We start from the raw sequence: 72,089 nt of genomic DNA, 5'->3' as shown, positions 1-72,089 counted from the left end.
AAAGAAATGAGAATTCAAGAAGCATTACTAAACGTCAAAGATTAATGCAAACTACGTAGTTCGTAGTTCTAAGCAGCTATTTCCACGATGTTGAATTCGATATTTATCAATTCTTGATAAAACTAAATAATAATTGTGGCCTGACAAGAACAACAATTAATGCTAGAAAATTCAATATGACATTACAAATTATTATCGAAAGAAGATGATATTTCTTTGCCTTGCTTGGCTAGCGCTTATTGTTTTGCATTTATTGCTGAGTTATTTCTCTTGAATTCCCGAATCGGTTAATTTAAAATTTTTCTGTTTCGAATTTTCTAATTTCTGAGTTACGATTTAATTATGTCAAGTTATGCAAATCATCTACAGAATTCTTACGGTGGTAGTTTTCTTTTCAGTTGATTGACCATTATTTCTTTTTACTTATGGAATTCTGTAATCTTACTACCATTTTATTCCACTCATGATAAAAATTAAAAATGGTTTAACTAAAAACGCGAAATCTCGCCAAGGCTACTGCTCGCACAATACTAAAACTATAACCCTAAACAAATTTGGCGAAACCTTTCAGCTGAGAATAAAAGGAATAAATTAAATTCTTTCTCGGTGAAACATTTTTCATTTTGTTCTACGATAATATATTCAAGAAAATATTTTGCATACCGTCCATTTCAACTAAATGCTGCTGTAAAAGATGGTTAGTTAAATTAATTTAAGATTAAAAAAAACTCATATTCTTACAAATTCATACAAAACAATAAAATTTTTTACCTTGTATAACGTTATCCAAGTTTGTTAATCCAGTTTTCGCTTTCACCATTTTCAATCAACTCATATTTTAGAAGGAAATAAGGAAAACTAACATTATTTTGAGAAGCTCGAGAATACTACTAAGGGACGAATTAATTTCTGTACCTGAAAGCAAACTAAGACTCATCGGTTGCGTTAATAAATACTCAGAACAAACTGCCTGTGTTTACGTCAACAGACACACGTGGAACGCAACGTGGCAATGTTTTAGTTTCATCGGCAGTTTTGTAAATCACCGCAAGGTAGCGTATTCGAGCGCTGGAGTTCCGAATGGTCAGCACCATGCTAAACTTAATAAACAAACGAAGGTGAAAAATCGCGAATCTCGTTTTTTTAAATTCAATGGTTTGCCGCAGTACTGAAAAAAAGGCTATTACTACTTCCAACAATAAATTTTACATTTAAAGTTATCTATAACTAGTATGTTGTGGCCATCACGAAACTTTCTTCTATATTTTTCCTTTTTCTGATCCCTCCCCATGCTTGACGAGGAAGCAATATTCCTAACAAAAACAAAATTACACATGCAAAAACTTGACGACCATCCCAATGTCTGAATTATTGTAAAAGCAAAGCAAGGAGCGAAAATTGAAAGTTATTTTAAAAGCCTTGCTTGAATTAATTACAAATATTTTATTTATTAACAAACATAAGGTGGTAACAGTTAAAAATTTTAAATCATTGAGATAATATTTCCGATCATTTCCATACAATTAAAATCACGAGAAATACGCAGACGACAATCTATTACGATTTATCTTTCTTATTGTTGCATTCATAAAGCTATTTTTATTCGCAAAAAAAAAAAAAAAAAAAAAAATCGACACCTCTCGGAGCGATTGGAGTCAAAATTGAACCAAAGCCTGTTTACGTATGGATTCACATATATTCCAAATTTCAACCAGAACGTAGCATTACTTCTTGAGATAGGGCACTCACAATGGAAAAAAAGAACGGGCGATTGCGCCACCCCCTTTTCAGCTGTTGACACCAAAATAAAATTAGCTCTTATACCCACTAAGGGCTACTTGTCAAAAAATTTTTGTTTGATTCCGTTTGTTATTTCTTGAGATACAGCAGTCACAATTGACGACAAAAAACATTCTATAACTCAACTCCCGTTTGAACTATCAACACCAAAATTGAATCAGCACCTGCTCCTGTTAGGGGCAACATGTGAACCAAATTTTGTTTGATTCCGCCAGTTACTTCCTGAGGAATAGCAAGCTCGTGTAACTCAAAAAACGTCCCATTGCTCCACCCCCCTTGGAGGAATTCGCGCCAAAAACCAATCTGCTCAAGTTCACATAGGGGCACATATGTGTACCAAATTTCGTTCAATTTCATGCGGTAGTTTTGTCTGTAGAGCGGACACAAAAAACTGGTCACACACGGACGTGACACATACACACACACACACACACAGACATTTTCCAAAAATAGTCGAAATGGACTCAGCACACCTCAAAACGTTCGAATCCGTCAAAATTCGAAAATTTGCACGAATCCAATACTTTCTTCTATATATTAGATGTAGAAGAAAGTAAAAATTAAAACATTGAAAATAACTAAACGCGTCTAATGGACAAAATTTTGTTTTGACTCTCCTGAACAGAGCCAATTTTCAGATTCGTTAGTTCAGCATGGTGCCGACGATATTACGCAATAAACAAATTTATTAAGTATCAAAGTGATCAACATTAATTGCACCAATTTATCTTGTGTAAGATTTTTTTCTTTTTTTTTTTTTTAAATTTATTATATACCTACCTTTTTTCATTTTTAAAATTTTTTGAAGCACTTTTCATAATTCGAAAATGCTTAACCATTAGTTTCAAACTTTTTATTGATCATGTCAGTTGAAATCTGTCATATTTTCAAATTTTAAGTTTGCACTCACTTTCCGGACCAAGAGAAAAAAGTGTAAATTCTAAGTCTTACCCCAAAATGTCCATACATGGATCTTTTTTGCAGATCTACGGAGTCGGAGGGAAAATGGTCAACTCCAGCTTCAAAAATTTTAGAGCATTCAACTCCGACTCCTTTACCCTAACATCAGTTCGATTCCAACTCTCGCTCCGACCCAGCAATCACTGGCAGTGTTACGGGCATTGAGTGAAAATGAATCCAACTCTGACTCTTGTCATTATTAACCAACACATTCCGATTCAGACTCCTTCTCTCCAAAATCAGTCCGACTTCGACTCCGCAGCACTGCTTTTTTACACTATTTTAGCACTTGAAAAAAAGCATATTTAAAAAAAATAGAACATAACTAGCAAAAAAAAAAAAAAAAACTTGAACAAGACTGACCCTGGTACCAGTCCGTAAGTTGGTTTGATCGATCTCGAAGGAGCAATGTTGACTTTTGAATTAGACCTGGTCCAATCAAATAATTACAGCTGTATGGGCTAAGCGCAGCTTATTGCAGGCTTTACTTTAAGTTAGAAACATGAGTTTCGACTACATAATAACATCTGAAAAAATGAAATTTGGAAGCAAAATGTATATTTTCAGTTGCCTTTAACACATGATTTATTTATTTATTTAATTTGGCCTTTTCCAAAAGGTTCGCCCCTCCCTCTTCTCCAGATATTTTTCTCAAAAAGAACCCAAACCCGATGCAATACCAACCCGACGCTTAATAATCCAATGATTGTTTAGTTGTGCCAAACCCGATGTTTAGTAAATCATTCTCACTTCTTCTTCATTCCCAGCAAAACTATTATGCCCCCCTAGTATGCAGCCCCCTAGTATGATCCCCTGATCCCCTAGCATGCAGCCTACAAACAAGATCAATATAAGTTTTTGGGAAACATGTATTTAAAATGTTAAACATGTATTTGCTTTTATTACATTAGTCAAAAGAATTTTTTTCTTGCGTTTAGCAGTTGCCGACAAGACATCATTACACTAAAAAATTAAATCTACTTTAGTACACTTCCTTGTATGAGGTAAAAGGTTCGTTTACTCATCGATATGTTTTGCTGTAGAATAATCCAACAATAATCAGACAAATTGTAAATAACTATAGTAATAACTTACTTGTAACTTCAGAGTGAAAATAAAAGATAATATTGCAGTTATTTACCCAGAGAAGTATTTTAAAACGCATCAACAGTGTGTCTGCACACTTGACATGCTGAAGAGCTGTTTAGCGAATGTAATAGAAAAGGAAAAATCTCCGAAGCATGTTTTTTTCCTCCGATGACCCCCCCCCCCCTCCCCCGTCTCTTTAGCTCGTCTCGAGTCTCGTCCTGGCTGTTGTCATTCGGTACGTATTTGTCGCGTAACCAAATGACGACGCCTTAGGTCTGACCGGAAATCACCACTACATTCGGCAGGGACGTGGATAGTCAAGGGGGGGGGGGAATTGTACTCTTTTATTAGTCTAAGTCGACACCCTGAGGTGTCGAAACCGGCTCATCGATAAACAGAAATTTCAAGGATGAAAGCACACCATTTCCTCGTAGCAATAGCTATCCCTTATTTTGTCACCATCTGGGCGACGTTAAAAGGGGACTTACGGACTCGGGCTAAATTGTGGGTGTCAAGGTGGGTGGCCCCGATGGGAATTGATTTTTTGTTTCCTTTTTTTAATATTTAAGATACTTCTACTTTTTTCTACTAATGTTTTTCGAGTTCATATCCGAGGAAAAAAAAATTTTCATTTACGATAAACGCCAAAGCAAACAGATTCCCCGACGAAATACAAAATTTTCCCCGACGGGGGGGCAAGACGTTTCCGACAGGGGGGCAATTGCCCCCCCTGCCCCTCCCTTGAAGCCACGTCTGTGCGTTATTATGAGCTATGGGCCGTATACTATTTTTGTCTGAAAAGGATTATGTAAAATAGAGAGGAACGGGTTCAAATAAATTCCATTTCAGCGTGCAAGAGCCATTTGCAGAAATAAAAAACCCAACGAGTAGGGTCCTATCCCAACTCGTGATTGCGAAAAACATAATTTTAATTCAAGGCGTCAAAGTTCAAATAAATTTGAAATTCAACTAACTACGACCCCCCCCCCTTTTTTTTTAAATGGAAAGGGACACAAAATTTGGTGACCCCACATCGCAGATTCTAGAAATAGGTTGATATCAGGAATTCTCACGAGGCATTTTTTTTTTTTTTTTTCAGAACCTAAATCCTCAAGTCCATCAGTGTTAAACATGCATGATGCATTTGGAATTCTCAGCAAACAAAAGTACAACATAGAGATATGTCCTTTACTTGTCATGGAGGTGAAAGAAAATGAAATCATGAAGTAAGTGGTTTCTGTCTCGGTGAGGTTCCAACTGGCCCAAACTGTCAAACACATCAAGATAAACTTGTCAGTCAAAACCACGAGAAATTTTTTGGACTCTCCTGGTACGAAACAATGTGAAACTTTTCTGGCACAAATAGATTCTGTCGTCAACATCCGCATTTGTATCCCACCAGCCGCACCAACAACAAAATATGTTTTTGTAGTAATTCTTTTTTCTTCAAAAATTGGAAGAATTTCCCAACGTAAAAAACTATACCGGTAATGTACTGTAGGGTAAGCAAGATGCTGGAAATAACAACAGTACAACTATATTTAGGACAAGTGGTACCCGCACGGCTTCGCGCGTAGTAGAACATTAAAAGGTCATTTTTTTTTTGTCTGTATATTAACAAATAATGGATGATGAATTTCTCGCCAATTTGCTATATGTTAAATGGCTCGCCCATGTTACGGTTCCACGTTATGATGATTTTGTAATTTACTCTTCCCCGTTGTGATCATTTGCTCGGAAATTTTTTCTTAAAATTGGTATAGAAAAAGAATAAAATTGAATTTTCGAAAAATCGCTTCGAGGAGCACACCCCCATGCTACAAACTAACTTTGTTCCTAATTTCATGAAAATCGGCCGAACGGTTTAGGCGCGTCACAGAGATCCTGACAGACAGAGAGAGAGATCCAGACAGAGAGACTTTCAGCTTTATTATTAGCAAAGATATAGAAAAACATAAATACCAGGAAAACAAAGAAAGTCAAACATACAAAATTTGAAAAGCTTAAAAGGTGGAAAAAAGCAAATACAAAATAAGCCCATATTCAGAACATGAAGCAGGGACTGATACGTCTTTAGGGAGAAGACCAGCTCCTGCTTCACTAGGCTCTTTCTATTTAGCATAGGGGAGGGGGGGCGCGGAGGGTTCCCGAATCAAGCTACTACGTTCAACGAAAGCCTTGAAGCACGAACATAAATGGAACTTGCAAAAGTGCGGCAGTAAACAAGAAAGGAATTCAAATGAGAATTCCGGCCAGTAATTGAAGCAAACGTTACGATTATATGTATGCAAGTTGCCAGGTAAGAAAACAGGTTAAAGGTGAAATAAAACCGGAGAAGCAATAACTAATTAAGAAATTTTCAGGATGGATGCCAACAGACCTTCTTAGCTTAGATGGCCTACCTAACGACGCATCAGCCTATGTTTAGCCATTTTTGATCGGATTTTTCATTGTTGCGCTGCTAGGGTTACCACAGCAAGGTTTCGGGTTTTGCCAAATTTGCCGAAAATAATATTTAATAAACAATTCACGTGCCGCTAATAATCGATCGCAGTGAACAATCGCCAAACGCTGCAACTTGCCAGAAAAGGCAACCACTCAAACACGCGCTCCGATCCAAAACGGCTGGACGGAACGGTCGGCTGATATGTAAATAGGCCCTATTATAGGCCTACCTTTCTGCAAAAATACAGTTATGCTATACTTCACTCAAATGCGCAATTCTCTACTTTTTTAATGTAGCTTAAATAAAAAGAAGGAGCTTTATTATTGTCAAAATCAATTTTCTGTAAATTAAGGTTTTTAAAGACAATATTTTTTCTTTGCAAAATGTTTGAATTCTATTGATTTCATAAATTAATGTTGAAAAATTAATGGAAATATTTGAATTCCATGATATCAGTCGATTAACATGGAATTTAAAAGAAATTATTTTAATCAAAATTATTAATAAAAACAGCATTGTAAAAATATGAAGTACGCATGCGCACGACGAAAATTCCTTTGACGTAACCTGATTCTGTTCTGGGTACTCAACTCATCACGGGGCTTACACAACGCATTTTCCTAGGCGCTACCTGGTTCCTCACCGCTACGCCGGGGATGGCCGGTGGTTACTGTTCGGCCAGCGCGTGTTCGTCTTCCTTGGCCACGCCTTCGTGGAACATCGATCCCTGCCCAATACCGCCTTCACCTGCTTTATCTTCCTCAACAGAAAACTGCGAATAACGGAGGACTACTACAGGTGCCGCGGTGAGTGTACTCTTCAGAAATTGGAAGCACAAAAATCTTGTTTCTTTCATTTTCAACGACAGTTTCGAACAGAAATTTTAAACGAAAGATAACAAAAAAAAAAAAAATCAAAAGTCGACGAAGAGAAAAAAAAAGAGCCCTGGAGTAGGGGAATACAGAGCTCCATCTATAGGGAAAACTTCTTTGAGAACTTCAGCTCCCTGTGAGAAAAAATTAATAATAATAATAAAAAAAAAACGAAAGTGGATTGAGTAGATGAAGGAGGAAAAGTGACCTTGGGAAAGTAATTCCTGGTTCGAACGAAAATGAGTTTCGTGACGCGCTCGCCGTGGCGAAAAAGAGGATTAATTAATGTACTTTCGTAGGCGGCGAAGCCCCGGAAGTACAACATTATTAAAATTTATGAGCATCTTGCAAGGGTGTCCCCCCCTCCCCCCCCCCAAAAAAAAGCAGTGTACTGTCCACCTCGAGCAAGTTGAGCTCCGCTGCCAGACCGATTAAACGATTCCATTTGTTGAAATAGGGGCGAGGAAAAACGACTTAAGAACTTGTGGATTTAGTTTGCAGTGTTATTGCCCATTTGGCGAACAATATAATTCAGGTAACAAGTAAGAAGCGGTACAGGATTTTCTCGCCAATAAAAGGGTTGCAATAGTAGTCCGACTCTACGCCTAACAATTCCTCTTCTTATTGATTGCTCTCCCCTGAAAGAAATTTACTTGCTCAAAGCCATAGTTCAACTTCTCAGAGGTGGACATTAAAATATGCCTTAAACATCTCCCCTAGGTGGCACTCTTGGCGTCTGACTCGAACCTTATCTCCTCGAGAACAAGAGCGAACTGAGCGTAACATAGGCGGCTGGTGTACCAAAAAATGTGGGTCAAAAGAAGTGCGTGGGGTTAGGGGACGTGGTCTGATGCTTTTTTTTTTTTTTTGTAAAATTTGGCTATATTAAAGACACCCTATACTTTCCCCTTCCAAGTTCCAGGTTTTTCAAATAAGATGAGAAAAGTCAATTTATTTGGAATTTTTAGTTTTTACTTCCGTGAAATAAATTAAACCACCCTATAAAAAAGCATTTTTCTATCGATCAGTACTGTTTAACTTTGAAAAGTGAGAGAGGGCAATGCCCCTTTACTTTTGATGAAAGCGAGGAGGTACTCCCCCCCCCCACCGTACGAGTATTTCGTAATAATTTTTCCGGGAAGCTCTATCTGTCCCTCTCATCTTTTGTACAACTTGAGCAGAGATATTACTTAAAAAGTAAATCCAAGTGGTTTATTCCTTCTCTCTGCTTCGAGTGAAAGTGAATTCCGTAGAAGCTGGGGGAAATTTGGCTTTGTTTGAGAAACGCAGCCCTCTCATATACTTGGCACGTTAAACCACCTGGTATAAAGTCAAATCAAAAGCAAAAAAAGATGTGTTCTTTTCTTTTGTGTTTGATTTAACCTTGTTTGATTTAAAGCTCTGTGTGCTAAGCTTACAGGACTTCGATTAAGATATATTTCCAATTTGATTCGCGTTCGGATGCATGATGGTAACAAAAAGCCTGCCTTATACTTTTTTTTTACTCTTTCAGATTGCCACATTATGTGCGAGACAATCGACATAGAGACTGTACATAATCCATGTTCCAAGAGTACCATTCTCTCCGTAGCAATGTGAGTAAATTGAGCATTCAGAATGTGTCTGACATTTGAATGCATTTTTCTTGAGACTTCCACGGGGGGGGGGGAGCCATCAAAAAGGGGCGGGTTTTTTTAATATTTTATTTAAGTTTATAAGCTGATTTTATTTAAGTTTATAAGCTGATTTATTTTTAATCTAAATTATTTTGTTTTAGTTTAATTTATTCAGTTTATATTTTATTTCATTTATTTACTTAGTTTGTGTGTGTATGTTATTGGCGTTGCACAGAACTTTTCTTACACACTGTTTTTAGAGACAATTATTTTTCTTGTATAAAAAACCATAATACAATAAAAAATAAATCAAAAATATTAAAAAAAATTAATGAAATATAAAAGAGAGCTAAAAAATAAAAAAGGTTGAGATTTTTTTTTTGGGGGGGGGGGATCTGCACCCCTGACTAAAAGGATATTTCATATCAGATTGTGAACGTGGGGAGTTTTATTGTAAAATATTCTTTAACTCAAGAAAAACGCATTTCAAATTTTACATCGGACTTTGCTCTGCTTGGTTCTAAGTTGTTAATTGGAATGGCGATTTCAACTGAGCCACTGAAGTACAACTTTTTCAGAGTATTGATAGAGGCACCTGGTGATCTACCACACTAACTAGTTCGTGTGCACACAGTGTCAGTAAAACTCAATTCTGTTGTGCTATCAAATAGCTTATTGATAATTCTCCTGTAAAATTTATGTTCTTTCTGATGTTGCATGTGTAACTAAAAATGAATTTAACCTAGCAGTAGAAGATTTTGGCTACCATCAGTTTTTAATTTCGTCTAGGAAAATATTTTCAAAAAGTTAGAAAAAAGTGAGAGCTGTGCTCCCTCTGAGCAAAAACATTAATTAAGCCTCTGGAATAACTATCTATATACAAGTATGTCTCATCCTGGCAACAGAAGGGACACAAGTACAACTAAAAATAATAATAAAAAAAAAGCATTAAAAAATCAAGGTTCTATGTGCAACTACTTTAACTGATTTTTTTTTTCAAATACTACAATACGAGGACAACATAAATGATCTCATGTTTTTGTTTGGTTCAAAATAATAGTGTAGATTCAAAGTTTGGCCATTTTTCTTCTAAGTTGAGGAATTTTAGTGGTGTGTCACTTTTGATTAGATCGTCGTCCACACGCTGATTATGAAACTTACTTCGTACGAGTTTGGTGGCAAGAAAGAGCATCAAGTTTAGATTTTAAATCTAATTTTAATAAGTACATTTTTCCAAGTTGTGTCGCTATCATTGCAGGGGTGAGATCTGTCTCCTCTGGGGAAATTTGAAAGAGGATAGCATCCAATGCATAGTTCTGTTTATTTTAAATCGTCTTAAGATTTGAAAGAACTGCTTTGCAACTTTTCTTTTGAAATTTAAAACATAACTTAAATCAGTTACAGGAAAATTTAAGTGAATTACGTCTTTTCCTATCATATACAAAACTAGACTCTAAACATGATTGGCTTACTAGCAAGATGCAAAATTATTAAAATTTAGCATATCCCCAATCATGATTCATTACGTCTTTCCCCAGGTCATGTTGTCTATGATGAGCAATACCAAAATCAAATAACCATAGGTTCCATGAGTAAAAAGTTGTTACTTTCAACTGCACAGAAGAAAAAAGTTAGCAGTGTTTGTGTAGCTTGTCATAAAATTTCAAAAGCTTCTACCTAGATGGTCTCACTCTGCAAACATTTCGCTCTATCATCTGATGGACTAGTCCCTTGAATATTTATTTCAGGACAAATTTTAGCTTAAAATCGAGTTGGGATTTGAATCGCTATTTTTCAATTTCAATAACAATTATTGTGTTGAGACAATTTTATGTTGTAATACCAAGTAATACATTGATAACTAGGTGACTTGGAGCAACATCTTTTTACTGGCAGAAATACTTTTGATGCATAATTTTTCATAGCTTCTGTTCAAATGGTAGCTTTTGTAGCCATTTTTCATTACCTGAGGGTTCTTTATTCTACTGCCCTGGTATGCTTTTTACCTGATAGAGAAAGCCACTTGGTAGAATGAAATGAAAGATTTTAATTTCAGCTTAAAGACCCAGATGAAAATTAGAATTTACAAAACGTAACTTGGACCTGAAAAATATGTCCTTAAAAAAACTTTGCATGGAACCCAGTTGGACCATGTCTGTTCCACAACTATGCTATGTTGCATGTATTGAACCATATTAAAATTAGTACAAAATTTTGTACTTTTAATATTCAAGTACCAAATTTATGTGTCCCAACCTCGCAGCATTGTGTAGGCTCTGCAGATCCTAATCACAGGGTTATGGAACTGCCAAGTTAGGTTTGCCCTAAATATAGTTATATTTTAAAAAGCTATATTAAGGGCTTTTTCTTACCACAAAATTCAAAGTTAGATTACATAACTGTGCTTGGTGGCATACAAACAATATAATCAATAGTGATACATTCAAGTATCATTTAGAATGAAGATTTTCGAATTAAGTATGCATTATTAATTTAGGCAACAAAAACTAACCAGTAAACATCACATTGTAAATTATTGGTCTATGTTATAACATCTGAGACTAAATCGTTCACAACTACTACATATTGGGTCAAACCTCAATTTTCTCCAATGCTGTTTTCTTGAGTGGTGTCTCTTTCCTTGCCATGGTGCAATATGTCGACTAGATTTTTTAGGTCATTTCAACATAATAGGTTCAATAATTTACAATAAGCAATTCTTGATTGATCAAGTCCATTATTTTTATGTATGTGATGCTGAATCCTTTAAAAATTCTTTCTTCTAGGAACTTTCCTTATGACTCAGTGATAGAATTGTGAAGATGCTCTGCAGAATATTTTAATTTAATATTATCAAGAGGAATGAACCCTCTGAATGAACTTGGCTCGTCCACATGATCTGCAGAAGGCAATACAATGGATTCTATTCCAACGCTTTCACACATTTATGAGGCATTGCAAGGCATTTGGCAGAAAAAGCAACACTGTATGGTTCCTTTTCTTATGAGAATGTTTTTGAAACAGTAGGACTTTTTAGGATGTTAGCCTCACATTTAATTAACTTTCACAGTACACAGGTGTCAAGTATAATGATTGCAAACTCTCTGAAAAAAAAAAAGGAAGTACTAATAGAGATTGGGATTTGATGTTTAGGATGAAATCTCGCTCAAACTTGATTAGTGTTTTTTTATTCCCACAATTTAAATAACGTATCTGGAGCCATTTTAGTTCTAACTATATCTGGGAGATATGGATTTCACTGATTCAGACTGACAGCTAAAAAAGCCCCAAATAGAAAAATTTGCTCCAAGTTTGAAACACAAAAAATATTACTCAAGTTGGTTTTGCTCTTTGCAACACAAACCAAAATGGTTACCATGAAATAGAATTGGCAAATCAAGGTTGTGATATTTGGAAAAAAAATTTGGAAATATTTTTGGGACCACAGCTATTAAACGTCTCCTAAAAGTATCTTAAAGAAGAAAGAAAACTCTCATTCTGCACCATTTGCTAACCTGTTTTTCGCTAAAGCCTTCTTTCCGTACACGTACTGATTTCTTCAAGTAACTTGTAACAAGAGCATGATATTAAAGCTTCATGTTATCAGAAGTCTGCTAGTGATTTTTATAAGGTCTTGAGCATATATTTATAATACACTGACAAAGTTATCTAGTCAAATAGAAATTTCTATGTGAAAAAAAATCTGGATATTTTACAAACAAATGTATTTTATGCATTTACCCCACTTTCTGAAAATGTTTTTATGCAAATTATGAATTTCTCATTCTTTGACAATACATTGCAAATACAATAAACCAAAAGCTGTGATATTACCGAACAAAAGTGTATCCCTAAATTAAGAGTAAAGGCATACACTTATTTAACATAATTACCCAGACAAAACCTTTTAACAGCTGTCTTTATATCCATCAAAATACATAGCGCACATTTTTATCCACTGAAAAATTTAAAGTAGGATCCCCAAAACACGGATCACAATATAAAGAGCACACAAATCCGTGCTTTTTATATTTCTGATTTTATTTTTTAGCATAAATAGTATTTATAAAATTTCAACCATTAAATTTCTTGAATTTTCTTCAATTATTAAAAATGGTATATACATCATGACTGAGAAGCAAAAATTAACAAGTTAAAGTAACTCTCACAATCAATGATAAAAGATTGCATTTTTCAAAATGCGACTTTCTTCAGGTAAAATAATTTGAAATTTATAAACATGACAACAGTGATTAATAATTAATAGAAACTGAATATCTAGGAAAGGAAAATTAAGACCTGAAGAGCAAACAAACATTTAGATATTGAGTTCAAAGAGAAATAAGGCTTTTTTTTTTGTCTTTTAAAATATATTATAACACATAAGGTTATGGAAGACTTAAAAGAAAATCCGCTGCTTTGCTGGAACAGTTCTTGTATCATATTTCTAAATGAGCACTTTCATAAAAAGGGCTAAAAACATTTTAAAACAATTGCAAGGGAAATTAGTCTTATTTCAGTTCTCTCCCCCTTGTTAAGTACTTTACTTTCTAATGCAATGATGTTTTATTAATATTTAAAACAATAATTATTTAATGAAATGTACACTTTTACTGATAATTATATGGTACTTTTGAAAGACTGCATTAGTTTAAAAAATATAGTAAATTTTCTATTTCATATAAATGCAACTAAAAATAATTTAAAACGCTCATTTCGACACCAGAGAATGTACATATTAAGGCAAAATTAACCAATTCCAGTTCAAGATTAAGATAAAAATATTATATTGATACATAATTGTAACAAACAATTGAGAGGAAAAAAACGTGGTCAGGAAAAACCAAAGATAGATTGCAGATGTATATGAGTAAGAACTAGATTTGAAAAAAATCAGACTGTTGGAAAACTATAATTATAATTATTTTTTTATGATTGCGGAATGCTTTTGACGTATTATCCATGCAATTATTTGACTTTGATTAAAATATTTTTTTACTGGACAATATTTTGACTTTGGCACTCATCCAGAAATTTTCGTCAATAATGCCATGTCACATAATTTCATGACTTGGAAGAATTTCCCTTCAGCAAACTACTGGTAAAAAAGTTGCAAAATAATGGCAATAGTAAAATTTTACCTATCACACTGTACAGAGGAGATTAGCTGCAATCATTAATCAGATCTTTGTGACCATTTGAAAACCCAACTGCTTGAACCACTGAAGCTTCGCTTAAAGACTAGTTAAAAATTCATTCCCTCCACAGTTAATAAAAAATAATGTTTACAAAAGAAGTAAAACCATTTATTACAATTCTAAACATATTCAGTCATATTTTTAAATCTACATACCAAACTGTACAACTGTGACATGTCAAGAACAAAAAATAAAATTTCGTGTCTCTCAAACAGATGGCAAGACACGTTGAGTATTAACAAGCTCATAGATCACAAAAAACTTGAAGTTGGGAATGGGGGGAAATACTGATGCAAAAATATGAATCTAGTGTCACAAAGGGGGAGGGGGGAGGAGGGGGTCTACTGAATTGCGTACGCGAGTCGCTCATCCGAAACGGGTGTGCTTTCGAGGTTCTTGAGTAGCTGGCTCAACCAGTGCTTGGTGGATTTGTCTTCCTTCAGACAGCTTGCAAAAGTATTATCCTTGAGCTGGTCTGGAAGACACTGTCGTAATGCCTCTCGAGCCCTAAAAGAGAAAAATACAAGCATTGTAGCTTAAGTATATGTGATGGCATGGTTAGAAATATAAAAATAAATCTATACCTTTTGAACAGGTTTTCCCAAAATTTTTCTCAAAATGTGAAAACACAACCTAAATTGCGAAAATACAGCAAAGCCTTTTCGTTCTTTCACTCAAACAAAAAATAAATGAAAAAAAAACTATGATCCAGGATAGGAAGCAGCAAATGGCGAGTCAACCATATCTTTTTTTAAATCTTAAGCCAAGATTTTAAAATTTTTATTATGTTCAGCAATACTAAGTCTTCTGGCATTATGTCCCTCTCAATAACTGTATTATTAGGAGGAAGCGAGTTCTGAGAACCAAACATGCAGTTTCTTTTTTTATTTTACGCTTAAAAAACAGCGCTACTGAACTTGTATTTTTTTAAAGATGTCATAGATGAAATAAGAATTTTATTTTCAACTAGAGATGACACACACTGAAGCATTTAGAAAGATGAGATTTTGCTAAAACTTTTCCCACAATTTTAGCTTTTATACTAAAGAACTTTTGAACCCAGCTTTCAAACAAAATATTGGTTATCAATTTAATAAAGATTGAAATCATTAAGAAAATTTAGGATGATTTATTTCACTACACATCTTATTCACATTACAATTGCAGGGTACAAAGAAAAAAAGCCCCATCAGTCTAAGCCCCCCCCAAGCAGCAATTTAGAGAGAAAATCATTTGAATATTTGACTGGGTGGAATTTCCTCCAGTACTGCTCATGTTAAAACATTTCAGTTGAATTACAGACAGGCTTGCTAACATTACAAACTGGAAAAGCATGAAAACTAAGGGAATAAAACTAAGAAGCAGGAGAAATTTGTTAGTTGAAACAATTAATTGCTAGTACAAAATTGATAATTTGTTTTTAGACAAATATAATTCATAAAATATAATACAGTGAAGCACTGTTTATACGTTTCTCTTTTATACGTTTTTATCAATTATACTTTTTAAAATTGGTCCCTGCAAAGTCTAATACACATTAACCCATACCTATTATATGTTATTGTGTTTGTACGCTTTTTTCATACAGTCCCTTCAAAAACTTATAAATGGTGCTTCATTGTATTTTTATTTTTAAGTATACAAATCATCTTAAGTTAAAAATAAAACTGATTTATGTTATTTATTTTAAGATTATCTACTACATTATTTGAAAATTTTTTTTAGCCTAGCAATTGATTAAAGAGCGAATATTTAAAAGAAAGGAGACTAAATAGGTATAATTAGTATTCATATTACGGTCATAAGAAATGCATAAATGAAAACTCAATATTAAATAGCGCAGGCAGCTAAATCCTTAGTAAAATTAAAATTTTAAACTTTTAATGCTTGTTTAAAGTTGCTCCGCCTTAGCATTTTCAAAAAATATCCAAATTTTTTGGTAGCAAACAACTGATTCCTTTGCTTTAACAGCCACTAGGTTTTGTACATTTTCACTCATAAAATGAATACAAAACTAATGTTCCATTTCCCTTAAAAAGTCTTCGTTTTCCAAACAAATTTAAGGAATCTACAACAATTTGAAACTTTTTTGCAGTTTAATTTTTTTTTGCAAAAAATTAACAAATTCAGTACTTTCATAATTGTTTCATATTTCTACAATCATTTCACATCATTCAGTGAAAATAGTTATTTGTGAATAAAGTACAATACAGATCATAAAAACATTTAGTGTTAATAAATTATATCGTTCTTGTGCTTTTAAATCCACCTCATCTGCAAATTACAACAAAAGCTAGAGGATTGCCACTCAATTCTGGGTACATAATCCCCTGTATTTACCCTGTTTGAATATGTAGCATAAAACAAGTGAACACTGATATTTGCATAGGAAAATAACATCCTGATAGTTCCTTCATAGGAGAAAAAATGAGTTAACTAAATAAGGATTAAAATTAAAGGATTATTTTCATTAAAACTGAAATAATGGCATGTTGACTGAATATTTATAGTTAACTTTTCATCAAAAGACTTTTTTTAACCATTCATTACTCGGACCTGCAGAAGCAGAAAAATATTGATGAGTAACATCACGCTCTCAAAATTAAAGATGCATAAAATTCAAGATTCATATGAAATAAAAATCATTTTTGCTTTTATGATCATTTTAAAATTTCCTTAAAAAAGTGTGGCGGGGGAGTAATGTCAAAATAAAATTATAAAATGAAATAAAATTAAAAAAAATTACTTTTTTGGTAGTTAATATACATTGACATTCATTTTACAGCTTCAATCTTTTCGAAAAAAAGAAAAAGTGAAATTCATTCTTACATTTTCAGGGACATTTGTTTGGGGGCACATTGAAGGCACATGAATAGATTCCTTTAACAGCAATACTTTAAATGAAGTGAATGGTCGAGTGCATTCGATTTTATTTTCATAAAGTTTTAAAAAGCAACTAGGGGGCTCCGCCCTGCGTTAGTTTTGCTTGCTAACCCTTGCTCACTACTTATGTTGTTGATGTAGACAATTTATTATTTTTATGCTTTTACCCCTGGATGTCTTCCGGACATCTTGCATATACCCAGAATACTGAAAATTAAAAAAAAAAACTTACCGTGGGTTATCTGAAAGACGGAGGTAACAACGAATCACGTGTTTTAGGAGTCTTGCCGACTGTTCCTTCCCAAGTGCTATTACCATTTTACCCTAAAAATAAAATTTTAAAAATTGGATTAGTGAAAAGCAATTAAAAAGTTTCAAAAATATTAATAATAATCAATGTAGTCGAGTCTCGACTTTCACAAGGGATGCGTTCCAAGAATCCTCACATAAGTCGAAATTTCGCGTTGTGGAAAAGGGTGTGCATATGAATTTTTCATAAACATACCTAGTTATTTTAGGCATTCGTAACCTCTCAAACTGAGCTAAACCAGTTCTTAACTATATATTTCTGTTTGTTACATAAAGTGAATTTTTACTTTAATTTAAAATAATCTGTATTATTCAACATAAAATATTATTACAATGCACAAAATCATGAGAAAAAAGAGATAACAGTTTGGTAAATACAGCATGTAGTAAAAATGAAACGCAGCACTATAATAGTACTGTACAGTAGTTATAACTTACAATATGAAGATGGTGATAATTTATGCTGTGCAATCAAATTGTTATCACTCTTCCCTGATATTTCGTGCATGTCAGGAAATTCATCAGAAGAAGAAAAGAAGAATGAATTAATCTTCTACTTTCAGCCGAAAACTTTTGCGTTGCGAATGAGGGATTCTCGTTAGCTATAAAATTCTACACTCAAGAAAAACTTGCATTACAGCCATTTTGCGTAAGTCGAATTCCGATGTAGCGCAAGTTGACTGTATTTGATATTTTTAGTAAATACAAGTCAATGTTTTAAAATAGTAACTGCATGTTCTAATTACAATGTTTATTTTCCTACACATTACTTGTAGTATAAAATAGATTTAGAAATAATATTTTTCCTATTAATATGCACAATACAGTCCATTCCCGCTACAACAGGATTCGACTTAAGCGAAATGGCTGTAACGCAAATTTTTCACGAGTTACAAATTTTATAGCTAACTCGAATTTTTCGTCCACAACAAATTTTTTATAAAGAAGTATCGGCTTCATATTGACTATTAAATATTGATTTCCTGAATGTTATTACATCCCTGCCTGTAAACATCACTGACAAAAGTTCCCACTTCAAACTAATTTACGCATAGCACCAAATAACCATTCAGCATCCTTGATTTATTTTTTTTTCATTCTAAATATTAAAGTTGATGAAATATATTGAAATCTTGGTGGTATCTACATTTAAACTTTGTGAAGCTGGGAAGAAAATGAAAGTTTGATTAAAAAAAAAAGTTAAGATTCTCGAGATGCTTTAACTACAAAATGTCGATGGTAGTGCGACAATAAATATGATAGAATCTTCCATGCGTACAATTAAAAGTCAAACCAAAAAGATATTCATAAAGGTTCAGAACTTATTTTCAATATTTTAGCTTGCAGAGCAGTCTAGCAAAGTAAATATTATGAAAATGGAAGCTGCTCTTTTATTATGGATTTAAGACATCAAGAAGAGGATCTGTTGCCACAAATTGAAACTTTATTAAAGAAAAGGTGAAGCAACCATATTTAAAAATGCATTACATAAGAATAACGATCTGATCATAGAGCATAAATCATCATTATCTTCATTTGTTAACTCATAAATATGCTACTGTATCTACTGCACAGTACTATTATAGTGCAGCATTTTATTATTACTACTGACTGAGCATATGGTGTTTTATTTTATGTCATTCTCTTCCCGTTGATCATTCATTTTGTGCATTTTAAAGTATTTCATGTTAAATAAAAGTTTAATTTTTTAAAAACAGTAAAAGTTTAGTTCTTTATGTAAGAAACTGTAGTGTATAGATGAGGAATGCTTTAAAGCAGTTTGAGAGGTGTTTATAAAAGTTTAAAAGACTTTGGTATGCTTTTAAAAAAAAAGTATTCATATATTTTTCCACAACGCGAAATTTCGACTTACGCGAGAAGTCTTGGATCTTATACCTCGGGTAAATCAGGACTTTACTTTATATGGTTCGAGTAAAAAATACAATTTTTTGAATAGTATTTTAGTATGAATGATAATCCTAATCGTTTGTGAAATCTGATAGTGCATTACAAATAAGAAATTCAGATTAGTTTCAAAAAATAATTCAAATTTATAAGAATTTAAACATGAACTTTTCCCTCACTCTTCTAGTTTAATCAATTTGTTTTACTAAATAAATCAATTGCAGAATTTATACTATTCTCCCCCCCCCCTTCAATGTACCCTACATTTTTAAGTAATCAAACAATTCACTACTTAATCTTTTTTAATATACAGAGAAGCACTGTTGATATGTATATGTAGGGACTATGAAAAAAGCGTACAAACGAAAAAACATACAATCGGTATAGGTTAATGCGTATTAGACTTTACAGGGACCAATTTTAAAAACGTATAATTGATAAAAACGCATAAAAGAGAAACTTATAAACAGTGCTTCACTGTAGATACATTTTATCTTTCAGAGTTCCCTTTTTATTACTTTTAATAAATGATACATTATTGTAAAAGCACTCATTTTCACGAGCCCGTCTTAATTGGGAAAATTTAAGTCTCGAAAAATATTTTTTGCCTCAGATTTTAATTTGCAGTTCTGCTCAAATCGCTGCCTCACAGCAACAGTAAGATATCTAATCCCAGGAATAACACTAAGATATCCATCCTACTGTTGCTCTGAGGTGATGATATAAAATTCACAAAATTTTCACCTTGCACCACCATAGCTACCTTCATTTTCGCGAAAATAGAGATACGTGAAAATAAGTGCTTTCACAGTAATACCACGGCAACTGAATGGTCAACAGATAATCAAACACTTTAAACAAGTGAAAAGAAATAAATGAATTTACCAAAATCATGGCAACGTGAGAAAACCTCTCATAAGTTTGGCAAATGTAATTTAAACCCGTTTCATCTAGAAGAATTTTTTGCAAGATGAAGGTGGCAACCTGTACAAATAAAGAATCATTACTGAAACATGTTAAAACATATTAGAAGTAAGTATGATTTAAAAAAAAAAAAATCGCATTTTTGAACACATTAAGAAACCAGGAAAACTACTTCCAATCATTTTTGTTGCAGTCATCTCTCATCAAGCAATGGCTGAGCTTTGAGGATAATTAGTGAAGGAAAAGACAGCAAGAATGTTTTCTATAAGTTTTTTCCTCTCTAAACCTATCGAGTTTAAAAAGGCATACTTACAAACACTGTAAGTACTATGTACTCGTCAGTACTTTAACGTATACATTTGTAATGTATACTACAATACATTCTTATTATTTATATTTTTGTATGAATTATGTTGCAGACAAAATCTTGTTTTTGAGAAACCTTAAAATACCGTCAATGTTCAGTTTGAGGTCACAAAATTTAAAACAATTTAGTGGCAGGGGAAGGGCAGAGAGATTAAGCTTTAAATGAGAACACAATATTACTAAAAGATTTTTTAGGGGGATTTTTTTTTTAAATTATAAAGTTAAGAAGTCCAATTTTCTTGCTTAAAAATTTAGATAGGCGAATTACAAAACTTGCACTTTAATACCTTGGTACTTTAAGCAAAAGCAGTGTAGAAATTTTAATACATAGCATTTTCCCACATTTATCAGTTATCAAATTATATCATGAAAAGAATCATCGACAATTTATACAGAATAACAGATAAACAAATCAAATTAGCCATTTACTATAATAAGTTGGCCTTCTTTTATTTTCATCTTAGAAATTAAACTCAAGGCCTACTGTTCTCATCTCAGTTTACAAGACCGAGGGCTCTGCGGTGCAAAGCATATATTCCAGTTAAGTAATGAACCGAGCTCCGAACTCCCAGGGATTAGTTCCCAAGCCAGCACGGAACTCTTTATCAACCCACTGAAGGGATGAAAGGCTAATAAAACATACTTAATGTAACTAAATTCAAGATGAGTAATGGAAATGCTTTTAATTTTCACAAAATAGGTATTATTTCCCATTTTCAACGGACATTTAGTAAAAATAAATATTAGTTAAAAAAAAATGTGTTGCATCCCTACCTCAAACAATAAAAAAAAAAAAATATTTTCAACCTAGTGTTCATATTAAATTTTAATAAACTTTGGGTGATATGTGACCAATCACTTAATTGGTCAACTACTATCCATCCAAAGATAATTTTTCACTTTTTAGTTCATTTTGTTATGAAAGCATGTTTTTTTTAGTTTTTTAAACTATTTTCTTCTTTTTAGTTTTAAATTGTGTTAAGAAAAAATATTCATTTCAACATGGTTCAAAATCTTTTATATTCATGAAATTTGCCCAAAAAAAGCAACTAAAGGTCTCGGGTGGCGTTTGAAACGTGGTTTCTCGAACTCCAAAAAGAGCAACTGTATCCCTTAAAGTGTAATAGCCGAGCTCTAAAAGCATTCAACTTCGCCTGTGGAGTAATTGTCTAATCCAGCTAATCCATCTCAGTCATCGATGTATGTGTGCGGAAATCATATCTACATTACTTTGTACTAAAGTTGAGATGCATTTGAATAAAAGTTTTGTTTAACAATGATCTGATCAGCAATGAATTTCCAATTGAAGGCTCACCTAAATTTTGGCATGAAATTAGTTAAAAACCAATTATATTTCATGTTCTAATTACCTTGGAACAAATTTTGTCTGATGCAGAAAAATTAAAGGTTTTTGAAGATATTTTTAAACAATTTTTGCGAGCATTTTTTAATGTATTTTTTAAAATTTTTCCTTTTTCATTGTTGGATTTATGTCAAAATATTGATTAAAATCGGAGGAAACTAACAATTAAAAGAGCTAATTTGATTATAAAATACTGCATTGTCATCGGGTCTGAGGTCGCATGCCAAATTTCAAAAGAATCCGATCGCAGGAAGTGTGCAAAATTTGAGCTGCGAGATTCCGTTACAAGATACATACAGGTGAAGCTAATAAAAGCGTGTTAAAAACAGGCAAGAGCATTAAAGATAATTTGATTTGAGGATAACAGCAAAGGCAGTTTTACTAATAAATTTTTCTGACTTGAAGACTAAAAATAGATCCTGAAATTTGTACTTTAGAAATGAGTTGTAACCTAACAAAAAAAAAAAAAAAAAGTGATTGAAGTTAAGACTAATGAGCAGTCCCATATCAAAAATGTTAGCTTTTATGAATAGTGAATAACTACAGGCAATATGTTTTTCCATCATTTATAACTTCTTAACATTTTTAAGTATATTTTATTATTTGATTAAAACGGCACACAATAAAAGCACTAAAATGGCATTCAAGATTTAAAACTGCATTCCTATAATTAGTTTTGTGATAAAAAGCTTTATATTTTGAAAATTAAAATGGCAGTTTATAAACTTTCATATTTGAAGAATTTGATGGAAAAAGAGGCATTTTAAAAAATTAGTCAAAACAAAATAATTCAAGTCACAATGTTGAATAATTTCTTCAATAAAACCATGCGGATTCTATTGATAAACTGAAAGTTGAAAACAAAATTAATGGCACAAGAAAGCTAGCTGTAACGAAATTATGTTTAGAATTGCTTCAGGAAAATTGCAACTGTAAAAAAAAAAGGCTGTATTGTTTTGAATAGAAGATTCTCAATTTTTTTACATTTCTCCAATATTTTTATACCAGAAAGAGATAAATATATTTAACTAGCTGACCCCACAAAAATTGTTCTACCATACAAATATTTTCTAGTGAATATTTTGCTTGTTAATTAAAAAATAACGAATGTATTGTAAGTTTGTGGGGATGAGATCTTTGACAGAAAGGAATGGAGCGTTGTATACAATGATTACCGATAAAAACACCAACCATTCATTTTCTCAATACAGTAATACACATGCACACAAGCAGACAAAACTTTTGTATCATTCAAAATTTGGCACGCATTGCTTTGCGATACAAAAGAAATGCAGAATAAAATGTCAAAATGACGCAACTTTCTGGCAAAACGTCGGAAAACTCTATGATTTCAAAAAATTTTGTTGCTATCTTCTCTTCGTCTACAAATAAAATATTTGTAATTAATTAAAGCAAGGCTTTTACAGTGATTTTCAACAATAGTTTTTATAATGATTTTCAACAATGGTGTTAGCTATAATTTTCAACAATGGATTTTACAATGACTTTCAAAAAAAAATCTGGATAGGGATAACCTGATTATGGTATGAAATATACTTTACGACCTATTCTCATATTAACCAAATACACATAAAAAATTTCATAAAAATCAGTCGGAGGAGTTCAAATGATCTTGGATCTTATTGCAATTCTGTTTTTTTTCTGTGTGGACTCTTACTAAAACTGGTTTAGTTTTTGTACTATTTTTATGTAAATGTCATACATTTCTAACTTTTATTTTTTCATTTCTTGCTTTATTTGTTTTGTGATCAACCAATTCCAATTTTTTTATCCTTCACTCTTTTTTCTGCATTTCTCCATTTGTTACATCACTTCCATACATAGTTTTTCCCATCAGTAAATTGATTGCTAATTTATTCAGAATGGTTTTCTTTTTAGACTATTTGCATTGTGTATGGGTTCTTGGAAATTTATTACTTAACAGTTCCCCCCCCCCCCCCCATGGAATTATAATAAATTTTGGCTCCAGGGGACATGTTTTTCTTTTTTGTTTAGTTAAACTTCTGTTTTTTGGTATTTATACTTTCTCCTGTTCCACGCATTGCTTTTTTAGGATGACTTTTCATCCAGAAGCTCATACTTTATTGTATTGAAAAAGGTGTTCCTTGTAACATCGAAACATGTGTCTGCTGTAATTGGCACTTTTTGTGCTTCAAAACGTTGGATAACTGATTTTCATTGTTACTGTGACAAGGAATTTTTATAAATTAGATTATAAACTATATTAAAGAAATACAGTACTGCAACATTTAAAGTTACTTTATTTTACCCCTTACGCCCCTAAAAATGTCATTTTTAAGTAAACTGCCCTAAAAATAATTATTACTGCTTACTGTTTTGGATAATTCACTGCCAGATTCCATGATTCTTAAACAAAGTGGTATTATTTCAGTCGACAGGAGAAAATTTATCACTTCTTGTTCATCAGTCTAAAACAAAGGGGAAAAAACCCTTTAAACAACTTGTAAAAATTAAAGGAAACAAATTTAATTTCATATTTTGGATTAAAACTTTAGCTAAAAGAAAGCTATTTGCCACTTGAGTTGACACACATTGTAGAAACCATTAATGCAAGATTTGTAATGCTTTTCCATGAAATTTACATACAATTAAAGATTACAGAGCAATTCAGTAACATTTTCTTTACTATAAGAAAATAGTTCATAAATTAAGTTTCTCCTTTACAAACACATTACAAAATCTACGATTTAATGCAGAAACAATGAATTTTTATGAATGGCTTTTAAAAAGAGAAGTTACAGCTGAATCTTGAGCTTCAAATTTTTTTGGCGAGTTCTAGTTCAGTCTGTATAGCAATAAAAATCTATATAAATAAAACAAAGAATGTGTGTATGTTTCTTATACAAATCCAGTTTACGTTGGATCGCTACCACATTTTTTAGGGAGGTATTTGCCCCCCCCCCCCCCCGGAGAAGGAACATAGAGGGGTTTTTGAACGCCAAAGAAAGAACTGAACCATTTAAATTTTTTAGACTGAAAATTGCATTAAATGGCTCTTTCTACCCGAAATAACTATCACACCGGTTTGATTTTTGCATCATTCAAAAGCCCGTGAAAAATAACTAAGAAATTAATTTCCTTCCTTCGAATTTTGAAAAATCCCAGGCTGTAAAATCATTGGGGAAAAAAATCTAAAAACATTTTTAAGCCTAAATGGAATATAATTTCACATCAGAAAAATTATCGTTTGTGCGATCTTATTTTAAATTAGCATGAAAACAATTCAGAAGACTGCCACTTTTTCCCCTTGACTAACTAAATATTTTTTTTGTTTTGAGGTAAAAATATTCCCTTTTGATTATTATTTGGCAATTTATCTTAGGTTGCGTTAAGTTTATTTGGGAATTTTTGATCTGCCGTTTTCTTTCTTAATGGATGACAATTTTGATAGGAATTGAACCTGATTGAACATGTGTCACTTGACATAACTTATTTTTTAGGTAAACCGTGCAGAGCCGGGCAATGCATCTAGTGTATCCAATGCACTTGTTAGGTCTAACTTTGTGACTATTGAGTTCTTATTGAGGCAAACATTTCTCACAAAATAAAAACTAGTTTATACTGCACAGAATTTACTATATTTCTTACAATGAATGAGTATGCAAAAAGGGCAGAATGAAATTTTGTATTAAAAGAAAACATCAGATATTAAGCAGACTAGCTTTGAGGTGGACCAAGGGTGCATAATACCAGACGAACAACTGAGCTAAGAGACTGTACACTTCAGATTCAAGGGATTTTTTTCTTTTTTTTTTTGGGGGGGGGGGGGGCTCATTGGGTTAAACAGGGCTGCAGAGAGTGAAGCAAAATGACAGATTTCGGCTGCAACAATTTCAGAGCCTGTGGTTCTCTCATTAACTCCAAAACCAGGATGACTTTGACTCCACCTCCCTAGCATTGGCAGAGGTAGATTTTAAGGGCAAATAACAGATTCCTACTCTTGGAAAATGGAAAGCATTCAACTTCCAACTATGACTCCTTCAAACTCAAAATCAGTCCAACTCTAACGTCTTAGTTTTCAAGAAACCAAACACTTCTAAGAATGGTTTTGGATTTTTGGTAACCAGTAAACATTTCAATTTCTGTACAAAAGCTTTTTATGGAATAAATTTGGCAGATGACGCTGAGAAACAATTACTACATCTATGCTGCATAATATAAGAGACTACTAAGTTGTTACACAGAAAATCTTTAAAATATGGTTCAAATACAGTTTGGGAGATTCAACAAAAAAATTAATAGTTTGGGGAAATTTACAGCACTGGACTTTTTCTGCAATCCTAGGGAAGACATTCGGATCAATGATACAACAATCTAAGTTACTGTGAGACCAATTGAAGTGATTATAATTTCATGCACATTTGGTATGCAAATTTTGTCAGGTACTTTAAAAGAAAAAAATAAATAATGAAACTATGCATATAACTGAAGTAAACTTTGTTTGACAGTACAATTTTTTTTTTTCCGTTCAGATGCGGTTTCTTTAGCTAAAGACCAATATTTCTCTCCATGATTTGTGAACCGTAAGATATAATTTTATTCACACAAAATTGTTTCTCAGTGCTGGAAAAGATCAAAATGTTAGAAAATTTACAACCAATAAAATAGAAGCTATTATTTAGCTTCAATCTTGCACCATTTTAAAAATTATATCACTAACGCTGTCGATTATAGAACTTTATTTTGTTACAATTCATAGGTAAACTCGAAAAGGGTCCTCCCTCCATCAATTAAAAGTATTTAAAATGTCTTCATTCCAAGCAGAATTTAATAAGCTTGCATATATTTCTCTCTTTTTTTTTGGTGGAATTTCAATACTTCAACTAGTCTGCAATATCTCCCAAAACATTTCTGGCAGCTTTCCAACACTGCACTTTTGTAAAGAAATTGATTTTTTTTCCTCCTTATTTTGTCAAGTTCCTCCTGGAATTTGGCCGAGTTCTTCTAGTTCTTACATAAGACCATTTCACCTGGTTCACTTGGGAATTGGTTTTCTTAAACAGCTTTGCAGTTCTGGGAAGAACATTAAATGTTTTATCATATTGGGAAAATTCCTTATTTAAGCTCTTAACTCTTTGATAATATTGCAAAATTCAGAACACTGATTCAACTTTAGGTCTGGAAAAATTAAACAAAGTAAATTTACGTTTAGATATTTGTATTATAGACCAGGGTTTTTCAAACTGGTTGCCACGGCAAAGGTGCAGCAAAGTGAAGCAAGGGGTGTTGCAAGTGGCTTAAGTATCACTATACATACACAAAAGGGGGGGGGGGGGTGAGCCGTGAGAAAATTCTAATACTTCAACAGGTGCCACAAATCCAAAAAATTTGGAGGCCCCTGTTTTTAAATTTTATATTGTCAAGTTATATCCAGTTCTGATATTTTTATTTAGATAATATTTCTCAAATACATTACATTTTTCTGTGTTAATAAAATATTAGAAAATAAAATTTGAATAATTTGAGAAGATAAATTCTGTTTCCTGATTTTTTCAGACCTCAAATATTACTCAGTTAAAAGTAAATATAAATAAAAACACATACAGTGGTTGTTGCTTATAAGAAATAATACTAATTATTTCTTATAAGCAGCAACCAATAATTGTTCTAAACAATTTTAATGCAATAAAGCGGCTAATTCAGTACAGCTAGATTTTGCTCTGTTTTTTAGGATCTGATTCACTAAAGCAATTGATCCAATTAACCACTGGTTCAATAAACTGGCATCCATTGTATTATCAACAGTAGAATGTTTTTTACATATATATATTCAAATGAAAAAGTAGATATTTGTTTACAGAGTTTAGGAATTTTCCTCGTCACATCACGTGACTTACTTACAAATCATTAAGACTACACATTTTGAAAAAGTCTAGCCTAGGGCAAAGTGTGACAAAAATAAGCGATCAGTGGATTCTATGGAAGATTAACACAAAATCAGAACTATTTTCCACGATACTTTCCATCCGTACAAGCCAAACAATGACAGTAAATATCAGCACAAAGCAGTTTCTCACCTTAACAAGAGCTCCTATAACACCTAAACTTGTTAACCTTAAATATTCAAAAGGCCTTGTTTTGCTGACTGTATGCAGGAACGGATACAAATACAATGGAGTATTGGCTGAAAATAAAATAAATGAAAATTTGTAAGAAATATATGAACAACATAATTCACTTGCAAAATTAGTTTTAATTTTAACAAACCAAATTGAAAAAAAGAATTCAACTATAAAATTTAGTATTGGTAAGGGGTTGGCCAGGAACCAAACCCTGGCAATTGATTGTTACTAGTAACATGAAAAGTAAGCTTAAACGTAAATTCAAAACCAAAACATAGTCATATTTTGATAAATTTACCTTGTAGAAAGGCGGAACGGGTCTCAGGATGAGAAGCAACACATTGTAGGAGTGCCAATGCATTGCAGACTCTATTTGATTGATGGGCCTAGAAAGTGAAAATTATTACAACGATTAAGCAATTTCAATAATTGAAAATCAAATTTCTTCTGCCTTCTTGGTACTCAAGATGAACAATGTTAAAGATTATATAAAGTTATTTCTTATAAAAAATAAATCTATGAGTAAAACTAAAAATCAGTGTTGCAAAATATCAATAAAATACTATTAAACCTACAATTTCCTTTTTGCAAGAAAAGGACAATCTAAATTGCGAAAATGAACAACAAACACTCATTTTTTAATGATGCTTTTATCAATGTATGAAAAATTTCAAACAAGAAACAAAAAGAAACAATACTAATACATACTGGTGAAAAGCACTTCATCTCTCTACCTAATATTTTACTGAGAATTTGTTACTGATTAAAAAAAAAATGTTACAAATATTATAAGCAGGGTTCGAAAGTCATGATATTTTCAAAAATATACAAGATTTTGATATATATCTGATATATATTCGATATTTTTAATCAACTCAAACTAAAGTCTTCAAAATAGTAAATGCATCCTCAAATCGCTCTTTATTTTCCTATATTATAATTACAATTTGTAAACTTATATTGAATGTTTCTTCCATTAATTATATCTAATATTTCATTTTACATTTTTATCAATTTTAATAGAGTTAATTTAGCATTAGCTGTTTCTCTTTTTTTCTGTTAGTTTCTTTTACAGTTATACAATTAAAAAAGTAAATGAAATGTATTAGTCAGTGCAGTTATAACACATTTTCTTTTTTCTGAGCAATGTTAATTAATCAGTTTCATAAATTAAAATTGTTACATTACTAATAATTTTATGAATATAAAATACAAGTAAAAAGAATTATATTAATTTGTTATATTAATGATGTATTACAGGGTGGCGACAGGAACTGTGAAAAAAAGTTCCCTGACTTTTCCCTGATTAAGTTCACCAAATTTCCCTGATTTACATTACCAATGATAATGGTTTTCTTTCTTTGCTCTACTTGAAATCCATTGTATATCTGTATAAAATGCAGTATTTTTAACGTTTTAAGCTGTGTAACGTTGTTGAACTAAAGATATATTTTCAAAAGATGTTACTTTTTTTTAAATAAAATGGTTAAAAAAATACATCAAGTCAATCTTTGGGGGGGGGGGGGGAACCTACAAAACAGTACATTAAATTTCTCTACAATAGAAAGATTATAGAAAATTAAAAAAAAAAAAATACTTCACTTCCAGAAACCACTTAGCATGAGAATTTTAAGAAACTATTAAAATTACTCTTAAAAACATATGTGTATTTAAGATAGAACTTAAAAGTAATTAAAGTCATTTTGAACTAAGTTTTCAAACAGTATAATAATTGTTGCAAGAATAACAAGTAAAGTGAAAGAATAGAATATTTATGCAAAACAGATGAAACCATTTGACATCCATTCATAGGGAGCTTTTCCCTAATCAAGAACATAGGTTTTAATGAATGAATACAGCATTTTAACAATAAAAAAAATTACTTAAGTACACAAATTAACTCTATTTAAAATCATTTCAGTATGTAATGAAAAAAAAAATATCTTAGATTGCTTTTGTAAAAAAAACTTTGAAATGCAAGAAAAAAAATAAAAAAAAAAATTACTTAATTTCAAAACATAAAAGAATACAACTTGGTTATAAAATTAAAGAATCACTTAAGTCTGAAGAAAAGAAAGCCTTTATAATCTGCGGTGGCAACAAATAGTATAACGGCAAAAAACAAAGTTTTTTTAATTGAAAGTTCAGTTTTAGCAATTAAATTGAAAATGCAAAGAAGTGATAACTTTTAAGCTTTTATAGTATTAATTCAAAAACCAAAGATTTCTTCTTGAGATCGTGATTACAGTACGCTAATCACTTCAAGACAATGGAATAAAGGCAAAGAAGCTAAGGCATTAATGATGGCTTCCTCTTTGCCTGTATGGTTGTTTATTTTGCGTCGCATTGAAAGCGTAAAAGGAAATTTCAAGCTAGGTAAAATAAACAACCTAACAGACACAGAAGCAGTCTTAGGAAGTTCATCCTTTGGTTAATAAGTAAGATTCAATACTTAGATGTTGAGGAAAAAAGATGCACAGATATGCGGCAGTGTATAATCACATCTCATTAATTTTACTTTTTTTTTTAACAGATCATTGGCAGAAAATGCGCAGGGAATTAGAGTACTTAATTTTGTAAAGGAAAAAAAAAATATTTTTCTTCATAAAATAAATTTTCCCTGATTTTTTGTTATTTTTTCAAAATTCCCTGACTTTTACCTGATTAATAAAGTTCCCTGACTTTTCCCTGATCTGTCGCCACCCTGTATTATTAATACATCATTAAAATATAGTACATATTATTTTAGTTATTTTTCATAATTAACAGTATTACTCTGATTAATACACTTTTTGCATTGAAAAGACCGTAGTTCGAAAAATAAATATCGAAAATGATATTTTAAAAATAAATCTATATATCGTGATATATATATATCGACTGATATATATCGGCGAAAGCCGATTACAGGGCCTAAAAGTGAGTTCAGCTTTTGAATAATGATTTGCAAATTCGAAAGAAAGAAAAATTACGACTTGTAATCCAACCAAAGATAATAGAAAAAAGTATTAGTCAAAATGCTTTTAAGTTATGTTACTATAAATTAGATGACGTGCAGGGTAAAGTTGATACTTTGATAAAAAGTAGTTTTATTTACAATATTTATTACATATAACAATCAGAAAAATAATAAATCATTGACTGTAAAAAATAAACATCTTACGACCAAACGGCACGACCTTGAGCGTCACGGATCTGGACTAAATTCTGGATTTAGGTTTATTCCCACTAGATATGAGCTCAGGTAAAGTGGATTGTCTGCATAGGCCCTAGTTCGGCCGAAATGGGGGTCCAAAGTTTCCAGTTTAGCTCCAGCATGCAATGGTTTTTCCATTAAAATTAACCTTTTTTAAACTTTTTTCTTGATACTGCATAGCAGTATCACTCATCTGAATGCATTCACAATATAGAATAAATTCCACCACCCCTACGTTGTACTAACAAGAGACGCGACAGATGTTAGGACAGCAAATATTTTGCCAAAATTTCAAGAAAACGCTATTGCAGTTCCGAGGCCAAACCAGCAAAGTTAGACCCTCCTTGCAGCCGAATTAAAGGCTATTTACTCTAACTATTTTACCTGGGGTCATATATCTAATACGAATTGAACTAAATTCAGAAATTTATCCAAGTTCATGACCCTCAAGATTTTGCCGTTTGAACTACACTGATTTGCAGGATTTCAGAATTACAATGGCGTTTTTAATGGAATAAGAAATTTTGGGACAATATTTACCTTTCGAAGACATTTGACGTCTCTTGTCAGTAGAACGAGGGGTGGGGGGATATTGTGAATGCATTTGACTCATAGGGCAATGCAAATCAACAAAAAGGTAAAGAAAGTCTAATTTCAAGGGAAAAACCATTGCTTTTCTGGACTCAAACAACAACTTTGGACCCCCGTTGCAGCAGTACTAGGGCCTATGCAGTCTAACCGCTTTACCTAGGTTCATATCTAGTGTGAACTGACCTAAATCAAGAATTTCATCGAGATCTGTGGCCCTCAAGGTCGTGCTGTTTGGTAGTTAGTATACAATATAAAATAGCACAACATGCCAGTCATTTAGGCGTGAGTGTGTGGTGGGGAAAGACAGTATAATGCATTTGTCTTTTTGTTAATTTTTATACATAACATGCATAGTTAAAAACCAATTAACCAAATATTTTGACTTATGCTCAAAGATCATTATACTTGGCAGTGCATTCAAGTGATTCTAACTGGAATTCCGTAAAAATACATTATAAAAAATATATTTCAGCTTCCTGTTAAATAAATGTAATTTTGATACTTGATACATTTAACCAAGATTCTTTCCTCTTCCATTAGCACACTTGTTTTTCATCTTTGAAAACATAATTGATACACATTAATTAAAATAAATTTCAAGTTGAGGATACGGGAAGTTAGGATTTAAAAACCAGCTTGATAAAATGTTTATTAATTATTTCACAAAAAAGTATGCAAAGAAAAAAAAATCCAATTTGACTACAGTCCTTCCTAGTTTCAATTTTATTCTTTTACTGAAATTCAAATAAAGGTTTGAATTGTTTTTCCCCCCTATGAAACCAAAGATTAACATAAAAACCAAAGTAGAAAATTTAACAAAATGTTAGAAATCGCTTTGTTTTTACGATTTGGCTTAGCTTACACTGAATATTAGATAATTGCTCATCAATATTGCTTTCCCATAAACACTAATATAGTTATATAAATCCAATTAAAATATTTTTATATTTAGGATCAGGGTTCGCTGATATATATCATGATATATATCTGATATTTTGAAAATATCATGATATTTTTGATATTTGTTTTTTCAGCTACAGTGTTTTCAATATAAAAAGTAGTAAATTATAGTAATAATGTTCATTTATTATTAAAAATAACTAAGAAGTTATGTACTATATTTTTATGATGCATTAATACAACAACTAGTCGACCCGTGCGGAACTCCGCACTGTACTTCAAATCGTTTCATAAGGCATTTCGCTCTTTAAAATTTCAAAGAAAGAATATTATGAAGAAAAACCGAAAAAAGGAAACAGAAAAAAGTAAGCGCACAAGAGAAGGCATGTAATTTGAAGACATCGGTAACAAAGCCTCATTAAATACAACGTTGTGATAATTTGATCATCGCTCCCCTTTTGGTTGTATGTATTTTCAATGCAAATATAAATATCATTAAAAGTGTGACTGAGTGACACGTGAAAAATCAGTAATTTTGCATGTGAAAAAGCAGGTTGTGACAAATAGAGTCCTGCCCATGTGAGCATCCGACGGAAAAAAAAAAGAAACATTAAAGAGATATTTAGTGGCACGGATTCGAACTGGCGCCATTCTGATTAACAGTACGATGCTCCAAACCTAGCAACTGTGCCTTCCTTTTCGAATGCTATTCATTGAATGAATGCGTAATAAAACACAGTAAAAAAAGTTTTTCGCCGAAAAAATATAAGATCATGCGTCTATGTTTTGTCATTAGCTAGCATAATACGATTTAAAATTATTCGTAAAACATGGAATTTGATTAAAGAATGAGGAAGATTCCACGTAGCGATTGAAACAAACATTCTAGAGAAGTAATAAATTCGGTTGAAAAATTAAGTGTTTTTATTTTTGAATATTCAACAATTTCCCAAGGCAGGCTTCTTTAACCTGTACGGCTTAAAAGCCCGCACATGTTTTTCTTTTAATCGAACACTTAAAATTCAAAACCAAAACCAGTTGAACCGAGTCCGTTTTTTAAATGTAATTTTTCGAACGTAGACAAAATGTTTTTTTTTTCAGCCGAAAGCAGAGGAGTAGAAAATGATTTCTTACTAATGAAGATAATAACTTTAATGTTTTATATCGTATTCGAATAAAAAATTAAAGATTTACTGGTTGAAACTCTTAGTTTTAATTTGGCATAGTATTTTTTCATTTGTACAAAAGTTCGAAAACTACTATTAAAAAAAATCTACATTTCCGCATACAATGAAAATGTTTTTCTGCATAAAAAGGATTCCCTTGAGGTATATCTAATACTTTTTTTATGCTTACGTTATGCTCAGTGGTCTGGACGGAGTCAAAGCTTAAAAAAAAGGGAAGAACACCCTTCGATTAGCAGTCAACTTATCTGAATAATAACTGTAGCCTGCATAAAGGAGTCGAAACACCAAATAGCATTCCCACTGAATTTATTTTATTACGTGTGTTATCTGTTGTATGTTATGAGTACATATAATACGTAATATTACTGCTAATTTGTTATTATGTGGGACAGCCCGAACTGGTCCGAAGTTCAGACAGTCAGGGCTCCCAACACATTTTAGCCATAGAAAAGAGTAAAAGAGGACCACTTTGAATCAAAAAGGGGAGCAAAGAGGACCAGTTAGGATTAAAAAGAGGACCTTGGGAGGGCCATTCATAGTTAAACCCAGGGTAGCACCAAAAGGCAAATTAGCTGCCTGGCAATAAATACGTGAAGATAATTCGTTAATTAACCAAAATAATGATTTTTAATGATAAATCCTTATCACCTTTTGTACATCTGAACTTCTTATCCATTGAATTATATTATTCACACAAACATTTGGATGGGGGGGGGGGGGGGGAGTGACAAGCAAGCATGTGACTGACCACCTTACAGAGTAACTTGAATTGTAAAATAAATTTTCTACTACTTAACAGGTAAAAACTGGCTAGTTAAAAACAATCACCCAAGTGACCGATCAATCAGTGCATACCTAATAAAGACCTTTTAGATACAGTTATTACAGTAAACACCTTAGTACATAGTAGTTTACAAAATTTTTCATGTAACAAGTTTAAAGAGAATTCATTTTGATATAAGGTACTGCAAGACAAGAAGATATAGTTTGGAGGCCAGGAGGTCCCCCTCCCCCTCCACAGCCCTTGGTTTTTACACATATTTCCAGCCAAAATATGGTAAGTTTATATACATATGAGAGTTTATGACCAAACACCAAAGCAGGAGGTAATTTCTGGCTATGCTACTAACTGACTAAGTTCAAAAATATTAGAGGTTTGCAAATCATTTCTTCATATGTATGTATTATTTGTTCAAGCACCAAAAAAATATTGTAACTGTCTTCAAGTTCATATAAAAATTAGTGAGAAAGAAAATTTTTTTTATTAAAGTTACCATACCCAAAAATATACAAATGCAGCTTAAGCGATAAATACACTGAATGTAAATTTGAGCCTGCTTTTACTGGATAACTTAATGTAATAAATAAATGTGTAAGTTTAGATTCATAGAGCTATATTTTCAAATTGAAAATACTCATTATGAGTACTTAAAATAAGAATACAAAGTTTTTTAGTTTTTAAAAATAAAATTAAAAAAATTTGAGGTAGCACATGTCAAAACAGCTTCCAATTTTAAAAAATATTAAAATAACTACAAGATGCAAAAGGATTGAAATCTTGCACAAGAGAATCAAATTTTCGCAAAGTATGTTCAATGTTGGCATAATTTCCAAAAAAAAAAAAAATTCTCTAAAACTAAACACGACTAAAATTGAACATAAAATATGCTAGTCTAGGATAGCATATGTGAAAATAACATTCGATTGCGCAAAATATCAAAATATGTACAAGATGCAAACAGATTGAAATCTCAAACAAGAAGCAATTCCTCGCGAAGTTCGAGTAAGTGCAATGCTGCTATGGTCCAAAAATAAGAAAGTTTATTATCTATTAAAATTAAACAAAAAATAAGCTATTCTATGATGGCGTATGTCAAAATAACTTCCGATTGCCAAAAATATCATAACATTAACAAGATGAAAAAACATCGCGAAGTGCGAGTAAGTTCAATGTTGCCATGGTTTCGAAAAAAAAAAAAGTAGTTTATTACCTATTAAAATTAAACAAAAAATAAGCTAATCTATGGTGGCGTATGCCATAACTTCCGATTGCCAAAAATATCAAAATATTAACAAGATGCAAAAAGATTGAAATCTCGAACACGACAAGCAATTTTCCGCGAAGTGCGAGTAAGTTCAATGTTGCCATGGTTTTGAAAAAAAAAAAGTAGTCTCTTATCTATTAAAATTAAACAAAAAATAAGCTAATCTATGGTGGAGTGTGTCAAAGTTACTTCTGATTGACAAAAATATCAAATTATTTACAAGATGCAAAAAGATTAAAATCTCAAACACGACAGGCACTTTCCGCTAAGTGCGAGAAAGTTCAATGTTGCTATGGTACCAAAAATATAAAAATTAATTGTCTATTAAAATTAACCAAAAAATAAGCTAATCTAAGGAGGTATTATGTCAAAATAACTTCCGATTGCCAAAAATATCATAACATTAACAAGATGCAAAAGCGAGTAAGTTCAATGTTGCCATGGTTTCGAAAAAAAAAGTAGTCTCTTATCTATTAAAATTAAACAAAAAAATAAGCTAATCTATGGTGGAGTGTGTCAAAATAACTTCTGATTGCCAAAAATATTAAAATATTTACAAGATGCAAAGAGATTGAAATCTCAAAACCCAGCAAGCAATTTTCGGCGAAGTCCAAGAAAGTTTGATGTTATCATGGTTCCGAAAAAAAAAGTTTATTATTTATTGTAATTAAACATAAAATAAGCTAATCTAAGTTAATGAATGCTAAAGTAACTTCTGATTAAAGTAAGACAAAACAACGTTAGAAGAAGCACAATTTACAAATTTGTGATTCTTCTAACGTTGTTTTGTCTTACTTTACTGTTCAGCACAAAGGTATTTATTTATCTTTAACTTCTGATTGTCAAAAACATCAAAATATTAACAAGATGCAAAAAGATTGAACTCACAAACACAGGAAGTAATTTTTCGCGATGCTACATATCGAACACAAGTTCAGAAAATTCCACTGATGAAACATTCTTGATTTTTTTCAACTGCGTACGAACCCGTGAAAAATATCGGTAGCAAAATGCTTTGATTTCACGTCATAACTCTTCCCCCAAACTTCTCCATTTGCTAGATTTCCATGTTACAGCGGTGGGAGGAGGAGTAATGACGTCAATCTGAAGCGAAATAATACCAGAAAGTCAAGTTCAATAGAAAAACGGGGCGCGGCAGCGTGTTCGGGCTTAACATAAGTCAGCACACAGTATCTTTAAATGTAATGAAAATTTTTAAAATCTGATTTTTTAGTAAAAACAATACAAAAGCGGACTAAACGGACCAAAATGTTAAAAAGCGGTCTAAAGCGGACTGTACCCTGAAAAACGGACTTTGGCGGGAAAAGCGGACCATTTGGGAGCCCTGGACAGTTTATAGCCGAACGCTCTACCGAAAAAAAACCATAGGTAATTTTAATTTTGAAAATTTTTACAATTTGTTATCGCAGGCTGTTTGAAACATTATGACTTAGATGGCAGCACGTGTTCATCATTTAACAGCACGGTTAAAATACAAAATAATTTGAACTAAGTTATTTTTTAAGCGTAGCTTTTCAAATGTAGTAAAAATGTGATACGCTATTTGTTTTTTTGCAAAAAGAAAAATATATATATTACCCTTTAAATTGAGGTAGTTTTTTTTTGTACAAAAGTCAAAAACTCATTAGAAGAATCTATATTTCAACATACAATTTATTATATTTTACTGAACAAAAAACAATTCCAATGTAGTCTGAAATCTTAAACCTGATACTTATATTTTCGCTTACATTATGCTTTAATTTTCCTCCCGGAGCCAAAGCTTAAAAAAAAAAAAAACCTTACTATTGAGTATCAATTTAGCTCCGTGTTGCATCACGTTTTCATAACAGGAACGTTTCTACCTCATGTATTCCCTCATATTTGTTATTCGTATAATGCGCGATATTTTTCTAATTTTTTGATGCAGATTGTCCGGATGTGGGCCCGAACACGCATTCTCCTGGTTACCAGTCTAACACTCTGCCGACCAAGCTATTCAGCTCTGTCAGTATCAGTGCAAGTTATAAATTTAACCGAAAACCTCATTCTCGTTCTTTAAAACAGGTTTTTTGCCCGAAAAAACAATTTTTAGACCGTGGTTCTATTTTTCATCAGTAGCCTGCACGATAAGCTTTAAGATAAGGTGTAAATCAAAGAAATCGATCAAGAATTGAGGAAAATCTCGCGTAGAAACCAAAAACAGGCTACAGAAATAATATATAAGGATATAACAAAGTAATATATTCCTTTTTTACTTGCATTTCATATTCATTAAACTATTAGTAATGCAACTATTTTAATTCACATTAAAAGTGCCAAATGAAATAGTAAACATTGCTTAGAAAAGAAGAAAATGTCTTGTGACTGTGCATCGACTAATACATATTACTAAAAATACACCACCAGCTCAGTTATTCCATCCCAGGACTGCAGTTTCGTGCTTTTTAGCACTCATCAGCCCGGAATAGGAATCACATGAGCTGGAGGTGAAAAACCTCTTAAGGGAGCCAAGAGAGCCAAACAAACTGGTAGCTAATGTAGAATTAGCACACCAGATGAGTGACCGTAGCAATGGTGCGGTTCAACTTGAAGATTGATGGCAAAGCATGATATTTTGTAGTAAGTTACCGTCCTAAGCCAGAGCTAAGGCAGAAATACTTATAATATAATTAATATTTCTGCCTTAGCCCTGGCTTAGGGCGGTAACTTAATACAAAATAATGCATATTATTTATTTCTGATGAATCATATAACTGTAAAAGTAGCTAACAGAAGAAAAATGAGTAAAACAGCTAATGCTAAATTAACTCCATTAAAATTGATAGAAAAGTAAAATAAAATATTACATATAAATAATGAAAGAAACCTTGATTTTAAGTCTTTATATTGCAATTATAATATGAGAAAATAAAGAATGATTCGAGGATGAATTTAATATTTTGAAGACTTTAGTTTGTGCTAATTGAAAATATCGGATATATATCAAAATATCCGATATATATCGAAATATTAGATATTTTTGATACATTCTAACCCTGGAAAGGATGCAAAAACAATAAATGATTTAATTGGTGCAATTTTTTAAAATTTAATTTTTAAATTTCTTACACTAATATTAATCATGCACATAGTTAAAATCATGTCAATATGTATCGTGTTGTATCGAAACTGTTACAATAGGGTTCATACTCATTTTTAAAAGTAAAACTTAAGGCCTTTTCAAGGACTCTCAAAAGATTTTAAGGACTCATCTGGGAAAATATCAGATAACTTTAGGTACACAATTTACAAGTTTTCCGGGGGGGGGGGGGGGGCAAAGTATTTTATACATATCATATATACACATGCACAAATGCATAACATTGTTTCCAAAAAGCAGAGAGGCAATTGACTGGGATGTCCCATTATCAGTGAATAAAATTTTAAAAATTTTATGCATCACAAGGATCAGAGTGGCCAAAGAACAAAAAGTAGGAAATTTTTTGCTGGAGTTTTTATAGGTACTTTTCAAAAAGTGCAAAATTGCTCACAGCAAACAAACAACAGTGCACAAATGCATACAGCAATGTGCAACAAGCATCATAATGTCACAAATAACAGAAATATGAAAATTGGACAAAAACTGCACTTACAGTGAGAGTGGGTGGATTGATTGCAGGGTAGATGTTTATGATTTCTTGGAGCAGAGCAGTTATGGTCCCAAAAGAATGCCATAACATCGGCGCCAACTCGGGAACAGCTTCTCTCTTTTTGCTTAAAAAATAGATGTATTTGAACAAATTACAAGGTAAAGATTCATTAGAGTAGACATTTTATGAATTGATAAACTTAATCACTACAATAAAATCATATATGCAATTGGTCAAACAGAAAAGTTGAAACAAATTGAGGATTGGTATAAACAGGGCCGCGCCATCCCTATGTTCGAGGTCGTGTGACGCATGGCGGCGCCGGAATCAAAAAGGCACCGAGCTCAGTCAATCAAAATTGCTCTAAATGTAGAGAATCTCTCCAAACAAGAAAATTAAATTGAACTTATCTGCACATTTTTCATGTGGAGTTTTCGAAAAGGGAATAAAGAAATATATTTACCCCATTTGAAGCTCGTAAAATTGTGGTGCCCAAATCCATGAACCTGCAGGACCATGCGTTCATCAGGTCAGATTATATCTAATAGTGGCAGTGAAATTACATTGCTTGTTGAAACAAGCAATCCTCTCGCTGCCAATTTGAAAAGAAAATTCATTGCTTTGTTGTGTCTAAACATGCTATTCAAAAGCGTAATCTTTTACACTGAAATAACGCGATGCTAATTTTAATTAGCATCACGTTATGCTACATTACTGCAGGCATTAAAATGCATGCAGTGGTATTTTTCTTCCAGAGGCAGCAAGTGAGGTTATAAGTGCGGGGGCAAGAAATTTTTGAACGCTGAAAACTTTACTTTTGGCTATCCTTAAGAGTGATTTAAGGGGGATAAGCTTCCAAAACTTTCCAAAAATATTTCATAGCTGAATAAAATACCAAAAGTCTTTGGTGATGTGAAGGTAACTTCTAAAATTATCTCGCAACTGGTGTCTTAAAAAAGCAAATTTAGTACAACTTTAGCAAACTGAGGGCAAGGCATTCTAGGAGCTCTCTCCCGAAAATTTTAGAGTTGAATTGTTTCAAAAATGCTATTTCAGAATATCTGACTGATTTAGTGAGGAAAGAATGAGTTCAGTGATTCTCCCCGGTTATCTTTTGGAAATGATTAAGTTCTGAAACGTCGATTTCAGACTACCTTCGGTGACTTCAAAGGAAAAGGGGGAGGACAAGTTCCAAACCTGTTTCTTTAATTGGATGTTTAAAAACTAATTTTTACTCATTTATACTGATATCAGGGAGAAGCGGGTTCGCTTCCTAGAAAAGATTCTGAAGTTGGAATATTATAACAAATTTATGCCCTCTTTGAAGATATGAGAAGGAGAAAGAGTGTTTACAGGTTCTCCTCTGGAAATCTTTCGAAACTGAAGTCTAAAAAATGCAGTTTTAAGCTATCATTGGGTGATCTCCCCGGAATTTTTTCAAATTAAAATCTTAAAAACATTCACACGATCTTTAATGATAGAAAAAAGTGCAGGGGCGGTCGCTCCACCCCCAATCTCTGCCACTAAGGAGTCGTGAATGCTATTTCAGTATGTCTACAATACGTGAAGCTGAGCATATCAGGTGCAAAAAATTTTTTATTCCCCATTTCAGATCTTTTAAATTTAAATATATATAAGTAATATTTGCTTCTGACAAATTTTGAACTTTCAAAATAAACATCTTCCTCTTTTTTAAAAAATAAAATTTTTTTAAAATGTTGAATTATATCAAAAATGGAAATAAAGAATAAAAATACCAGAGCATTAAGATGGAGTTTCCTCTAATGAAATTCATCAAAGACCATAGACGTGCACAGGGGTTTCAGAAATTGGTGTACCACTGTACCAGTAGGTTGAAATTGCGCTTAGAATGGCAGCTATATTTGCTTAAGGAAAATTTTCAAATATTGTGAGTAAAAAAACGTTTTTAAAACACATGAGGTTAGAAATTAATGAACCTAAAAATATGAAATTTTAGCCATTTTCATATTAACTTTCATTTCTATGTGCTAATGGGAATAGCACGGTACCTTTGGCGACCCCGATGCGCACGCCTATGTCAAAGACTGAAAAACAAATTTTTTTTTAGTTGTTTAGAATTAATCTTTTGCAAGTTTTTTCTTTTTGATTTTATTGCTATTATGAATGTTTTTCTTCAGTTTCAATTTACTTTAAACAACAACAATATACACATGTGACTAACAGCAACAGACTCTGGCCCCCCGCTAGGCAGGTCTTGAAGGATAAAAGGGAGGGGCGATCACTCAATTTTTCCAAATTGAGGTCCTAAAACACGAGTACAGGATATTTTTGATGATATATTAAGGAAAGGGGTTCGAATCTTCTTCCCGAAATTTTTTTGGAATTGATGTTTTAAAAGGGCTCTTTTGGATGATCTTTGGGGACATTAGGAGGACAATTTAAAAGACCCCCTCCCCGGATATTTTTTAAAGTTTAAGTCTTAATGAAGCGATTGTAGACATTTCAGCTAGTGTTTATGAATGAAATTGGCTCAGTGACTTTCTTCCGGTTATTTTTTGAAACTCAAGTTCCAAAAAAGGTAACTTTAGACAATCCTTGATCATTTTAGGGGAGAGAGGGCTTCAAAACATAGTCTCGGAATGATGACGAAATTCTCAATTTTAGACTAATGTTTTCAGCGGAAAAAGATAGGAATAGGCTTGGGAACCAATTTGGATAAATTTCTATGTTTTATTTATGTCAAACAAAAATGGTATGCCCCCCCCCCAAGCATGTATAAAATTAAAAATAGATACAAAGTAGGAGTTAACGAAAAAAATTAACCGCCCCTTCCTTGGACAATTATTGGATCTGACCATGCTGGTCCTAGTCTATTAGTCCCCAATGAAGATAAATGGCCTTAAAGCTATCCACCCCCTTGCTCATTACCACCTCTTCTGGTAAGCTGTTCCAAGTGTCCACAACAGTACTAAAGTAATTTAGTACTGAGATTTGAATAGCTTAAAACAATGATCCCTCGTCCTTCTTTCCGTGCAAAAATTTAATCCATTAACATCTTTCATTTTGATAAATTTAAACAACTGAATCATGTGCCCTCTGACTCGCCTTTGCTCCTAGCTATACATATTAAACCTATTAAGTCTGGTATCATAATTTAAATCTGAAAGTCCCTTTATTAGTCTAGTTACTCTTCTTTGAACCTTTTCCAATACAGAAACTTCTTTCTTCAGATAAGGCGAACAAAACTGAACAGCATACTCCAAATGAGGTCTTACTAAACTCTTATATAAAAGCAGAAAATCCTTCTTAGATATGAATCACTTTTTTTTCTTTTGGTAAGATCATTTATAATGCACAGCCGTTTATGGTTTTTCTAATAAAAATACTCTGAACTTCATGCCCATCAAACTCATTCTTTTGAACTTTTAAAATTTTAATCTTTAAAAATCATAATTTAAATTATTGATAAAAAATTGTTTTAAATCGCAAAACCCTGCTGTTAGCATATTGCGTGTTTAACTAAGTACGCTTTCTAACAATGTAAGCATATTATTAGAAATCTAAACTTGAAAGAACATCATGAGTATTAAAATTTAAGTAACTTGTTTAGTGTGCAATTTTACTTTGTTAACTCTTTCAATTTTTTTGAAGAAAATAGATTAAGAAGAAAAATTGGAACATGTATTACTTAGGTTTAAAAGATTTATAACCCACTAGCTGAAATGCAAATAAATTAATGTCCATAAAGGATACAAAGGGTAGGGCCAGGTGGGTTGGAATGGGGAAAAAAAGGTGTTTTTAGAATTATCAAACTACTTAAATCTGCTATTCAACAATTAAAAAAACATAACTGAGTTTGTACATTTCAACAATACACTTCATACATCCATAGTTATTATTACTGAAATAATTTTCTTGTTTAGTGAAAAAGCTATTATTTCAAAGTCTTTTCATACCCATTCCACCCCATGAGGTAAGGTGAAATGGGTAGTATTATTTAAATTAAATTTCAGAGTGAAAATATGAATTTATTATTTTTTCACACAAAGATATTAATATAAAGGTAAAAATCAATAGAACAATATAGTCTGTAATTTCACTGTAATTAAAGGTATAATGTCCACGATTGAGGATTGGCAGATTTAGTTTCTTGATCTATTTTTCTTCAATCTCTATTTTTGCATCATTGGGGGAGGTGAAAAAATTTCCCATCAAAGACTTCTTAAGAATTTTTATATTCTAAAGATTTTAGAACCTGAGCAATAAAATACTTTTTAAATTTCTTAGCTCTGGCTTTGTCTAGAGGTTGGCGGCATATTAGGCGGCAGGCAAATGATAACCTCATTATCGACAGCATGCTTTAGAGTTTCATATGTCAGATACTTGCATGAAGTGCGAAAAGTTAAAACCATTCTTCAAAGATGGTCTTCCATCCAACCAGATTTAGTGCAACCCCATAACAAAAGGATTTCAGAACATAAAACTTTCTATTAAATTAACAACTTATTTCAGAGAAAAACTTTTAATGAGAAAAAATGTTAATTCCAGTCTATGTCATTGAGCCTATATTATACACATTCCACACCACTTAAAGTTTTTTAACATATTTCTTAAAATGAATGGAAATTTTCTTTTCTGATTTTTTTTCTAGTTAACAAAGGATAACTGCTATCTTCTTTAAATGAAAATAACAGTAATATAATGTTATCTAAACTCAAACAAAATCGTAGAAACAAAAGTTTAAGATATCAGTTATAATTTTGATTTTTACAATGTAACTTTCAAAAAGGCTGCCAATAAACTGTTTCCATTCAGTTTTCTCTTGAACCAAAATTGATCAAACTATTGTTTTATTTTTTTTTTAAGTTTTTTTTTCCTGTAACTCAAAGATTAATAAACAACCCATTTCCACCCCACCTGACCCTAGTTATTTTTCACTGTAAACAGTGAGATGTATTTGTTCCCTAAACTAATAATTTAACATTTTTAGGGGAAGGGTTGAAGACAGTGTAGGAGCTCCTATAAAAAATAAAAATATTGGAATTAAAAATTTTCTGTGTGTTGTAAAACAGGTACCTTAATTCTAGAAGAGCATTCTCCCTAGTATCAGGCCTAGCGAGTTCGCTGATCCACTGATAAACTTTTTCCTGATCCGCCTGAGATAAATTTGACACCTGTGGTACTGTCATCAGCCTCTAGAAAAAGAGAAAAACGGGTTTTAACATAAACTTTTTTTAGCTAAGATACCCTGTTTTACACAAGGCTTATTTTCTTTAAAAGCAAGTTTTTTTTTAAGCTTTCTGAAAAAGTTCTCGTCGAGGGCAAAATATAAATTTCAAGCTCTTACAACACCATACTTCAGTGTCCCTTTTCAAAGTTCAATATTTATGACTTTAACAAAGAAAAAATCTTTCACAGCAAAGCTTTAAGAATGTCTTTAAGTTTATAAAGTTACTAATGATCTGGGTCCAACAAATCTGTGTTGACTAGGCTACATTAGAATCTAGTTCTTTCAGAACAAGCCTTCAGAAGCAGAGTTACAATGACTTTTCGAATAAATCGTAAAAAATAATTTTTCTGGTGCTTGAAAAATTTTTCTTGGTTACCAATTTTGTTCTTTCCTACAGTAAAACCTGCAAAGTTGACCACCCTTGTAAGTTGCCCACCTGTCTATGTTGACTGCTTTTGTCAGGAACAGAATTAGTCCTATCTTATATATTGAAAGAGAACCTCTGTAACTTGACCACCTGTCTATCTTGACCACTAATGTACAAATTTGGTTTGGAGTATTGTAAAAAACTTTGTAAGTTAACCACTTGGTTTATTTTTTAAAGCTTTCTTCAACAATTATTTTATATTTTATTACTTATTTATTTATCTTTTTTATTTTATAGCCTTCCAAGAAAATTTTTAATGCTTTTACTAACAGACTAGCATTTTACTAACTGCTCTTTATTCTCCAAACTTGTTTTTCATTCATTGTTCTATTTAAGATAGCCTACTATCTGTTCAAAGAAAATAGGTGTCAGTACAAAAGTACAAAGTCTTTTCTTTCAGTTGCAATATGTTGTGGCAACACTAGAATTGTGCTAAACAGCAGGCCCGGATCTATAAATTTTGTGCTCCCTGCAACCAAATATGTAGGGCTTCTCCATAGTAGCCAGCAGTGTCTATTAGTAAAGTTAACAAGTCTTAGTGCTAGTTTTTTTCAATTTCTAGGGCCTTTAGCCCCCTTAAGGACGTTGACCCCTCACTGTGGGGCCTTCTAAAGAGCAAAGTTACATATTTCTGGTGCAAGGGATTAAGAGATAGGACATTTTAATTTTGCCTTTATTGGGAGAGTCGAGCTTGTTGCTCTTTTTGCTATAAGTTTTATATAAAAATACTTCAAAAAGAAAGTTAATTGAACTTGAGATTAATAAAAAGTATGAAATATGAAAATAAATTGAGAAAGGAGAAAGCCAGAGGAAATTAGCTGGGCACACATGGAAATTCTAGAATTAGTGTCTAATATGGTTGAAAACAAGGAAAAAATGACTAAAATATTTGAATAGTATTTTTAATTAGTGTTTCATAATGTTAAACAATGAAAGTGAGTTGAACAGAAAGAATAAGGCTGAATTCATCAAAAAATGAATACATGGTGCAAGAAATGACAAAAAAATAAAAAAATTATTACTGCCCTTTATAAGTTGGCCACCTATCTAAGTTGACCGTCAAAGTACTGCACCACGAGTGGTCAACTTACACAGGTTTCACTGTACTGAAATATAAATCTGAAAATTTTCAAATCAATTTTGCTATTAAATTAGTCCAGGGCATAGTAAGTTAGGGGCTCTCCAACTTAGGGAGTGTTCTTTTCTGTGCTTGCCTCCCAGTTTTGGCTTTTGAGACTTAAATTTGACATCTTCAATCAAAAAGCTCATAACTTTTCAAGCTTTGAAAAAAAGTTTGTTGAAAATGTAAAAGTAACAACATTTCTTTCTAGGTTTTTCGATTGATGTGAAATATTAGATTTTGATTTCAGAACTAATTCTTCAAGTGGAACCTATCCCTAAAGTTGAACAGCATACTGTTACAGTCAGACCCCGGTTTAACGAACCTCTATTTAACGAATTTCAAATTTTTCTCCCCCCCCCCCGACTAAAATAAAGCAAAAATAAACTTTTGAATAATAAACCCCGAAATAACAAATTATTTCAACAGCTCCTCACCCAATTTTTTTTTTGTTATGCTGAGTTAGTTGGATTGTTTTCCAAATGACATGTTCATCTTGTCCGAAACAGAAAAAGATTTTTCTTGGAATCTGCCATTATTAATAAGCGAAGGGGTACAACCAATGAATAGCGAATCTGATGCATAAGTTTCCCATTGAAACTGCAATTTTTTCAAATGCTTTACATGGGCTGGAAACTGTGAAAACATCTCATGCAGCAGACTGTACATGACACAGTATTTTCTTCTCTCCATAAAGTGGAAAGAGAACTATTTCGAATCAAGCATCAAGGAAATTGTCAAACATCTACTGTTCAGTACTTTAAAATTTCAAATTAACTAGTGTGGAATCTATACATATAATAAAATAAGATGTTTGTGCGTGTGTGTGTGTGGCGCGCTTTCCGGGAAAACGGTAAGGCCTAGAAAGATGAAATTTGGTATACAGGTACAGTTTCTGCCAAAGAAGTGCACCTTGGGCTTCGATTTTTGATATTTTAGTTAGAAAAAAAGTCGTTTAATATTTTATGTGTTTTTTTTGCACTTTTTAGAACTTTTTACCTCACAAACCCTGAACCAATCGCACCACACAAATGTTTTTTGTACTATAGTGTTGGAAATTTAATTTTAAATATGATGAATGAAAAAATTTTGAAGATAGAGCAATTTTTGTATTTTTTATGAATTTTTGAAAAAACCTTCAATTTGCACTTTTTCCTGTGTTTTACATTTTTCTAATATCATCCTGCGAGAAGTATCAAAGCCTCATTTCTGAAATTTAAGTTGGTAATAGTAAAAATATTTCGCCCTCTTCAGAAGAAAAAAGTTCTTAAAAATACGCAATAGTTTTTTTTACAATTTTTTTTACTGCTGAACACATCATATCTTTCTACGCATCGGTCCAAAAAAGCATTCTTCAATCTTCTATGCTTCTGACGTCACTACTTGGATTTCGATTTGATATTTACGACGGAATCTTAATCGCAAACAATGTTAATCTTTTTTTTTCACTATATAACTTCTACATTTTACGACGTGATGACCACGTGTTTTTCCGGCAGCGCTTGCTTTCTTTCTTTCCTTTTGTTTAATTTAGGGAATGCATTTATTTCATTTTCCATCCCCCCCCTCAAGCTGGACGTTTTGCTGTTTCGATATTGCGTTACATTTCATAGTTGTGCGCATTTAATTCAATAAAAACAGCAAGATTTTTTTTTCTTTGTCACTTTGTGCACACTACGGGGAGTTTTGGAGATAACTTTTTTTTTTGTTCTACTTTAGTAACAAAAGCGGTTTTTTGAGTGAACTTTGTTTTTATTAGGAAATGAACGGGGAGGTTAAACTAAATAGAGATGTAAAAGAAAATTTAGAGATTGATCGTAAAGGTAGATAGCCGCCGAAGGCGGCAATCTTGGCGTAAAAATGTGAATGGCACAAAAAAAGATAGAGATGGATTGATTAATACTGCAGCCAAATTTGTTTAAACAGCCGCCGAAGGCGGCAAACTTGAAGTAAAAAGGTAAATGACAAGTTAGCTAAACGGCCGCCGTAGGTGGCTGCTTGCATAGAAAGGTGAATGGCGTAAGAAGGCGAACCAGCTGGTCGCCGCAGGCTGCTAGTGCTGAATAAAAAAGTACACTTTCTGAACATGGAGATCTTTGTGCAGTTCCGTATTGGGGCATTTATATAGCAAATGCGTTTCTTTCTCACCCCGATTTAACGTATAATAGTTTCGTTCCCGATGAATTCGTTAAATCGGGGTCCGACTTAAGAGTATAAGTTTTGGTACTAAAATATTGATAAAAATTAATAAACCAACCAAAATAGTGATAAATATAGAGCATTCATATGTGTACAGTATGTACAAAAAATTTTCAAGCCAAGCCAAATGATGTTTAGTCAACACTTCGTACGAGGTAAACAAGGCACAAGATTTCATATTGACCCACATATAAAACCTGCGTTTTTTATTGCATCAAATAAGAAAATAAAGTTTTAACGTAGACCGGTAATTTAGAAATTAGACTGCCTACAGTCTACATTATGGCATCCAACAATGAAGCAAGCCTTTTTATTTCATATAAACAACAGTGTTTCCAGAAGAGCAATTGAAGCTGCTTGCGTGAAGCAGTTGTTTCAATCTCTTAAGAAACAAACGCAGTTTTCATGAAAGTTACCTCATGCAAAAAAAATCTCATTATTCATTTAAAACTTACTTGTTGTCCAACTAAAGGATTCATTTGAACAAAATAGATAACATCGAAATTGAGCACATTTAACGCGTCCGATCAACTAAAATAGGAAGAATATCAATACATTTCGTTTTTATATTTTCTTTTCTAAAGAAACTGTTGCCAGAGAAGCTGGTAAAAGCTCCCACGGACGCAGTTTCACTAAATAAGGAGAACAAAAATATTAGTTTGTAATTCTGATCTTATATGATGCAATTTTGTTTTGATTTTCTCTCAGAAACGTCGTTTTTTTATGATCTATTTTTTTTAATGGAAGTCTAACCAAAAAAAAAAAAAGAGAAAAATATAGCCATAACTGTAACTCTTTTTAAATGCTACGCTGAAAGATGTGTAGTTCCGAAGTTCATTTTCACTCATAACACTTAATTAAACACCTAATTTAAATACATGAAAATTGAAATTTAATATTTATTAAAGATCGAATCTTCCTCTTTTGTTTTTACTCTCATATTTTTGGACAGCATTGAAGTGTTTAATGCATTCACTTGATCTGTGACATATCGCGGTATTCTTCTCTGCTTAGTCTGTCTGCTACGACTTATTTAAAATGTATTTTAGAAATCTAAGTCTGCGTTTTCTGTTGTTATGCATTATTTTGCTTGCTATGTGTTTTTGTGTTTCGTTTGTGTCCGCCGAAGAACCAACTTCTACTGTAAATGCAGTTCGAGTCGATGCTAAAATGGATTTCCAAGGGAATTATGATGACGTAAGTTGTATTGTGATTTAAAAATTATCGATATTTTATTTTTATTTGTGCTTTGTTACAGTTTGCATATTGCTTCTTCTATGTTGTTTTTGAAGAGCTTTTTTGTTTTTATTTCCGCCGATCCTCACCAAATCATTTGACCGGTAATTTTTATAACAGCGTTTATATTTTTGTTATTATGAAATTTGTCAGCAGAAGTTCAAAAAATATATCCCGCTTAATTTTTTTTTTTTTTGCTAAAGGCAAAAAAAATCAGTTTTTAATTTTTTTCAAAGAATCAATCTGTTTTTGTTATGCTAAGCATATATATTAAAATTAGCAAATAATACTTTGATATATATGGTACTTTTTATTTCAAATTATATTTTTGAAAGTATAAATTTGTAAACGGTTTTGGTCAGTTTAGTAAATATTTTTGCATCAAACAAATAATTAAAGCGAAAATTCTCAAAATTCGTTTTATTGCCTATTTATATAAATGTGTCGGATTAATAATGTAATTTAATGGCAATTGCTGTTTTTCTGCTAAATAGTATTGACACCCAAAATTTCATAAATTCTTAATGTAAGCAAAAGGCTCTAGCATTTGCTTATTTTTCTTTATTAGGGGAAGGAAGAGCAGATTACAAAATGAATAAAGATACTCTTACACAAACCTTGAATGGTCTCATGAGAAAATCTGCACTCTTTTTTAGAAAATTAAAAATGATAGGGCAACAATACATTGAGTTTTCTTGCCATTGTTACAAAACAAAAAGCAACAATTGACAAAAGTTGTAATCCAGTAATTGTACATTTTAGAATAGCCCATATTTCTAATTGTAGACAGGTTAGTGTAGGGGTTTTCAAACTGGGTGCTACAAGAATTGGCGAGGGGTGCCTCAAAGTGTCCAGACTTTATAGCAATTTTCTCCAGAACTTGATAGGCTTATTAAAAAAAACATATCACCAATACAGCAACAGTGTTAGATTTACTGTAGAGGAAAAAAAAACTGTTCAAGTTTTGTTTCCCAAATAGAGGATAATGTTCTCAAATTTGTGAACCTTTTGTGCTGAGGCAGACGTTAAGTCCTACGACTAATTCTTCTATCACCCGTTATATCATAAATGGCAAAGGACCACAACTGCATTTTCTAAATTGTAACATGTTACAGCGAGTGAAACCATAATTAGACTTGAGACTTGACATAACTCAGCAATACAAAAGGACCATATATATTGAACATTTCGGAAACGAAACTTTGTAGTTTCTTTCTCCAGAAAAGTCAACTTGTTGCTGTATTGATAATATATTTGTTTCATTAATGCTTTTAACTTCCAAACTCTAGAGGAAATTTTGATGTGTATTATGCACTATATGACAGAGATAGACTAGGGTGCGGTAAAAAAAAAATTCTAAAATTCTTTAAAGTGTTTTTAAGGGCAAGTTGATTTTTTCCCCTTGACATTTGTTTCCTGAAAATACTGCTAAACATTCACTTTTGTTTCAAAAGTGGTTTTAGAGTTTTGTATGTCTTTTTGATTTTTTCTCTAAAACATAAAGAGGTCTACTTGCTCCTTAATCAACTTTTATGAAGTATATCTGCGTTGCATGGTCTTTCTCAAAAATAAAAGCGGTGTTAAGAAACATATGTTCAACAGTCAGGCATGAAAAAATAATAATAAAACCTTTTTAAACGTGTAGAAAAGAGCTATTTCATGAGTAAAATTTTCTTTTTTCCTCTTGATTTTTTTAAGATTCTAAAAATTTAATCATTGTTATTTAGGGGTAAAAGTGTTCCTTTCTGTGGATTTTCTGACTACCCCCCCCTCCATGTAAGTTCCTGAGCATCAAAAGACTTCTGAGCCAAATTTGAAAAATATCCGATGTAAACTATGGATTTGTATAAGGAAAATCCCTTGTATAAATTCTTGATCATCAAAAGTCCTCTGTACCAAATTTAGCAGAGTCAACATTCACAGGATTTGCGTAAGGAATGTACACTACACACACCGCAATTTATACTGTATTTTAATACACAGTGGTCGCCACTTACATGAATCGCTTTTGTTCTAAACAGTTTTGATTCTATAAAGCGGTTGATTCAATAAAGCCGCTAATGCAATAAAGCTGGAATGTGTTCTGTTTTTGATGGTTTGATTCATTGAAGTGGCAGATTCAATTAATCACTGATTCAATTATCCGGCGTCCACTTGTATTAGATTGTATTATTTAATAAAATTACATAAGTAGAGTTAGTTATTGTTAGTTCTATTTAAAGATTTAATTGCAATCCTGTCACAAAAATTCTTTCTGACTGTTTTTTGTTTCTTTTGTAGGTGGGGGGTGACTTCAAGAAACCCGGTACATTTTTCCACAAAGTCAAAGATTTTACTCACTTGGGATTCATCCATGGCTTTGTCGCTGCCATTTCTGTGATCATAGTATCTGAGATTGGAGACAAAACATTTTTCATTGCAGCCATCCTGGCTATGCGTTTCTCCAGAGTCACTGTGTTCTTGGGGGCTATGTCTGCTCTCACAATAATGACTATTTTGTCTGGTAAGTGTGTTTTGAGGATCTGTTAGTTATTGTTTTGTAAATGTAAATTAATGCAGTTCAATAGAGTACAGGAAAACAGACAAGTCATTTAAAAGTCATGCTCCAGTGAGAGTGCATAGTGTGTATGTTGAATATGCCTACACTATCGATCATTGTTCAAAATATGGTCATTGGTAGTCCGAGACCAGTGACTCGGGACCACAATGAAACAGAATTCATTTGACCGTGGAACTTGTGGTATATCATGCTATTTACATTTTCAAATTTTATACTGTAATTTTATTTAGATAAGTTAGGTAAATTATTCTGATATGAATTTTAAATGAATGTCAAACAATAGCATTATGAAGATTTTGTGAAATACAATAAAGTAAGTTGTAAGTAAAAATGGTTATTAATGTATGTAGACCACTATTTCATTTTGAACTAAATTTCAAGTTAAGTGAACTATTTTCCGAAGAAATGCCATGGCGTTTAGGGAGTTGGCAAGGTTTTAGACACTATGGTAAAAACCATTGTTTTTAACGTCCTGTCCAAAACCCTTGTGTCCGAAAGTGTCCAAAACTATATTTTTAAAGAAATTGTATTTTTTGAGAAAATATCCAAAACAGAACAAAATGTATCAAAGTAATGTTGTATATTGTTGTACAATTTTTCCATGGGAACATTCAACTTATTTATGCAGCTGATTTTAATCTAGTTACCTAGAAATTCAATATTTAAATAAAAATTTCCATTTATATATCTTTACTAATATTATAAAGAGATAGGGCGGATTTTTGTGTTTTTATATGTTCGAGGTAATCTCCGGAACCCCTGCACCTATTTGAAAAATTCTTTCACTATATGAAAGGTGCTTTCCTACTGAGTAACATAGGCTATAATTCGAAAAAAATCCGATAAACGAATTTTACGTAAATTGCCTATTATTGGCTATTAAAGGGGTGAAACTTTCATTGATCCCGGATTTAAACTTGGCAAGTTACTGTATAATTGGAGCAGTCAAATGTTTTGGAAATTGTTTATTGACAACCAAAACTTGCCGCAAGTTTAAAATCCGGAATCAATGAAAATAAAAAAATTGTTTTCTGAATAAATTGAAAAACATGGGACAGTCCAACTTCTATGAGGGACAGCTATGAAACTTGGTACCCGTTCAGATCTGAACTATTTTATCGGTGATACCGTCTACTCAGGGCCTCATTTTGATCGAACTTGGCTCCTTTTCACATTTATGATTTGTTGGGATTTTATTTTACTGCGATCCACAGCATTTGGTAATATCCACAGCCCTGCTATTTTAATTACAATAGAGAAAATAATGCCTTTTAATTCAGAGCAATTCCATGTGTAATAGAAAGGTTTAAGCAATTACAGGGAAATTATTTTCATTTCAGCTGACTTTTTTTTTTCCCCTCTGCATTTCGTTGTTAAAATATGAAAAACAAGACGGAGACAAAAAATATATTCCTTTTTCCTCAATGTTTGTGCTATTTTTTGCTCCGTGATGAAATGACACTCTTCTAAACCAAGTTTTTTAACTTCTTAGAACAAAACGATATTTTTGTGAAAATGTGTAACAATTCAATCTTTTAACTGAGGAATACTTTCGTGATAGAGAAGTAACAATAAGAAACTGTTAATTTAAATTATTTTTCATGCACCAGGTTGACAAATGCAAGTTTATGTGTTTTGACGGAATGACTGCGGTGGAGTGGCTTTTAAAGTCCATTCATTACTATAAAAATGACCATATTTTTAATTAAGTTTAAAATTGTTGCCTTTAACTTATATGACACTACTGTTGCTTTTTACGTGTCCATAGTTAATAATCATGGAAGGATTGAGGGCCATTGCCTCGAGATTTTGGGCTTTTTTTATTTATTCACACATAAGACATTATGAGAAAGATTTTCAGCGTAAAGAAAGGAAATTCACCACTCAGAGCATCCGAGGCTATCGAACAGACGTTTACCAGCATTTAAAGCGAAGTTTCTACCACAAAGCCACGAAGGACCCCAGCGCATAATGAATGAGGCACAATGGTTTGGGTGATATAGTTTACATTTTTCTTTGCCAAAGAAAAAACATCCGCTTTACTTGCAAAAGGGCTGGGTTCCGGTAGCGTGGTCGCTTGGCGCTGAGCAGTTCAGTCTAGGATTATTGCTTTAAAACAACCGTAAATACAATTCATTGTTTTGGAAGAAAAGAAACTTTTGATTTGTTTTTCTCTGAGTGAAAAAATGTACAACATTTTTTGTTTATTTGGCGAAATATTTTAAATTGCAGTCCTCTTCACTCGCTAAGTAGAGTTTTAAAGCAACTGTAAATTTAATTTAATGATTTGACAAAAAGTTTTAAATTCCAAAGAAACTTTAATAGGTTTTTTTTTCTTTGAAAAGGTGTGTACGCATTTTATACCAGCTTTGTGTAGACTTTCTTTTCTTGACTATGGTGCCATTTCATGATCTAAAACTAAAATACCACCCATCTATTTTTAGAAATGCCAATAATTAGTTTCTAAAAAGCATCAAACCACTAAAGTCTTTGTTTAATGTAGTAGCAGAATGTATCACATTAGGACCCCGATTTAACGAATTCATTGGGACCGAGACTTTTACACATTAAATCAGGGTTATTTGTAATAAAGGAGGAGTGCCAAAAAAAATATAGAAAAAAATGCATTTTCCTTATCTAAAAGCCTTAATAAGCAACTGCACAAACATATCCATATTTGGAAAGTGCACACTTTTTGTACAGAATTCTGCGACTTATTACACACTAGTTAATTTGAAATTTTAAGATACTGAATAACAGATGTTTGACAATTTCCTTGACACTTGACTCAAAATAGTTCTCTTTTGACCTAATTTAGAAAGGAAAATACTATGTCATTTGCAACTTGCTGCATGAGAGATGTTTTTAAAGTTTCCAGGCCATGTAAAGCATTAGAAAAAGGAAGTTTTAATGGGAGTTAATTGTCGCTGTTTGCATCGGAACCCCTATTCATGGGGTGCCCCCTAGCCCATCAAAAATGGCTGATTCCAAGGAAAGTCTTTTTCTGCTTTGGACAAGATCGATGTAGCATTTGGAAAACAATCCAATATTTAATAACTCAAATTAACAAAAAAAAAATTTTTTTTTGGCTGTTAAAATAATTTGTTAATTCAGCAGGGTTCGTACGGGTCATGGAAATCCTGGAAAGTCATGGAAAAAAAAAAATAAGCAAATTTCAGACCTGGAAAAGTCATGGAAAATTGAAATTTTCAGTCTAAGTCATGGAAATTTATTTTGAGTCATGGAAAAATGTTCTGGGAAAAAGTAACAGTAGCTAAAAAGAGTATTAGAAATCTTGAGTGATTTAGTATTGCACCATGAAAGCTATTTAAACTGGAAAATTGTACGATCTCAAAAAACATTGCATCCAAGTTCGTTTCCATTACTCCTAAATCTTTATTTTTAAATTTATCAGAGTTTATCTCAATTTGTTGAAGGTTTTGGACAATCTTTAGTCATGCGATAGAATACAGAAATAGGGGAATTCTAATGCACAAAAACAGTAGTGCCCAATATACGGCCTGCAAAACTCATCCATGCGACTCGCTGGTACGTTCAGTGTCATTATTCAAACATGTTTTAGAATTTCTGAACCTATTAATTTATATGCATTTGAAAATGTACAAATAAGTAAACAAGTACATTTATATCAAAAGATTTATTTACTATGAAATGTTTTTATTTTAATTTTTTAAAAATAAATATTTGGTTTAGAAACATGAATTTACTAAAGAATGTGGCTTTATTTTAAAGAACCAAAAAATTGTCAAGTTGACACTAAAAAGCAACTTTTGAAGCAAAAATTTATTGAAACTTAGTAATGATTCATTCAACCTTTTCCCCAATCATTATCATTCTGCCTGTTTATGAAAAAAATAATCGACATTTAAGTATCATTCACTGTATACTTGAACCCATAAACTTTTACTTAACTTAAACTTATATGATGAAAACATGTAAGAATTATTCAGTTTTTTTAGGTGTACACTGATATTTTTTCAATTAGGTAGTGGCATTCACATAGAAGTTTTGCTAATGCTCATTTCCCCCCCCCCCCCCCCAAAAAAAATAAATAAATAAATAAATAAATAAAAAAAAAAAAAAAATTGGCAAGTTTAATATTAAATAGTACTATTCTCTTCATGTAACAAGGTCATGAAAAAGTCCTGGAAAAGTCATGGAATTTTTTCATCCAAATAGAGTATGAACCCTGATTCAGGGTTTATTATTCGGTAAATAGAGGTTTTTGCCTTCCTTTTAGTTGGGAAAAAAGAAAAATTCGCTAAATCGCGAAATTTGTTAAATAGCGGTTCGTTAAATTGTGGTCTGACTGTATATTAAGAACACACACACACACACAAAAAAAAAAGAAATTGCAAAAGTTATATATATATATATATATATATATATATATATATATATATATATATATATATATATATATATATATATATATATGTTCACATTTAATCATTAATTTATTTTTCTTTAATCTCATGGTTTGGAAAAGAACTTTAGTTAAAATATCATGTAAAACTTACTATGTGCAGATCCAATTAAAAAAATTAAAGCTTTTTTTTGCACATAAATAACTCTGCCAGGTTAGGTTTGTCCAAATTATCTTTTGGATTTTCAAATTACTGAGCAAAAAATATTTATAGCTGAATTTTTTTTTTATAGTACAGTATAATAAATAAATATTTTTTGAATGAGTTATGATAATAAAATTGGTAGGAGAGTCGAGTACATTATTTTGTTATCTAATTCATTGCAATATAAGTCATAACTCAAAAACTATTATAATAATAATATATATAAAATAAAATAATGGAAAAAAAATGTCTAGTAAATGTCGATTAAGTACAAATATTACATGCTGAAATAACTTTTAAAATAGCTAAACTGGGTTGTGATGTAGTTGTATGTTTTTTCCAGTGAATTTTCATAACTTTAAACACATTGTTTTCCTTCATAGACAAACTGTCTTAATTATTTTCAATGCAGCAAAGCTCAGCTATGTACTATTTCATTGCTTGATAATTGGTTGTTTTTAATTTCAGCTTGTCTTGGCTTTGCTACAACGGTGATCCCAAGAATGTACACTCATTACATATCAACAGCATTGTTTGCGATTTTTGGTTTGAAAATGTTGAAGGAAGGTGAGACTGAATGAATTAATTTCTTAAAAGTTAATAACCAATGGAAGAATTGTGAATATGTCAGTTCAAATAAACTCGCACTTTAAATTTCAAGCAGCATGCTGTATTTTTATGCACAAGAAAAATGCATCAGAGACTTTAAAGTTGGTTTCAACTTTGATTTGTAAATTCATACCCTAAAATTGTGTTCTCAAAATTTTAACTGATTCAAAAGTTTTAGAAAATTTTAAGACATATCATTTCACAAGAAAAAAAAAAGTTAAACAAAGGCCCTCTTTTTATCAGGTAGTATTAATGAAATGTTTAAAATTTGCATAGTATATCATTATTGCTATGCACATAGGGCTGCCAGGACTAGCGTTTCAATGAAATTTCTGAAAGCCTTGCTGATCAATTTCACAAAAGGGCAATACCACCTTATCGTGTCTGGCATTTGTGCTCTATTTTTTCTTCTCATAGTTCCATTTCATTAACTTAATCTAATATCGGTTTATATTGTGTTATTTTATATACGTTTATAAAGCAATTACATGCACAGTATAATTATTTTCAGTTTTTTATAATTGATTAGTAATTTTATAAAACTTGAAACATGTGTGACAATTTTTTGTTCCAGTTGTTACGCAAGTTACAAGTTTAATAAAATTAATAATTAATTATAAAAAGCAGAGACTAATTATATTGTGCTTGTAATTTTTTTTACTAAAGTATGTGAAATAAGATAAAATTGACTCGTACTAGATTTTTTTTTGATGTTGAGAACTATGAAAAAGAACTATAAGAAAAAAAAATAGTGTAAAAATGTCAGACACGCTACAATAGAATCACCCCAAAACAAAAAAACAATAGCAAAAAAAAAAGAGCTTGTGCAATGTTTGTTACCGATAAATATTATGGCTGCAGTGGCATTCACAAAGGATCCAAACCCCTTATTATTCTCAACTTTGTTTTCAACTGATTATAAACCTATTTACATAGTAGTCATCTCACTATGGACAATGGTAAGAAGTTAGCCCATGGGACAATAAAGTTTACTAGTATCTTATTATAATTCATGACTGCATTGTGCATTTTTTTCAATATAGCATAGATTCATTTTGACTTTTAGTTTTGAAAATTTTTTTTTTAAAAATTATATTTTCTAAAAATGAGTGATCAAAATTGCAAAGGAGAAATTATGTAATTGTTTTTTGTAAAAAATGTATCTGAAGATGAAAAACAAAATATTCTGGAAGCATTATATTTTCTAAAAATGAGTGATCAAAATTGCAAAGGAGAAATTATGTAATTTTTTTTTTGTAAAAAATGTATCTTTTGAGTTTTCTTGAGTTTTATTTAAAAAAAGTTTGTCACAGAACAGGATTTATTAAATAAACTGAGCAATTCTCAAGAAGTTCTGATTAAATACCAGTTATACAAAATGTGAAACTATTTTGTAAACATTTTTTTAGAAACTCCACCATAAGTAAACAATATGAAACATAATTTACGCAGTTGTTCTCGTTTTCTGATGGTGCATATTGTGCTCTCAGAAATTTTGTCAGCTCATACGTTAAAATCAATTTGTGATTAAAGATATTTTTTCTGCCAGTTAAATGATACTGTTAGAATTCCAAGACTTCTCAAAGCTTAAAAGTTGGAAGCCGGAATGAGACAAATAGTTTAACAAAAACTTGTCAAATGGCTAGTCTTAATGACTTTAGTTAAAAGAACTAATATATATATATATATATATATATATATATATATATATATATATATATATATATATATATATATGTATGTATTATAAGTTTGTTAATCAATCGGCCGGATTTAGGGGAGGGCAGGTGGGGCTACTGCCCCGGGGCCTCTACAACAAAGAGGCCCCCACAATAAAATTTTTACAAACTATCCTAACTTTCACTGGTCAGCAAATTTTACATTTTTTTCTCCCAGACGTTTTTTTTTTTGCATTTCTACAAAGAATGCTTGCACAAAAAAAAAAAAAAAAATATTATTATCAATATATCAGAAAGCTCTGATTGCAAGTATCCATTTACTACCTATTTTTTAATTGATCGAGCATTTTAGTAGCAATATATATATATATATTTTTTATTCATTTAATTTGTACCTATGAGTTAAAGAGATGATGTATTGTAAATATCATATGAAAATAACCTTAAAAATACATAAATTTTAAAATGAAATGTATGTATAGATATAAATAAGAAACAGTAATTTTAGGTCTATGAATAATAATAATAATAATAATATAAAAAAAATAAATAGCAGTAACTTCATGATGTATTTACTATCAAAGTGCTGATCAAAAATATCGGATATATACATACATATCAAAATAATCGGCCTTCACTCCTTCATTGCCCCGGGGCCTCCACACTTCCAAATCCGGCCCTGAAATTAATTGAATATTATGTTTCATAAATTAATAGGAAGAGAAAAACATTTGGCAAACTTTAACTCAAATTGTAAAATTAACTAGCTTTGTGTCTTTAATCTCTTTAAGAAAAAAGTTGTTTCAAAGGTTAATGAAATGTGTGTGTGTTTTTTTAAGGTTATTCCATGTCTCCTGATGAAGGACAAGAGGAGTATGATGAAGTCCAAAAACATATTCTCAAGAGAGAAATAGAGGTGAATATTTATTTTAGTATAAATGTTACGGATAAAGTATGAAATCCGTTATTTTATAGAATACCTAGTTATTTCATGGAATAACTGATCGTGTCCGTTAAAGTGTTAAAGTAGTAGTACAAGTACAAGTAGTAGTACAAGTAGTACCTTTAAAGTGTACAAGTAGTCTCTTGTATTTCATGGTTTAACTAGTTATTTCATAGAATAACGATCTGCAGCCCGTTTAAGTAAAATAATATCATATATCCGGATGTAGAAATATCGCTTTGGTCAGTTGCTACAACTCAAAGTTTAGATACTGGCCAGGGATTTAAAAAATGTTTGTGTAAAACCCAGTATGTCAATAAAAAAAAGTTTTTGTTTCAGAAATAATGTTCTTTATAATTCCAAGTGTTATTTTAGTAATCCTTGTTGTAACAAATGACTTTATGGTACATTTCCATGAATACCATTTATAACCTGCATAAACTAGATAAATTACTTCCTTTTCATTTTAATTGTCTATCATTAGTTTATTTATAGAATACCTATAGTTATTTCATTTTAGATATATTGTTTATTTTACACTTTAAATGTCTCTCATTAGTTAATTTATAGAATGCATAGTTATTTCATAGAATAACTAGTTAAAATGTCAAATTAATGACATATTATAGTAGAAAATAGTAGTAGAAAATTAAAAGATCTTTTGGTTTGCCTGTATATTTACAAGTAATGTATGATGAATTTCTCGCCAATTGGCTTGCACGTGTTACGGTTCCACGTTATGATAACTTGGTAATTTACTCGTCCGCCTTATGAGAATTTTACTTGAGAAAATGTTCTTAAAATTGGAATAGAAAAAGAGCCAAATTGAATTTTCGAAAAGTCGTTTTGAGGTGCACACTCCCACGCTACAAACTAATTCTGTGCCAAATTTCATGAAAGTTGGCCAAATGGTCTAGGCGCTATGTGCGTGACAGAGATCCAGACAGAGAGACTTTCAGCTTTATTATTAGTAAAGAAGTTGAATTTTAAATCTGAATTGGATAAACCCTAAACTCTAGTAGATAACGTTCATTGTGTTGACCAATTTTTCGTTTCTTCAATCTTCTAAAATGACAGCCTTACCAGTAAAAAAGTTAAGTGACTGAATCCAGTTTAGCCTTGTTAAAATTAAGCATTTTCCTGAATGTCAAACATTGCCAGAAGATACTGTTGGTGATGTCAGGGTGTATTTATTTCAGTAAAAAGGAATGGGAAAATGTTACAAAGACATTATGAAACTAGAAACTCATCCGTTATGATATGACAGGTGCAAATTACTCCTTCATAGGATTCACTTTGTTTTTTCTGTGGGTTCCTTATTGGTATTCATCTTAAAAGGTATTATAGAAAACTAATTCATGATTGTAAAATAAAATATGAATTAAACTACAATAAACTCCCCATTATCGACGGAATAGGGTGGTACGGTAACTGCGGATAATCCGAATAATAGGTAAAAACTATACACTAATGTGTACAATAGCTAAAAATGATGAATAATGCTCATACATACATTTAAATTATAGCTAAAAACATTGCTATATCGCATCTACTAACATTGTATGGGAAAAATATGTATAAAAGCTAAAAGCGAACAATAATGCAATCATTAGTTTAAAAAACATTTGATGACCGTTAAGAAGAAAAAAATTGTGAAAAGACCAAAAGATGATCCGAACTGCCAATAGTCGGGAGTTTACTGTATAATAAATACTGTCAGCCCTGCTTAATCGGGTAACACATAAGCAAGTATTATATTTATAAGAATAAAACCTTCTGGAATCGAGTAATTTCCCCGGATAATCCGATAAGACTAATCTGTTTTTGAAAGCATAATTGCCAAGAGAAAATTTAACAACATGAATAGACAAAACAGAAATATTTTGTTTGGGCAGTATTGGCGGCACAAGTTGGAGGTTTCTATAAATTTTTCGAAAGTTAAGGTGATACTTCTCCCCTTAAACACAATGGTCTAAATGCATTCTGTTAGCACGGAAGTAATAGGCACTTAAAAAAATCTATGCGGGGGACTGTCAGGATTTGCCGATACATATCAAGATATATATCATGATATATATCCAATATTTATTTTGAAAATATCATGATATGTTGATATTTTTGATATTAATTTTTTTGACTATGGTATTTTCAATACAAAAAGTATATTAATCATAGTAATATTGTTCATTTATTAAAAATAACCAAAAAGTTATGTAACATGTTTTTATGATGTATTGATACATCATTAATATAACAAAGTAATATAGTATTCCTTTTTTACTTGTATTTTATATTCATAAAATTATTATTAATGTAACAATTTTAATACATATTAAAAGTGCCTAGTTAAATATTAAATGTAGCTCAGAAAAAAAAGAAAATATCTGATGACAGTGCACCAAGTAATGCATATTATTTATTTCTGAATCATATAACTGTAAAAGTAACTAACAGAAGCAAAATGAATAAAACAGCTAATGCTAAATTAACTTTATTAAAAGTGATAGATATGTAAAATGAAATATTAGACATAAATAATGAAAGAAACCTTAATTTGAAGTCTACATATTGCAATTATAATATAAGAAAATGAAGAGTGATTCAAGGATGCATTTACAATTTTGAAGACTTTAGTTTGTGCTTATTGCAAATATCAGATATACATCAAAATATCCGATATATACCAAAATATCGGATATTTTCAAAAATATTGTGATATTTTCAAACCCTGGGTACTATACTGCTGAGCTAAAAGCAAAAGTCGTATCTGTAGCTGGGTTCAAAAGGAGAAATTGCTATTTAAAGTTATGTGCCTTCACGTATTTGATTAAGATGCACTTTTTCTGAAATTTTTAAAAAATATTTCATTTGTATTTATAGGTGAAATATATATGGCTGAGAACCACTTGGTGACCTTAACTAAATTTTGTTAAATTCAGATACGACCTTTGTGTTTAGCATGGCAGCATAGTTAATGTTCTTTCTAGTTTAGAAAAAGGAAGTACATAAGCTCCCAAAACTCTTTGAGCAAGCAATACTGTGATATGAATGTTTCCAAAAAATAATATAGGAAAAGGGGTGTCAGAACAAAGATTTTGTAATTTAAGTTTTTTAAATTTTAAAAATGTTCACACACATTTATGATATAAATGTTTTTATAATGTAATTTTGTATCCTCCTTTTGAATGGCTATTGATTTATTATTAGCTTTTAGATCAGTGCTATCAGTTTGGTAAGGTAACAAACATGTCCCTGCATAATCTAATACCCCACTACAGTAATGTATTATAAAAACTAATAACCCTTCTGTATTATGCATTTTTGAATAATCATTCTACATGTATGTTGTGGATTGTGGGGCAAAGTGAAATAGCAGGGCAAAATTAAATGGCAAAATATTTAGTCTACTTTTAACGGCATCTATTTAGTAATATTTTAACAATGAAGTAACACATGTAGTCTATTCCAGTCAAGGAAAAAATACCGCTGAAAATTATGGAATATGATAATACAAGCAATTTTTAAAAATTGATACATATTGTAATATTTTGTAAGTCAAATATTATTTTTGGTACTTTTAAATGATCAAGTTCTTGTAGTTACCCATATGAAATAATTGAGACCTTCTAATGTTTGGTGCTTTGTTTATTTAGTTAATATTAAGCTTATTTGTATTTTAAATATTTTGTACAATTAGATAAGTATACATACAGGGCAAAGTGAAATAGTTGATTTCATTTAATTATTATATCATTTATCAAAGCTCTTATATATTCTTTATTAATGACTTTATTAACATACCTTATTCATTCATTCACTTATTTTTTAACGAATTCACTTTTTTACTCACTCATTTATTAGTCCTTATTATCTTTTCCAGTATATTTTCATTTATTCATTCAACCTTTTATTTACTGAATCATTTGATCAAAAATTTTTTTTCTAATTTAAATAAAAAATATTTCATTACAAAAATATTTCATTTTTCACTTTGCCCCGCGGGAAAAAAAAAGTGAAAAATTTCCACTTTTTTTTTTGAAGTGGAAATTTACTGCCTAAAAATAAAAATACTATTTCAATGCAAGTTTTATTAAATACAATGTTCTTTCTTTATGTACTGTAATTTTCAAAACAAATTTTCAACTTGCTCATCTTGAAAAAGCTCAGTCAACTTAACGATTTCACTTTGCCCCACATTCCCCTACATTTTAATTCTATATCATGAAATTCTTGTTCATGGAATGTTTGTTAAATGTAGTCAGAGCATTGAAGGAATTCTTTTCCAGAATTTAAATCTAAACAACACACTTTTCTGCTTGTCTAAGGTTGCTGAAAAATTTTGCCAAATTATATCATAGTGATTGCATCAAATCACCAGATGTATTGTGGCAAGCAAACTGCATTGTGTACATGATATACTACAGGGTGGCTAATAAATACTGTAACATTCCAAAAATAAGAGTTAATTTTAATCGCTTGTGACAGCTATTTCTCTATTTATTTCTGTGATTGGCTACTTTTTGTGAAAGCAGACGATTTTAGTTTAAGCAAAAAATGTAGAATATTTTTAAAGATGGAAGCCAAAAGGTTAATGGTTAACGCCTTTTTGACTGCGGGTTTTCTGCTGGTAAAATATTTAAGTATTACAAAGATTACAAACACGCCAACAAACCATCGCCAGACACCAATATGAAAACAAACTGTATGTTATTTTATTTTTAGTCTTGTTATGATATTTAACTTTTTAGAATCTGTTTATTTTTGGTGTTAATTCCATGTTTTATGATTTTTTTTCTTTTATTGTATCTGGCCTTAAGCGATTCCTTTTATTTTTAGTCTGGTTCACCAGCTGATATTGAAAGTGGCATCATTAAGATTGAGAGGTTGAAGAGGATAAGACAGAAGCTGATGGTATTTTTTTCCAGAATTTTTTTGGAATCTTTTACTATGACATTTTTAGCTGAATGGGGAGATAGGTCTCAGCTAACTACCATCATTTTGGCGGCAAGAGAGGTATGTATATTAAGATAACAGTTTCTGTATCAATTACACTTAATTATCTTGTTTATTGCACAGTAATCCGTAAGCATTCCATATGGCTGTGCTTGCAAGTGGCAGCCACTTATGGAAGATCTATCTTCTAACAATAAAAATAGTGTTTGGTTTCACAAAATGTTAATTAAATAACAAGGTATAATGTTTTAATTGAGGCAGTGAGAAGCAAAGTGATGTAAGTGGGACATTTTCAAGTTTTAAGTAAAAAACGTTTAAAGTTGCAATCCTAGGTAAGCTAAGACCTGTCAGTTCCTAGCCTGTTGCCAGCTGACCCTTTAGCCTTGTTCTAGTAGCAACCGAAACATGGGAAAAAATGGGGGGGGGGGGAGGAGGTTGCCACTTATAAACTTATAAACTTGGGACAATTTTAGTTTTCAGTTAGCATGTTACAAGTTTCGTAAAATCAATAGTTAAGTATAAAAAGTTGAGAATAATTGTATTCTTCTTGTTAACGTTTTATAAAAGGATGTAAATTAAGATAATGTTAAATAACTGATGCTTGATTTTTTGATGTTAGGCTAATGGAAAAGAACTTTGATGAGAAAAATATCGTAATATTGTCACATACGTCATGGTGGAATTACACATTTTTATTAAACAAAACAGTAAATCGTTCCCACTTTTTCTCTGAACTTCCTACCTTTTTTCTCATCTGCAAGGAAATGTTTACTATCACTTATGGAGGGGGGGGGGGGATGCTTTTTTAAAACATTTTTCTTAAATGTAAAAGTTGCAGATTTTTTTTTTTAATTAAAAAAAAAAGAGAAAATTGATCCCAAATTTTGAATTTTTAGTTCCTACACTAGTTTTAGGAAACCCTACCTTTTTTTAAAAAATCACTTTTATGTTCAAATTTTTGTCTTTAAATTTATTTATGAAAATTCTCCCTAATTTTACACGTAAGCCTCCCTCATTTTCAGCTTTAAATGTTGTCAGCTGAGCTTTATGTTTTGTGTGTGTGTATTGTTATTATTGGCTAATTATTTTAGCAAGCAATATACTTATGAGAAAAACCTTTTGGAATTTTAACAAAAAGTTTATTTTTAGGATGCAATTGGAGTCACATTGGGAGCAGTTATTGGTCATGGTATTTGCACAAGTATTGCAGTGATTGGTGGTCGCATTATAGCACAAAGAATATCAGTTAGATCAGGTATAAATGCATATTTCATTTTACAACTAACTGCTTCATTTTTTTTGAAAACAATAGTGAACTCTAAAAATTATTTTGCTTAAAATCATTTGCTTTCATTTGAGGATGCATCGATTGATTGACGGTTATTGGTCAACAGCCACTCTGTTGATTAATTAAATGATGGACCAATCATCATCGATTAACTGACAGAAATTTTATTTTATTTTTTTTTCTTGAAGTATACTTAGAACATACCAATAACAAATAATCAGTCAACAGCCACTCTGTCGATTAATTAAGTAATGGGCCAATCTTTATCGATTAATTAACATAAATTTTATTTAAAATTTTTTCTTGAAGTATGCTTAGAACATATCGGCAATAAATAAATGTAATTTTCTGCAACTTAAAAAGCCATGTAATACTGAATGATTATAATAATGATTGTAATATTAAAATATAATTAATTTAAAAAAATCATTTTATTATTTGTTAAACATTTGGTGAATCAATGCTTTTTCAAGAGTAGGGAGCTATAATAATGATTACATGTGTATTTGTTGGTTCTCCCCTCACAATTAACACACCCTTAACTTTTGTAGTTAAATGTCCAATTGATACATACCCCCACTTTTTTTTTGTTTCTTTCTGTGTGGCAAAAGTTAGGAACTGTTCTAAATTTCCTAAAATATCTAGGTTTTTAAAAACTCTTAAAATTCCTAATATTTTAAGCTTAGTTTTAAAAAGCCACACTGCATTTTTTCGAAAAACGATTCTCTTATTCTGTTAGTGGCCCGTATTCAGCAGACATTTTTAACTTAGCAGCTACGTATTAGTGACCACTTAATCCATGGCTTGTATCTTTTATGAAAATTTTAAGGTAATCTTGAAGCACCAAGCTTAATGCACATGTGATATGCTATATTATTGCCTCCATTGAAATTTTGATATGCCCCCTATTGGGACCCCTCCCGCCTCCAGCTTGAACCACTGATGTAATGTCCAAAATAATACATGATATTTACTTAAATTATTTGTTTTTCTTCAGTGTGTTTAAATATCTTTACAGCAGGGTTCATTGATTTAAATCAAGTGATTTTTTTTTTAAATCATTGATTTAAATCAATTGATTTGAATTAAGTGATTTTTTTTAAACAAAATTATTAATTAAAATCAAATGATTTTACTTTTATAAATTTTGCATTTTTAGAATGTATTGCTCTAGATTTAACTACACTGCATTATACTACCTTAACTTCAACAGGCAAAACTACATAGATCCCTCTTTCTGTGTGTGTAACAGATTTTCACTTTATATTGCTTTTACTCCAAAATTACAATTTAGAACTAAATAAAAATGTTGAGTTTTTCTTATACACCATGACTAGTATAGTTCAGAAAAGTAATTGTTCAACATATTATTTTACACTAAAAACGCGCATGATAATGGAAACCTTATCTTTGAGCAAAGCATAAAACAAAATCATATCTCATCCAAGCATTATAATGTGTTTATACATCTTAAAATATTATTGAATAGTTAGAGTACTTATCTTAATTTTAAAAGTAAGTTGAATGGATTCATCTATTGTATGAAATATATTATGTTTATAAATGTAAAGTAATTAATATCTACAAATTTTTGAACATTTAAAAAAAATGAAAAAAAGCCGATTTAAATAAAAAAAATCCGATAAAAAAAAATTTTTTTAAAGAAAAAAAAAATCACGAACCCTGCTTTACAGTGATGCTGTTTTATTATTTTTTCCAGTGACTTTTATTGGAGGAGTGGTGTTTCTCATCTTTGCTGTTTGGGCATTAGCAGTAGGGCCAGGTTCATGATGACACTCATCATAGGTATTTTTTATGTCTAATTTCCTGCTAAGTGATCAATTGGTTTTGGACGTGAGAAGACGTTGTCTGAGACAGTGAACATTGTGCATATGGACGTAATATTTCAAAGCAGTCATTCTGCTTGCTATTGAAGAGCTTCAAAAAATAATTTATATTTACCACTTTGAAACAACACTTCCAATTTCCTTTTAACAAATTTTGTTTGCTATTAATATTTCCTTATTGGTGCCATTATTTTCTAAATACCATAACGCATCTTTTTATGGAAGTATGTATATGTTGCCGAGCAACATATGGAACATCAAAATTCATACTTGCTGGCATCGAAATTTAAGTTTTTTCCTCTAAGAGTCAATAAAATTTACTTTTAAAATGATAGAAAAGTAAAATTTGTGTAAAATACATATTAATAGATTATCATAACATTACAAGCTGACATAAAATGGAAGATTTAAGTGTTTTCTTTTCTTACTTCCTCTCTTTTTTTTTTGCCAAAGTTCATAAATAATATTTTAGGAATACAGTAAAATCTCGTTGATCAGGCCCTTGTTCATCTCAATCAAATTTGTAGCCTTTAAAAAAATTATGTTCACATAGATAGTTCTAAATTCAGCAAAAGCATAACTATAGGTACCTTGAACATTGATTTTTTAAAAATTTTGATTAACTGTACAGTTCCTGGGTTTATGTACAATAATTATGGTAATTTAACAAACCCTGCAGTTGAACTACAATGATAAAATATTAGGAGGGATTGTATAGTGACAGACAGACACAAAACAGTAGACCACATGGGCACCTATGTGTGTCATTTTAGAGGGGAGCTCAGATTTTAATTTAAGTTAGAAAAAAATGGGCTTTCTTCTATTTACAAACTAATTAAAGAAAGTTAGTTTCATAAAAATTTTCTGTTTTAATATTCAATAGACTTCTAACCATTTGTTGGGAATTCAAATTTTTGTTTGTTAAGAAAACAGATAGAAATTTGTTATTTGAAAGACATTTTTATTACTCTAAAAGCAAAACAAAATGCAGATTAAAATTAGTAATTTTTTAAAGTAAAGAAAGTTAAAATCTTGGTCATTCATGGATGGCTATGTTTAATGTTTTTAAATGATATTTATGCTCAAAACTTTATTTAAAACTTGACAGTACCAATGTCTAGAGGGGGGCTTGTGCCCCCTTCTCCTTTATGGGCATCCATGGTAGACCAATCCTTTATTAAGAAATTAATGTGAATCATATTTTTTTAATGTCTTCTGAAGAAATCTGTGGTACTTTATTTAAAAAATGTTTTTTTTATATTAATGAACTCTAAATCTGCTTGTTGAAGTACTTGCTTTGCTTATTCCAATACTATCCGTATTATACAGATTTTTAACTATCTGAATTGCCTTTAGTCCCAATTAGTTCGAATAAACGAGGTTGTACTGTACAGCTTCATTCTTTGACTTCAAATTTCTAATCCCAAAAAAACCAAGATACTTATAATCAACTAACCAGGAAGTAGAGGAGAACACTTTTGTTAACTTCATCTACAGGTAAAGTCATAATTATCCCGAAATCTAAACACTAGTCCATTCCTTTAGAATGCTGATGTTCTATATAATGCCATTTACATGCTTCCACACACACATATATTTACTTATTTATTCATGGTTAAAGAGGTTGTAAAAAATTGTGCTTACTTGTTAATCATATAGTTACAATGAAAATCATATCAGAATTTATAATAATTTTACTGAATTAAATATTTAAAATATTTGAGCAAAAGCTAGTTCATTGCTGATATTTACTTGAAATTTTGTGAGGTTTGTCCTTTGTAAAATCATCATCCTTATATTGAAATATACTTCAATTGTTGTTTGATGTGACGGTTGTTGAATTGTGATAAAATTTGATGTCATCATTTTGCTGTTATTTCCTATTTTAAAGTTGCAGTAAACTCCCTATTATCCGCGAGTCAATTGACTATCAAATGTATAAACCCAGCAAAAGCAAATACCAACAGCTGTTTTATTGTTGTTAAATTGTAAATTTAAACTCAGTAGTTTTTGTTTCATTTATTTATTTAATTTTTGTTCTTTCTTCATCGTACATATTTGTCCATTTATGATGCCAAGTTCTGCTGCTCAAAAATACAAAATTTTTCGACTCTGCTGTACATATTTTTGCCGTTTGTAGAAAGTATAAATGTGTCAATACAGCTAAGTTTTTGAGGGCAGGGGACAATTTTCACCTTATTTGTCCCCCATTTTACCCTTTTTGGGGTTTATCTGTGACTTTTATTATCCGCGGCACTGGTGCCACCTGATTCCTCAGATTATCGGGAGTTTACTATAATTTTAAAATTGCATTACTGCACAAAAAAAAAAAAGTTTTAAAATACCTGGAAACACTTCTTTGAAAAATATTGCTTGAACTCCTTAAAAATGTTTTTCAGAGTTTTTTTTTGACCATTTGTTTTCTATGACCTAGAAAAAGATAGCATAAAGCATTAAAAGTATGCAAACCCAATCACTGTGATGCAATGTGACATGATCAGTATAAAAAAAAAAAGTATAAAAGCCATATATATACAGTGAAGCTTCATTTATATGTTTCTCTTATATACGTTTCTTCAATTGGTCCCTGCAAAGTCCAATACATATATTAACGTATACCACCTAATATACGTTTTTTTCATTATATGCTTATTCATACAGTCCCATGGAAAATATATAAATGTTGCTTCATTGTATTTTAGTTTTAGAGGGATAAGCCACCTACCGCAGTGACCCACTTCCCCCAACAAACCCTATGTTTATTTTTTTGTTTTGACTGGTAGTTTTGATATTTTTTGACTTTGCCTACATCTTAATAACCATATTGCACCAAAAAGTCCATCCATTTATCTATATTTGTGGCAATGCAAATTTTGAGTTATCCTAGAATGGCCAACAAAGGTAAAAAGTTTGTAGGTTACTTTTGTTAATTTATTTGTTGAAATATTCTGTAAAAAGAGAGGAAGAGTAGTAATTTTAAGTGGGTGACCCTTAGTCACACCCTTTTGAAGTTTATTTTCCATTTGTTTTAGTTAAATGCTTTGTTAAATTGTTTAAGTTATAAATCATGCTACCTAATATACTTTTCTTGTTAATATGCATTTTTACTGTAGATTTTCAGCTTCTTTTAAAGAACAGACAATTTGATCGCTTCTGGCCCCTCTAGGTACAATGAAATATCAGTCGTGGGATTGTTAAATGTACCAGTTTCCATTTTTTGTTTTATGAATTCAATGCATTCTATTCATTCATTGTCTTAAGGGTAATTTACTATCTGGTCAAGGAAAGAATTTTCGGGGATTGGGTGAGATAGGAAAAGGTGTTCATGAAAAAGCTCTTCAACTATTCTGGAGAAACACTACTTCCAGGGTGGCTTACAGGTTGATTGCAAAACTATTTCTAGTCTATTTGCTTTTATCATCATATATATTATTTCACAAAGGTTTTTTTTTTGTGACATTGCTTTAACTTAATAAATAATTCATGAATTAGTGAGGCATCATTTTAGAGATTTTTTTCGCTACTTTTGGCAAAAAATAAACAGAAGACTCACACTGTGACGGGTTTTCAAAAAAATCAGTTTGTTCTGATTTTTAATATGCATTGCTTTAATGTATAATGCTCCACACGTGAAGCCTTATAACTCAGCTAGTTCGAGCGTCGTGCTAAAAACACAAAGATCGTTGGTTCAACCCCATCATGGATTTTGTCGTTCTTCCTTACTACTTTATAAAACTACATAAGTAAAGCATTTTATTTTCTTTTTTCACCGCCATCATTAAAAATAATCGATTCCCATTATTACTGTTTTTTCAAAAATTGCTCTTAAAAATTTGGATTTTTAAATTACCACCACCAAGCATGAATTCTTTGCACCGGTCAGCTAGAGTTCTTCAAAACCTTTTTTGCAAGAGCTCCACATATTTTTTTGAGGGGATCTGCTTACAGTAGCATAACTATGGGGTCTTGCGCCCCTGGCAAACTAAAGAAATTGCGCCCCCTTCTCCCTAGGGTCGTCCACATGGGAAGTCGCCAAAG

The 72,089-nt window shown here is 31.5% G+C and overlaps 2 protein-coding genes across 2 annotated transcripts; one reads left to right on the top strand and one right to left on the bottom strand.

The window, feature by feature from the left end:
- Positions 1-14,082: 14,082 nt before the first annotated feature.
- On the bottom strand, positions 14,083-48,919 carry LOC129222034 (CCR4-NOT transcription complex subunit 9-like). Its single transcript, XM_054856451.1, has 9 exons — positions 48,800-48,919; positions 44,445-44,563; positions 39,390-39,510; positions 28,134-28,221; positions 27,791-27,897; positions 24,086-24,181; positions 19,964-20,062; positions 17,097-17,188; positions 14,083-14,488 (listed from the first exon to the last, which is right to left on the bottom strand). The coding sequence occupies exons 1-9, from the start codon at positions 48,821-48,823 to the stop codon at positions 14,323-14,325; spliced, it is 912 nt and encodes a 303-aa protein (XP_054712426.1). The 5' UTR covers positions 48,824-48,919; the 3' UTR covers positions 14,083-14,322.
- A 219-nt stretch (positions 48,920-49,138) lies between these two features.
- LOC129222391 (transmembrane protein 165-like) lies at positions 49,139-70,372 on the top strand. The gene is made up of 7 exons (XM_054856893.1): positions 49,139-49,541; positions 51,861-52,083; positions 57,201-57,299; positions 59,860-59,936; positions 64,800-64,976; positions 66,066-66,171; positions 67,925-70,372. The coding sequence occupies exons 1-7, from the start codon at positions 49,383-49,385 to the stop codon at positions 67,993-67,995; spliced, it is 912 nt and encodes a 303-aa protein (XP_054712868.1). The 5' UTR covers positions 49,139-49,382; the 3' UTR covers positions 67,996-70,372.
- Positions 70,373-72,089: the final 1,717 nt, after the last annotated feature.

This window comes from Uloborus diversus, chromosome 5 (assembly GCF_026930045.1).
Source record: "Uloborus diversus isolate 005 chromosome 5, Udiv.v.3.1, whole genome shotgun sequence".
Taxonomy (NCBI): domain Eukaryota; kingdom Metazoa; phylum Arthropoda; class Arachnida; order Araneae; family Uloboridae; genus Uloborus; species Uloborus diversus.
Note: the sequence above shows the minus strand (reverse complement) of the source record. Positions and strands in the feature narration are given on the sequence as shown.

Coding starts and splice junctions, on each gene's coding strand:
- LOC129222034 (XM_054856451.1), bottom strand. CDS start 48,823: ATGAATCCTTTAGTTGGACAACAA. Junction 17,189..19,963: donor CTCACGTTGCCATGATTTTG/GTAAATTCATTT, acceptor TTTTATTTTTAG/GGTAAAATGGTAATAGCACT. Junction 14,489..17,096: donor CGTCTTTCAGATAACCCACG/GTAAGTTTTTTT, acceptor TTTCTCTTTTAG/GGCTCGAGAGGCATTACGAC.
- LOC129222391 (XM_054856893.1), top strand. CDS start 49,383: ATGTATTTTAGAAATCTAAGTCTGCGTTTTCTGTTGTTATGCATTATT. Junction 49,542..51,860: donor TCCAAGGGAATTATGATGAC/GTAAGTTGTATT, acceptor TTTCTTTTGTAG/GTGGGGGGTGACTTCAAGAA. Junction 66,172..67,924: donor AAGAATATCAGTTAGATCAG/GTATAAATGCAT, acceptor TATTTTTTCCAG/TGACTTTTATTGGAGGAGTG.